Source organism: Ochotona curzoniae, unplaced genomic scaffold, assembly GCF_017591425.1.
Source record: "Ochotona curzoniae isolate NIBS_2020 unplaced genomic scaffold, NIBS_Ocur_1.0 scaffold_3890, whole genome shotgun sequence".
Lineage (NCBI taxonomy): Eukaryota > Metazoa > Chordata > Mammalia > Lagomorpha > Ochotonidae > Ochotona > Ochotona curzoniae.
Window position 1 is genome coordinate 3,323,654 of NW_024467115.1, and position 72,089 is coordinate 3,395,742.

Sequence of the window (72,089 nt, forward strand, 5' to 3'; positions counted from 1 at the left end):
ATTGCTTCTCAGACTTCATAGCTGCTGCTTCAAAAAGGTAGTTTTTAAGATAAATGCTAAATTTTTAGAAAGTTAAGGTACACTGATTTGCTTTTGTTTTGTTTTTGTTTGATTGTGCATTTGCATTTGAGCATTTAGCAATTCTGAATATAAAATGAAAAGACACAACAGCATGCAGGGAACCCGATCTGTCAACCTCACCAACCTCACCTAGTTCTTTCTCAATCCTTGCAGAAAATCAAGAGGAACACAGTACCAACATCAGCATTTCAGCTGTCTGATTCCAAAGGAGACCCTGCGAACTGTAAGGATGATCAGTAAGAGGCTTTTAAAAATGGTTTCAATATTGAAAATCAAAAGCAGATAAAGGAAGGAAGAAAGGGAGGGAAGGAGGGAGGGAAGAAGGGAGGAAGGAATGAATGAATGGAAGAATGAAGGAACGAAGGAAGAATGGAAAGATATAGAGGACTCCTGTATGTTTAAGCGTCTCTAAATGGGCTGTTGCCAGGTTAAACCACCAAGCCACCAGACCACCAAAGATTTGGAGAGTTGAAAGATCTGAACAACCGCACTGCCTTCATTCTTGTCCCTGTATCAAGACCGGAGCTGCCACCAAGTATCAGAGACTGAGGTCCCAGGACTCACTTCCCAGTTTGGTGGAGAGTGCGTGAATGCGGTTCCCAGCGAGAATGAAGGAGTTTAAAGAATTTACAACCTTATCTGGTGATTTCTGCCCAGAACAAGGAAAAGGCATGAGGAATGTCAGGTGGTGACTATGAACTAAGGGCTTTGAGAAGGAAAGTAGAAGCAGCAACTTCAACAAAGGTTCGGGAGAAGAATATGGAAAATCCCAGAATTTTCCACTTTCAGAAGGGAGTAGAGGGGTTACAATCTATGCTTCACCCAAGTGTGGTAGCTGAGAAGGAAGGAATGGCTTTGAAGAAATGATTAATGTAAGAGAAAGGAAGGAAGGAAGGAAGGAAGGAAGGAAGGAAGAAAGAAAGAAAGAAAGAAAGAAAGAAAGAAAGAAAGAAAGAAAGAAAGAAAGAAAGAAAGAAAGAAAGAAAGAAAGAAAGAACGAACCTAGGATGAAAAGCTCTCCCATACCCAATGGTAGTCCAATGAATTGCCACCTGAACATTAATTACTATTTGGAGGAGCCACCCAAAGCTACACGGTTGATGTGGACTGGAAGGTGGGGACAGTTGGAATGGAAAGCTATGCGTTCTAACATTTGGTTAGTATTAATGTGGCTCCTGGATCCACATTAGAACCAGTAATTCCATTCTTATTAATCTTGCTACAAACTGTACAAAGTGGGATGCCTCTAAATATTTACACACGGATTCTATTTTAAAAGCTGTATATTCAGTTTTCTTCATTGCTCGTTGAGACCCAATTGCCACCCTTGTACATCTTGAATGTGTCACGTCTTAGTTATAGTCCCCATCTCATCTAACTGTGCCATCTCCTACTCATGTCTGGCCTTTTACAGGCTCAGCCAACAATCAGAAATGGCAAGGAACCTTCATCCCTAGGCCGCAGAGCGTCTTATTTGCTGGAGTGCAAATGTAGGGCTCCTTCTTCTAAGTGTAATCTTGTAAAGTTGGCTACAAATTACACAGTCTGAGAAAAAGGTTTTATTTACAATGATACAAAACGAATAGCAAAGACTCCCTCTGCCCCAATATCATAGCAGCTTGGGTAGTACACCGTTAACAAAATAAGCAAAACAAAACAAACAACAACAACAACAAAAAAAAACAAAAAGAGAGGAGCAGAAAGTAACTCTTCTCTGAGTCCTGCCCAAGTCCCAGTCTTCCCAACTCGGGCAGATTGGTAGACACTCCACTAGCAGCTTGAGCGGGCTGGAGACTCAGTCCAGGGGAAGACATCAGGGTTTCACCGAATAGATGGCCTCCATATTTGTGACAGCTCTCCTGGAACAACATGTCAGATTTCTGCCTTTCAATCCTAGGTGTGAGTATCCTCCTCCTATTCCAATTCATTCCTTGTTATTGAGAACACACTGAAAACTTCCCAAACTGAAGGACCTATATATACATGAAAAGCTGCTCAACAAGCCAGGCAATGTTACTTTAATTGCAGAAAAAAAAAAAGTTCTGAGCCCTACAAAAACAAAACTCTAGTGAGTGAGAATTATAGTATTGTAGATGATGGAACTTTTTTAATTAGTTGGCAGAGAGGTAATGTTCTTTCACCCTTATGCATTCCAGCTAGAAATCGGGTACAGGTTTTCTAAAGACTCAATTATTTTCACCAGCTTCATATCTTTCCAGAAATATCTTTTAAATTTTGAGGTTTAAGATGATATTATTTCATGCAGATAACAGTTTCATTTGATTTTCCAGGTCACTGGAAATATTGTAGTTTTACATCACCTTAATATGATTTCTGGAATTGAGACCTCTGGGCCCACTCAACTGATTTGAAATTGAGCAGCATGAACTGCAAAATATCAATTTCTACAGCCCTTGGGATGAAGCTCAAGGCATAGGGGTGGGGTGGGAGGTAAAACTTATATTATCAGACATAGAAAATTAACCTTTATCCACCTTACCCAGAGTAAAATAGTCACAAACACTAGGCTCTGTCTTCTAGATTTTTGTGGTTATGCCTTATCTAGCGTCTTGGCAGGGTAAATGTCATCATCTTATTCAGCATGGCAGTTGTGCATAATGGAGAGATTCTTGTTTTCTTTTGTTTTCTAATTCCAATCTCCTGGCTGTCAATTTAAAAGTCTTGGTTTAACTTAGTTTGTCTTTTGATTATTATTTCAATTATTTATTCTAAATCAGAAAAAGAAAAAAAAAATAGAAGAGATCATGCCAGACTTATTCCCCCTGAGAAAATTTAAGGAGAAAGAAAGACCTTTCATTGTATAAACAGAGCACTAGTGATTTTCCAGGAACAAGTACCAAAGGAAGTGCTGAGAGAAGAGCTTTAGGAACATTAAAAATGATGCCTGAAAGGAACTTAAACTTTCACAATAAAATAAGTCTGGAATCTTCCACAATAAATGAAAAGTTCTAGAAATTAAGACATTACACACAAAAAATTTCTTTGTAATCTTACTGTTTATTACTTTGTGGGCAAATTGTCTAAAGTAGTGGTTCTCCATGAGAAGTAGAGTTCAGATGATGTAAGAAGTGCAGAATGAGGCCTGAATCTCATCAGACTTTCAGGTTCTTGCGTTCAATTTTAGAATTTTTTCTTCTTGTCATGTAGATTGAGGAAATGAACACCTATTCCGGTTGTTTCCTTTTATATGATTCATTCTTAAATTTTTTGCTATAGATAATATAGCAGGAGTTACTCTCCCTCTACATTGTGTAAGATTAAGGTTTTTTTTTTCTTCTGTCTCATCTGCTTGTTGTTAAAATAAACATTTCAAGTCCCCAGTTCCACTAGAAGCTCTAACAACTAGACCCACATTTGGCCACTTTTTCTGTAAAAATAGTTACTATAAATTCCTGCTTGGTACGTGAAAAACATTAACATGAATATAAATGAAACTTACCAAGATATTTAGAGTGAATATTGATTTACCTACCACCTACATTCTGTTATGAACACTCTAACAGGCTTGCTTTTTTGCACATCTTATTTCTCTATCCATCCATCAAACCTCCTCATTTTTATGGCATTCAAGAATAGATTATTGACTTCTCTCACTTTCTGTTGCATCTATCAGCATTAAACAGAGGTCAATATTTATTTGCAGTTTTATTTTTATATAAATTTGCAAGCAACCTATTGTGCATGTTCCAAGTATACATTCACTAGATTAAGACAAAAACCTATGTCTAAATAAGCCGTATTTCTATCAAGGTATAGGAGAGTAATATATCCACAAAAAAATTCTTATTCTCCTTTGGGGTCAGTGCTCATTCCATTTCCCCATTCATATATATATATATATATACACATATATATAAAGTAGTTTAATTCTTGTGTTACTATAAAGTGAATTTGCATAGTGTTTTTGTCTTTTTTAACACTTTTTTCAGTCAACAAAATGTTGTTGGAGACTCATTTCTGATATTGTGAATGTTGGGAGTTTGATTAATTTTACTGGTGAAATTGCTTTCCAGTGTATAAAACTGCTACAATTTATCCATTCCCATATTAGGGAACTCAAGGGAAATTTTTTCTGTTCTTTTAGGTAAAGTTCTCAGTTTGGCAATTGCAGTGTAATGGAGTAGAGTATATTTAATTTCATAAAGAAGCTTCAAGAGCTTTAATTATATTTTCTCCATGAGAGGATGCTCTATATTCTTACTAACATTTATTGTTATTAATGGGAGAAATTTGTATTGCCTAATGAACTGTTAAGTATATTACATTTCTGTTAGCTATAGAAGAAAAGAATTTGAAGGAATAAATTATTACATAATAGCTACCTCAGAATCATACATTAGAGCCATAATGAGGTGTTTCATTGCTGAATGATATTAAGGAATTTATAAATTAGATCACATGTATTGAACATAAAGGACAAGAGCAATTTAAAAACTTGGTGGGAAAATTAAATTAAAAGATAGGCTTAGTGGTGTGTATTTGGCAAAGATGTACAGATACCACTTGTAACATTCCAGCCCAGTCCCTATCCAACTTTCTCTTAATGTACACCCCAGAAACAGATGACAGATCAGGCAGGTGGATCCCTAACACCCGTGGGAAAGATTCAGATTCAATTTCAATCTCTTTGCTTTGGCCTGGTCAATCCTCCAAAGTTGTAACCACCAAGTGGGAGATATTTGTCTCTCTCTCTTTCTCTCTCTCATCTTTATTTTAAATAAATAAAAGGAAGTAAAATAATAGAAAGTAAAGTTAATTGCAACATTAATGAACAAATGTTCCCCAATTTTCTGGAGGAGCTCTTATATACACAAATTTGAAAGTTTTTTTTTTTTATATTTGAAAGTGTTTTAACACCAAAATACATTTACCTTTTGATTCAGTTTCCACGAACTTTTTGATGTACTATATGTGTATCCAGCATTGTAGTAGAAACAAACAAGAATAAGAAATAACTCCATATAGTATACATAGAGAGAGAGTATAGAAAAGAATTAGATAATATGCCAAAAAGCCCACAATGTGGAAAACTGAAGGTCAACTACTGAATATGATTTGTTTCTCTTGTATATAAATACTGCCATGTAGTGTTAAACATCTATGAAAGTTAACACAGATAGAACTAGCATCATGACATTCAGTTGGCCTCTTTAAAAGATGCTTGTAAAAAAAAAAAAATTCGAAAAAACCCACCAAAGTGAAGAAAAGTCATGTTTATCTGAGGGAGAGTGAGAAACATACTTAGATTACCTTAATTATGCCATGACTTGGAGGTTTTTTGCAAATCAAGGCATGGTGCTGAGATTCCATGTAATGAGAAATAATCTCTGTGAATTCAGTGTCTGTGGGTTGGACGGGTGGCAGGTATGGGAACAGAATAGCAAGGATAGGTAGGCAGATGAAAGCAACGCTTCTCCTTTACCTTTTGTTGAGAAATGGTGCAGACAGAGGAATTTACACAGGAAAGGATGAAAAGATGAGTTAATGATTCAAACTTAATGAAAGGGGAGTTTTGGCTGTATGTAGGGATATGGAAAGACCAAAAATGGTAGCAAATTCTTTTCAAGGGAAAAGAGCCTAGAAGCCAGCATTTAAGGTTACCAGTTAATGTTGCCAACTGCAACTCTGGCAGCATCCCGTAGCGGTGCCACTTCATTTCCTGTTTGCCACAGTTGCAAACCACTTCCTTGCCTGGGAAAATCAGCTGAAAATGGCCTGAGTTTGGGCTCCTACTACGAACCATGATGAAGCTACTGGCTCCTGATTTTGGCCCACCACTGGCCATTATGGTCCTCTGGAGTGAATCAGCTAATGGAAGATCTCACTCTTGGTCTCTCCCTTTGAATTTCAAGATCAATGAGTAAAATTTTTAAAAAAGAAGTAGAAAAACCAAGTTACTTAGTGACTGATAAAAATTAATGAAGGATGGCAGACACTCTCAGTTCTTGAAATCTGCAAACATTTTTAAAGTCTCTAGGATGGCTCTAATAAAATCTTAATTTTACATCCAATTAAATAAATTATCCAGTCCATGGAAAGAGATGTAAATGTCAGTCAACTCACAACTGCTTCTTTTCTACAGAAAATAATCATTGAGTGCTATTTTGAGGATTTGACCCCATTAATCTGGAATGGATATATGTTCCAGAAGTATCTGTTGCCTGCTCATTAGTTGTTCTTCCTTTGTTGTGTCTGTGTATATGTGTCTATGTGATTATTTTTTGATTCTGGTTGCTTTTTACTATTTGTTGGCAACCCTTAAGGATTTATCTCAATAGCTGCTGAGCTGTTTGAAAGTTACAATGCTTAACATTTCTAGTTCAGTGTATCAGCATCTGGTAAAGCTTTGCTTTAGACATCATTCAGTCAGAGTTCATCTATTTGCAATACCTCATGTTATAGTTTTGCATCAACCTTCTGTGTTTTAGGATGGTGATAGTTTAACAAACAATTCTAATGAATCTTCAATATTCAAGATGATAAGCAATAAGATTTATGTGACATTTATCACATGTTCAATACTCTGATGGGCAGACAGGAAGAAATCTATCTATCTATCTATCTGATTAAGCTGCCACTTGCTGCACCAATATCCCAAATCTGAATTTTGGTTCAAATCCAGGTTCATATTACGATCCAATTTTCTACTAATTTTCCTGGGAAGGCAATAGAAGATGTCCCAAGTATTTGGACACCTCTCTAATATGTGGGAGAAAAGCATAAATTCCCTGACAGGCAGTTTTGGCTTTGGGAAAGTGAACCCGCAAATGGAAACTTACTTCTCTCTTGCTCTCTCTCTTCCCCATCCCTCACTCTTTTTTGCTCTGAGTTTGGAGAAATAAGCATCTTTTAAAATACTATGTTTAAAGAAGTAATCTCAGGTGTTAATTTCCCTTTCTTCAGAAAATTATATTTTAAAATACACATAAAAATGAAATATGTTTTTGCTGCAAAATAATATTATTGCTACAGAATGTTAGGCCCAAGAAAAAAATGCCATATTAAATGCTTCCAGAATATGAAATAGGCCCATATTCCCATATTCATAAAATATTCTGACAGTCAAAATTCTAAATATACTTATTCTGGAGAGAATCTCTTGTCACAAATAATCTAATTCAATCATAACCCTAAAACTTGAGGCTATATTTATTGGGGACATGCATTCAGGTATTTGCAAAATAATGTTCACATTACTTATTTGATAGAAACTATTTGATAAAGCATTCATGATGGCACATTGTAAATATGCGTCTATTTCCTAACCTTTGGAATTACGGTTTGAAAGTTGAAGCTCAGACCTTCTCTAAAGCAGCCTGCTGGCTCCCCACACATCATTTTACAATGGAGTGGTAATACACACTCACCACAATTCTGTATCTTGATATATGAAAGCACTCAAAATAGATTTCAGCAGTGTAACAAAGCTGATACACTTTTCAACAAACGATTCATTTCAGCTACTCTCAAAGGCATAACCCAGAATTACAGTTCATTAATTTGTGATGGTAGTAATGTCTTCTTAGTAAACTTCACATATCTCTCAACCAGGGTGATCTCTAACAGGAATAAATTAAAAATAAAATGTGTTCACTGAACATACTATCAGGAAAATAAAAACACGTAAATAATCCAAGGACATTTCAACCTGAACTCCTCAGCTATCTGCTGTTGCACAAATGGAATACTGCAGCCCCTTCCGAGGCAATGCTATTGAATTCTAATCAACATATGTAATTTCACTCAATACTGAGTGCGATTTTATTTTTTGCCAGTCACACATAGAGCACATTTATGTCTGAGCAGAACATAATGATCATCAAGGTAAAATTTGATGAAGTAAAACCGAAAGAAAAATTGTGCACCACAAATGTTCTAGAAATAAACAGTGCAATTCATCTAAATCCAGTGTAGCCAGTTGAATTGTACCATTCACGCTCCACAATTCAAAGCTGTTTGCAAAGAAAAATATTTTCGGTCATTGACTTCAGTCATAAAAATAGCTTGTAATTATGACTGATTTCAATTTTGGCCTTATTTTTTTCTTGATATTCTGTTCTGTATTAATTCCTGTGAACTCAGTTCAGTTGAACTGCCTGAAGTTGAATACCATGTCTCTGTAACAAATATTCAGCACATCGCCCACATGTTTGCACTGGATATGTGAATGAAATCATGACCCTTGGTGATGTTAACCTGAGCCTCCTCTTATTTTAATCTTTATTTTTCCCATTTCTTGAAAGACATTTATTTGAAAGGAGGATTGCAGAAAGTGGGGGAAATATCTATCATTCAATGATTTTTTTTCTGTATGGATCTATTACCCAAAATATAAAGTGATATTTAAACAAATATATAGGGCCTGGCACGGTGGCCTAGTGGCTAAATTCTCACTTGTATCATTCTGGGATCTCATATGGTTCTAAACCCAGCAGCCCCGGTTACCATCCAGCTCCCTGCTGGTGGCTTGGGAAAGCAGCGGAAGATGACCCAAGGACTTGGGACCCTGCACCCACATGGGAGACCTGGAGGAAGTTCCTGACTCCTGGCTTTGGGTTAGCTCAGTTCTGGCAACTGTGGTCACTTTGAAAGTGAATCATCAGAGAGAAAATCTTCCTCTTTGTCCCTCCTCCTCTCTGTATATCTGACTTTGCAATAAAAATAAAATAAATCTTTTAAAAAATTTTAAAAAGAAAATACATGCAGTGTTTGATATCTGGTCAACAAAGGAGAATGAGCGAGGAGGTGGAAGAAGAGGGTAAGTGCTCCATGGTTTCTGCATAGAAGATGAAATGAACTCATATGAGGTAGAACTGTGAAGGAAAAACAGTGCCTCTGCACCTGTGCAGGTGTTAGTAAACCAGAGGGGTCATCTTATGAATTCCGCAGTAAATGTGAAGAGTCTGTTCTTATTTTCATGGCACTATCTACAGAGCTAAAACTCCTTCACAAGTCACAGCAGCTGAGTTGCTCGATTCCACTGGTTTTGCATCTCAAATGTACTCCCTTGTCTTTAATAGTAGGCTTTCTTTTCTTTCTTCCTTTTTTTTTTTTTTAAGATTTTAGTATTTTTATTGCAAAGTCAGATATACAGAGAGGAGAAGAGATACAGAGGAATATCTTCCTTCCTTCCACTCCCCAAGTGGCCACAACCGTCAGTGATGAACTGATCCGAAGTCAAGAGTCAGGAGCCTTCTCCAGCCAGGAGTCTCCCACGTGGGTGCAAGATCCCAAGGATGTGGGCCGTCCTCAACAGCTTTTCTAGGCCACAAGCAGGGTGGGAAGTGGGGTTAGAACTGGTGGCCATATGGGATCCTGGAGCGTTCAAGGCGAGGATTTTAGCCGCTAGGCCATCTTACCGAGCCCAATAGTAGGCTTTCTTTATGGTGTCTATGGACAAACACAAGAACCACACATCTCCTTCTTTCTCTCTCTGTCACAACACACATAGAAACACACACACACATTTGTATTTATAAAAAAACAAGTATTCATTAGAATGCTGTCTGTATGAATATGCCAATCACAATGTACCACATTCCTAAAATCAGCGGTGATAAAGGCCAGAGGTATTCAAGATCCTTTTCTTTATTTGTGCTGAATCTACATTCCCTGTATTCCAGTGGTTTCTCTATACTTGACCATACTTTCTATGTCAAGATCAGAAACCATGTTCTAACTACACAGAGGCTTGGAAACTGTTTCATCTCTAGTTCTTATAACATAGAAACTATGTGTTGAATGCTGTCTTTGATCAGCTGTACTTCATAGTTTTAGCTGCTCCTTCCCATTTTACTCTTTTCAACTGCAGTAAGGTAAAATCTCAAGATATGCAAAATTGACCTTAAATTCAAATATGCTATGCAAAATCCTGCCTACAGTTGAATAACTGTTTCAAGCATCTTTTGTTCTGCAGGAGAAATGGAAGGAATATTAAACACCTCCCTACTTTTAGGGGAAGAAATCACCTTGCAAGTTAAATATGCCTAGACAAGTTTTGTCACCATTGTAAAGGCTCTTTGTGTGTGTATATATTCATATTTTTTCTTTAGTTGTTTTTTGTTCTCCCATTGCATACAACTTTCTAGTTACTTGTACTAACAGTTCACATTTAATATTATAAGTAACAAAAGTCTTAACGATGGACCCTTTAACACAAGCACAAACATGTTGACATTTCTAAAGTTAAGAATTCTTTGCATTGGGGATAAAGGCTAATTTGTTGCTTTATTTTGATTTAAATAAATTGCATTGAGTACTAATCTGAGTGAACAGTTATCCGTGTTTTCATATTGTCATCCTTTCTTTCATTGTAAATGCAGGTTTTGTATGTAATTAAAAGGTGCTCATATGGATGAAAGTTGGTTGTTTTTCTCTCTGTGATGGACTGTGTTCACTGGCTCTGTATCTAAGGGGAACATGATGAAAGTGTAATGGGAATTAATATGATCATAGGTGGAAACAGAGAGAAGTATGTCTTCATGCATGCAGTACAAGGATGGACTCACAGCAAAATTGTGGAAAATGTTGATGGTTGAATGTTGAACTCTCCAATACTGTTTATACCTACATTGTTGGGAGACACCTCAGTGGCAGCATAATGTGCTTGTGAAAGTTCACAAAAGACCCCTGTTGTGAAATTGGAGGGGAAGTCAGTGGGGAGAGGAGGGAATCTAAGGAACGGAAGGGGAAACCCTGCTACCCAGTAAATTGTGTCATAAAACAATATGATAATTAAAAAGTTCACATTGTAGATATTTATAAGTGATAGTTTAATACATCTACTCTTGAAAATCACAAACAAAATATCATCCCTTACAATTTTATGGCTCTAGCAAAATTACTATATTTATTTGTATATCCATCTTTTCAGATCCTTTTCTCAACATATCCGCACACTCGGTTGTAATTCTAACCAAACTCAAGTGATGATGATGAAGTCATTATAGTCATTTTTAGCCATTTAGACATTTTTGTGAATGCATTTTATTAACTGCCTTTGTCTAATCCTACTTATTTAGTGAGAAGACAAGTATTTACATGCCTTGGTATTTCTGACAATAATGTAAAACAGTGACAGCATTGAATAGGACAGCATGGTTTTTAGGTTTACTGAATGAAAATTTCAATCTTTTAGTTGATATTGTAGGCATTTGCTGAATAAAAGCTTCAGTCAACATTGAAATGCTAAAATGGACCTCAAGCTCAAAGGTCCAGTTTTTTAGCAGTGGTAATAAAAATGAAATAGTCACAGAAAATAGAGATAGGAAGTAATTTCCCCCCTACTATTCCATGTTTCTGCATTTGTCTGAAATTCAATTTTGGGGAGAATAGAGGGTAGATAGAAAAAAATGAAGGGGTATCAAATATATATAAATGTAAATTCCCTTAGCAGAAATCAGTAAATTCAAATAAAAATGCCAGCTATTTTTATCAAACTAGCACATTATATAGCTGAAGAACTTAATACAGATATGAGCAAGGTATGTATGCAAAATGTGTAACACTGATCAAACTATATTTTTAATATGCAGAAAATATCCCCAAGAGTCAAGTATGCAAAATGGAAAGTTTAGGAATCATTAGGAACTACCAGATAGTGGTCAAAGTCATGGCTTATTAGGCTGACCCTATGCCCATATCACTGGCATCATATATGAGAGCCCATTGGATATCCAATTGTTCCACTTCCCATTCCGCATCCTGTTTGTGGCCTGGGAAAGCAGCAGAAGATGGCCCAAGACCTTAGGATCTTGTACCCATGTGGTACCAGGAAGGACCTGCTGGCTTTGGCTACTTGATCAGATCAACGCTAGCCATTGTGGCCCATTTACAAGTGAAACAGCAGATGGAAGACGTGTGTGTATGTGTTCTTCCCTCTGTAACTATGGTTTTTGAATGAAAATAAAAACATTTAAAAGATAATAAAAATAGCTACAAGAACTGTGTCAATAAGTAGGGCCAAGATACTGAAATATGAAACACTTAGAGGTATAGAGATAGAAATAGATGTTACAATTGCAGATAGCCTGATGTACAGAATAGTATGTAATACTGAAAATGCTATGACATTGATTTTGTAAGGACAAGTTAATCAATGATCCGAATATTTGGACTCAACACCTGAAAATAATACACAATTTTTGAAAAAATTTGAATGTCAAGTGATATAATCATACTTGTGAGTTTGACTGACTTTAGATAGCAGTGGGAAAAATGAAGTTGAATGATTAAACCTAGAGGAAAGTGCTTCCTACATTCAGTAAAACAGCATGCTATCCTAGGTTGTGACAGAGGAACATGCTTTGTATATAACAGCCCATATATGGCAAGAGTCAGCTGTGTGGTTGAATCTTATGGTCATTAGGCAAGTCCACACCATGTGAAACACGGCTGTCTATACAGATGACACAGCTTTTCTGGAAACAGCTGATTAGAGCTTAGAGTGAATATTTTTTCAGACTTCCTTTAAAATTCTATTCTTAGAGGAGGGATCGCTGACTTGAATGCCAATTTATTTATAAATGTGTATGTTTGTGTCTCTGGGAAACATTTAACTCCTTACATCTTGTCATTTGTTAAAGGAGAATAAGAGCAGTAACTACCCAGTAGGATACTGGGAATCATGTAATAGCAGATTCTCAGAGGAAGAAAGAAAGTGTTTCTTCGTTGTGCTTATTAATTTTCAATGTGTGAATCATTCCACCATGGCCAAGTTCAAACCACCAAGCATCTATCGACCAACTTATAAAAGTTCTGGAAATGTAACTCATAAACCAGTGTTAATTACTCTAGTACATTGTTGTAACTACTTCTTAAGACTATCCTGAAGAATAAATTTGAAAATATGTGCAAAGTACTTGCCAAGCTACCTATTACATACTGTAGCATTATTATAGTTACTATTAAAATATTCGTGCAGTTCATCTGCAAATTTGATTGTACAAATAAGTGTGATTTTATTAAGAACATGTATTGTTTTATTATGCATTTTGCACATTTTTTAAAAAATGACATTCATAAAATTATTTCTTATCATGTCACAAGTTTGCACAATTTATTCCAATAAACTTCTGTTTAAAATTCTAGTTATTTAAATTTCATTTGCTAATTATGCTCACTGAATTCAAATCAAGCTATTAGAAAAAGTTCAACATTTCATTATTTGCAGACTTGATTGAACTTGCCAACATTGGAGATAGGATACTATATTGGTACACATCTAAACTGAAAATTATCAGTATTATTAACACACACCTGAACATTAATACCTCAGGTACTTGTAGTTATTACATATAGGATGTATCAGTATTGTTTGAATCAAAATTATTTGTCCTTATATTTCTCTTCTTTAAAATCAATTTAACTTAAAAGCATTATTGACAAGACATTCATAATTTGCTGCCTACATTAGCCAAACCTTTTGTCAAAATTTCACAATTTTATATTTGCACATCATTTACTATACCAGCACTCTATTTTTGCATATACATCTTTTGGAGATACAGATATTTTCCTTTTGGAGACATGGATCAGGCATGTATAATGTCTTTGATATAAAAATGCATGTATCTTCATACCATTCAACTATAATGCACTTGTTGTTTTGTGTTCCCTAGAGGCAGAATTTATATGAATAATTTATCTGCCTAATATCCTCTCTTCTATATAAAACAGAAATGTGTTGCCTACTTGGTAAATACAAATTATTCTCCTGGTAAAAAGTGAAATTCTACAACACAATCTTTCACACCCCCCCCAAAGGAAAAAAAAAACATAAAATTCAATTTTTAAGGTTTTTAAAGGGACTTGTGTTGTGACAAAGCCAATAAAGCTTCTGCCTGCAATGACGTCATTCCAAATGAGCACCAGGTCACGTCCTGTCGGCTCTGCTTCCAGTCCAGCTCACGTGCCCGGGAAAAGCAGTACAAGATGGCCAAATTGTTTGGGCTCATGCCATCGATATGGGCTATCCAGATGAAGCGCCAGTCTCCTGAGTCCCAACTTCTGCCTATCCAAATACGGGCTTTGGCGACCATCTGTGGGGTAAATTGACCAATGGTAGATTTCACTGTGTGTGTCTCTCTCTCTCTGTAAATCTGTCAAAAAAGATAAATGTATCTTTCTTAAAGCCCACTTAAACACGTAGCTAATCATGAAAGGAGCAGGGATTTACAACATGACTGTGATACACTGGTGGTAGTCAGGAAATAAAAATAACTCAAGAGTAAAATAGAAAAAAATGACAACAATTGGCAAATACACGTTATAAAATCATTAATGCTATGACAGAAGAATAATAAATAAGAAAATGAAAATTACAGTCATAAATATGTTGGCATCAAAATAGCTAAATGTAGATGGACATTTGACCTAAATATTTAGACATTACTTAAGGATGTCTTTTTCCCATCTAGAAGTATGTGCTGGTCACACACCATAGTCGCTCCTCGCCACTGTAGACTCTGACAGAAAGCAGACATCCACATAGTTGGGTGCAAGCCAGTACTGTGGAAAAGTGGATTAAGCCAGTACCCCATTTCAGAATACCTGATGTATGCCAGCTAGTCTTCCAGCTCATCTCCATGCTAATTTCTCTGGGAGGGCACCACAAGCACTCAAGCCCCTGTCCCTTGTTGAGAGAATTGAATAGGATCCAGGCTTCAGGCTTCTGTGGCTGTGATTGGCGGAGTTAACCAAGAGATGGGAAATTATCTCCGTCTCTATCCACCCTGCTCCCTCCCCCTCGTCCCTTTGTCACTCCACCTTTCAAATAAATATTTAATATTAAAATACATAAGACAGTTGGATCCCTGCCACCCACATGGGATACCTACACTGATGTCCCAGCTCCTGGCGCAACGTAAGAATATTTCAGCAGTTGTAAGCACTTTCTCTCTTGTTCTCTTTTTTTTTAAGACATTAATGTCTACAACTGAAAATACTTTGAATAGCAACAGCTGGTGAATATGCAGAGCATTCTGTCAAACCAGAAGTGTGACTGATACACCACTTCAAAGAGGGCCAGGCGAGGTAGCCTAGTGGCTAAAGTCCTAACCTTGAACATGCCAGAATCCCATAGGCATGCTAGTTCTAACTTATAAAAAATATGCTTAAATAAGATTATTATGTTTGTGAAACACATATTTTAGAAAACAGTGGATATATATTAGTAAATATAATACATTCAAAAAGGAAAAGAATTGTTTCATGTTGCACTAAATATAATATTGCCTCATAACAATATTTTATGCAGCAGGATTTATGAAATTTTCCATTGGTGGGATTTTTGCAGAGATTATGCTGCGTGAAAAAATAATATAATTTTTAAGGACCAAACATTTGGAACATAATATCAAGTGGGTGGGTTTGTATCTCAGTTCTAAGCTTCGTCCCAACCTCTTGTTCGTGCACACACTGGGGAAGAGCAGTTGATGGCTCAGATAGTTGAATCCTCAGCTCACATGAGAGATCTGGACCGAGTTTTCAGTTTCTAGCTTTGAATTCACCAAGCTCCGGTAATTATAAGGGTTTGGAAAGTAAATCCACAGATGGAAAATTCATTAGCTGGGAACCAGATTGGAAGTGCAATAGCTGAAACCTGAACTGTCACTCTGAAGTATACAAACTGTAAGTGGGGACATAGGCCGCCGCGTCATAAGGGCAGCCTTTCTTTGAAATTTTGAAAGGTTTTTAGCATGAATTTCAAACCTTTTTGCGCACATGTATGCATACTTTTATTTCATTTCTGATAAATTTTTGAAGTACACACACTCCAAAAATAACAGTGTATGTATGATGTTTGCCTAATAGCTTCTCACGGTCAAAAAAAAAACAACTCTTTTCCACTAGTAATTGTCATAACTTTGTTGTTGTAATCCAAAAAGCTGTACATCGTCCTTCCTGGATCTCAGCTCATTCTGTGAGTGACGGAGTCAATTAGTTCACATATTGAGGAAAACATCTCCCTTGTCAATGAACAGTAAAACCTCCAAGGTGTGGAATTGATTCAGCAGACTGTAATTCATCCACATTGTTTTGACGCTTATTTTTAGGGCAGGGAGACAAATCACAAGAGACACTGTGCAAATAACTGCAACTGGTATGAACAGTTACACACGGTTGTAAACACAGAGACATTTTATGTTTCTAATAATTTCTATCAACTGTGATATGTTATTTACCCGCTCCTACCCCTTTTCTGCTAGATGACAATCATCTTTAGTGACACTTCAGTATGATTGCATACTTTTTTTGTCAGCTTCAGTTATTAAAAATGTCTTTCCTGCACTTAAGTTTCATCTCTCTTCATTTTCAAACTAAGTATCGTAATGGAGGTGACATTTTGTGTCCCCTCGCGGAAGCCTAGAGAATGCATACACTGTCTTCATGCTGGGCACTCATTTACTCTTTATCATCTTCCATCAGTGCCTTTTCCCTTGATTCCATCTGATTTAGAGACACTCAAGTGAGTTAAAAGAGGAGGGAAGGAACTCGCTTGGGCAGCACATACACTCAGAGAGAAAGTGATTGAACAGTTCCAGTTTTGTCCATATGGTTTGTCTCTTCCAAAATGGTAAAATACCAAAGTTGAAACAAAGCATGACCCCTGACTCAATCCTCCTGCCAGTATAGGCCCAGGATACAGTGATGATACCTCAAGTAATTGGCTCTTCGTCACCCGTGTGGGAAACTTGGATTAAATTCTTGGTTCCAACCCCTCCCACTGGCTCCACCCAAGGGTGTGTTATCTTTGTATGTCTTCGAGATCCAACGTGGCTTCATATACCATTAATAACTGGGGACATGATAGGAGGTAGTGATGAGTAAAGATTCCTGTACTGGAACAGCTAGAAAGCATCTATGGTGGAGACTGATGTTTTCAGTGGTAAAAGATGACAAGAGGAAGCAAAAAATACGTTTTTGTTTTTCCAAAAATTGAGAAATTAAGGGCATTTACCCTGTGACTGTATTTTAAGTGCTTTCCTCTTGAATTTCTGAGATTCTTTGTATAATAAGCTACCTATTTTACACAGAAAAGTGCATGATTGTCCGAGGTTCAAAACTGTACCCATCATACACACTTCTGAGAACAAAAATAAGTAAGTTTAAAGCATTCCAAAAATAAAGTAGCGTTTCCTGTGCTTCAGAATCTGCAGTTTGGGGAACACTTCATAGGCATGGCCCATAGCATTGCCTGTAATCGCTGCAACTCTTGGAGCTAAATTCTCAATTCTTATTGATACTTCAAAGTTGATATTTGAAAACCCAAGGAGACTTTCAGGATCTCTCTTCCTTATGTGACATTTCTGCTTGGTCTTGTATGGGTGGTTGAGGGGAAGCTTTGTTTTTAAAGATTTTTTTTTTCATTTTTATTGGAAAGGCAGATTTACAGAGAGGAAGATCTTGCATCTGCTAGTTCACTCCCCAAGTGGCCGCAATGGCCAGAGCTGATCGGATCTGATCCGAAGACAGGAGCCAGGAGCTTCTTCTAGGTATCCCATGTGATGCAGAAAGCTGAGGCTTTGAGCTGTCCTCTGCTGCTTTCCCAGACCATAAGCAGTTAGCTGGATCAGAAGAAGAGCAGTCACGACACAAACTGAATCCCCTATGGGATCCTGGCACATGCAAGGTAAGGACTTTTGCCACTAGGCTACCTGGCCGGCCCAAAACAGAGTTTTGTAGTCTGAAGATTGCTCAGTTTAAAAGTAGGAAGCTGCTGCTCCCCTATTGAGACAACTGCCACAAGTTCTTTTGTATCTTTTTCTATTTGCTTCTGTGTATTTGAGCAATGAAGACACTTGAGCCATCTAAGCAAATTCCATTCTCTTGAGAATCAAAGATACTGGCTACTCTGTCAAGAGCAAAGTAGAAGACAAGGAAAGGTTTGTTCAGCAAGAGTCCACACTCTTCTCAAAATCGAATTATGTGTGTTCACTGTCTATAGCAACTCAAAAGTCATCTGCGTGTATTCACACTGTATTCAAACTATTCTTTTACTCTAATTGCCTTTTTTGTTTTTCACTTTAGAGGCTTAAATATTTGAAAAGACAACAAAAGTGTCACTTTTTGTACTCAAACTTCACTCCATATTCATGACATAAGGTTCTTGATGGTGCCCTTTCTATTCCTCGTAGCAAAAATTTTAGCTCCCAACTTTGAACAGTTGCCTAGGGATTTTAGTTGCCACTTAGAATACATCCATACATTTGTGACATCATGGTCTTTTTCAGCGTGCTTCATACTGATATAGTCAACTTTCTAACAAAAATGCTTATTAGAATTAAGAAAAAGGCAACCCGAAATGTTGACCTTTTTAGCAACTTTTGCTAATGCAATGGGTTTAATAAAGGCAAATACTTTTCTTTTGATTTTAAATCACTTCTTATGTATGATAATATGCAGTATATATTTTTTATAAAAGCATAAAAGAGCAATCTAATCTAACTACTCTAAAGTGCTTTTGCGAAAACTATGAATCCTTTCTGAGACTTTACATAATTTCAAGTCATGTAATGGATGAATTGCAAATGGATAGAGGATTGAATATGGTGTTGTTACTCTCATTTCATACACACACACACACACACACACACGCAAAGCAAAGAAATAAATTTGAGATTAAAAACGAAACAGTAGAGATCAACCATCTTTCCCAAAATTTCAGTTCATGTTTGTTTTAAAAAAGGAGTCTAGCTGCTACAGTATTATATGTCTCTTTACTTTTTCTTCCATTCACGAAGAAAACAAGTGCAGAGGCAAATTAAAATTCAAAAATATACTTTTATTACAAAGTCCATTATAGCTAAAATAAGTAGAGCTGTTGATATGTCAAGCCAACTCACAGGGAAAGATTTTAATATCAAGTTGCCCAGAGGCAAAAACATCCTTCAGTGGGATTCACTCCAAGAACCATGGGCAATTAAAACTAATCACTTCCTCTACCCCAAGAAATAAATCTCTGGTTAGTATAGATCGTAAGGAAAATATCCATATCTTTATTGCAGTTCTTTAAACATTGTTCTGAATTTTATGTGAACTTCTGAACTATCCAGTACTGTTTGGCTTAGCTTATTTTCCTAAAGCCTAAGTGTGTATTAAAAGGGTAATTTGGTTGCAAGAAAGTGCCATTTGTGCCCAATGGTGAACCATATAAATGAAGTCTAGTGATCCAAATGATGTGACTATGATGGGTGAACAAATTCCATGATGAATTGGAAACTGAATGGAAACCAAACATGATTCATTCATTGATATAGTAAGTATTTTATAGCAATGTTAACAATTGAGAACATCGGCTCCTTCTTTGAATGCTAATATTCTCTACTCTGAAGATGATGAAGGTACTAGCAGTATAAATTCAAATATAGGTATTTGCTTACTAATTTTAATCAAATTTATATATTTAAGGATAGTGAGAATATGATATTTTAATAATAAACTTTTAATCTTAAAATTGCTTTTGAGTTACAGATAAGTTTCAAGGATAACACAAAATCTCCAGAACCACTTTAGCAAAATCCCCTACTGTTAACCTAGCAGGTCTCCAGTCATAGTTAATTTGTCAAAACTAAGAAACTAACATTAGCAGAATACTGTTAACCAAATTGGAAGATTTACCAGCTGTCCACAATTTCTGTTCCAAGAGTTAAAACAGAGTACCACCCTGGCATTCAGCCACCATGTCTCCTTAATCTCTTTGAGTTTTGACAGCAAACCCAGGGCTGTTTATCAGACCCTTCACATTTTATTCAACATATGTTACAAAGTGATCATCAATGCTGATATATGGGCTAGTTCTCAGGATTATAAACTGTAGAATAAGTTGCCCTTCCCATGTATTATATAAAAAAATTATAGTATTACTCATACTGGTAATATGTGCTTTGATACTGATTCAAGTGATTTCTGCTAAGGTATTCTTTTTCGTAATTTCTGTTCATAAGCAAAATCAGCTCAGCTCATGAAGAGTTGAGTTGCCAACATTTTGTGATGGGGTTAAACTTTGTATTCCCATACAAAATGAACACAAACACTGAAAAATTTTAGTCATTTCATTGTGTTTCCTAGAAAGCACAGTGTTGGAGCTGTGACTTCAGCACAAGAGAGGACTGCCAATCCTAATCCTTTTCCCAAACAAATTCTATTGTTTATGTTTCAATTAAAAATAGTTTGAACTTTACTCTCTATTTATTTTGAATATTCCCAATAGCAACTAATTTAATCAAATCTGTAAAAAAAATTCAATACAATTCACAATTAATTATTACCTTTATTTTTGTAGTTGTTCCAGTTATCACATTGGTATGAATAATTATATGCTTTATCTTCTAAACTCTCTTTTAAACATGAGTGAGGCATTACTTGGAATCACTTTGGAATGAGAGCTATAAATTATAATACATTTTTCTCCCTAGGAAAAGACTATGTAATTGACTGAATTGCAAACTTTTCAAAAAGTTGATTTATAAGAGCAAGGCGTGTAACTACACATAGCAGCAAAGAGCCTCATGGGAACAGCACAGAAACATCTCAGGAGACTAGGGATTGAAGGAGATATTGTGGCCTGAATATAAAGACCATAGTTAGACACAGAATTTCATGGAAGATCAGAGTTGGGTTTGAGTTATCTGAGTCCATTTATGTATTTCATTTAACCCTGTAGTTAAAAAAAAAAAAAACATTGTATTCAATTCCAATGTTTCAGCAGTTAAGGTTTTTCTCATAAAAACCTGGGTCCTGACATGTTTTTGAAAACTAAAATATGTGGTGATGCTGAGCTGTCAGCCTACACAAGGAGGGTCCGTGAGGCTGACCCTTTCTCATTGCCAGCATGCTTGCATGCTTCAGCCCCAAGCCCATCACCACGTCTTGGATGGATTGCTCTTTACTGACTCTTGGACTGCCTGCTTACCAGTTTCGCTAAAGAGCCTCTGTAATTGTTCGCATTTCTTGTCTTCATTTGTCATTCGTGTTATGAGAGTGCTTAAGGATAGAATGGTTGGGGGAGATTGTGAATGACTACGATTGTTTCTCCATGGACTTGATCTCACTTCTCATCCTGAGGAAGGAAGACACCATTCAGGCATACCAGAGACTCAGCAGTCAATATATTCATATAGTTGCAGCAGTGCATCCAGGAAAAGATATTTTTTTCCATTCCACAGGCATAAATTGCCCATTAATTTTTTTTAGCAGCTCATTCTCTACACATTTATTTTTACTTACAACAGTGCTTTTAAACTGCTTTTATAAATCCCTTAAGGAATTATAATGTGGTTCCATAAAAATGCTGATTCTTGAGTTCATTCACCAATAAATGAAGTCAAATATTTGAGGTACAGCCTCAAAAACACAGAGATCTAAAAGAGTTCCAGTTCAATGGAACCCACACCTGGTGTGAATATCCACTGATACAGATGTTTGGGAAAATGAAGAAGCAAGCTTTTAGAGAATGTTCTTATTGTCAGATCCACTGCTTACACAAAGAGGGCAGCTTGTCTTTCTGCTGGTCTTAAGAAGAAACCAAGATGTTAGCACAGCTTTATATGTATTTTTCCATCTCGTATTTTGTCCAGTGTCCTTTCTGAACAATAATTCCAATATCTAGGGCCCAGTGGCCTGGCCTAGCAGCTAAAGTCTTCGCCTCAAATGCGCTGGGATCCCATATGGGCGCCAGGTCTAATCCCGGCAGCTCAACTTCATATCCAGCTCCCTGATTGTGGCCTGGGAAAGCAGTCCAGAACGTTCCAAAGCTTTGGGACCCTGCATCTGTGTGGGAGACCCGGATGAAGTTCCTGGCTCCTGGCTCTGACTCGGCACAGTACCAGCCATTGTGCTCACTTGGGGAGTGAATCATCAGACAGAAGACCTTCCTCTCTGTCTCTCCTCCTGTATGTATATCTGACTTTCCAATAAAAATAAATCTTTTTAAAAAATAATAATTTCAATATCTAATTCTTTTTTCCAATTCCTCAGGTCATCCTATACATCTAGCAGTCACTCTGCAAACTCCTCATAACCTCTACTTCCTATTCTACTCCTTGCTGTGATAACCAATCTTAAATAATCCTTTATTCAATTTTTTTCCTACCATTATCAGTGAAATGTCTTTTTATTGTCCCCAGCTTAATAATGAAGCACACAGAATTGAAGTCTTACATTAGATCGCTCAGCATGAGCATCTCTTTATAAACCTGACTAGCATTATCTATTTCCAAACCTCTTTCCTACTTCTTGCATTCAAATTTTGCAAAAGCTGTGTCTTGGTGGCAAATAGCTGATTTTTTTAATGTGTAGATGATGTGACCACAATGAGGAATTTTGTAGTTTAATGCCCCCATTCAATTGCAGAACAACATGATTATGCCACCTGGCCCCTACTCTTAAACGCAAGAAGAGATTTTCCCAGCTTCTAAATCCCCCCCGCCCCATATGTGATGTATCAATGAAAGACATGGAGTGTCATTTTGTTTCATCTCAAGCAGTAGGAGAATTATAGGACATACAGAGGATTAACACCTCTGGTCAAGGTCATACATAAAATTAAAAGATCATTTTTCTTTGTGCTGTATTATACATTACTACTGAAGCTGCAGAGAATTTCACATTACCTCTCTTCAAAAACATTGTAAATTTTGTTAATACCAGCATCCTGCTGTGAATGCCAATGCATTATTTGGTATTTCTTTGTACTATAATTTTCCCCCTTCCTAGAATATTAGATAAATGAATCAAGCTTCGTCCTACATACTGTGACCCCTAGTAAGTATCTGTTTTAAGGAAAGCACCTGTATATTTGCAAGCAGTAATCTGTAAAACATTTCTTTCTTCACTGTATTTTTTATTACTATTGATTACATTGCATTGTGTGACACAGTTTTATAGGCACTGGGACTCCCCCCTCACTCCCCAAAACCTGCCCCACCCCATGGTGGATTATTCCACCTTGTTGCATTACCACAGTTCAAATTCAGTTGAGATTCTTTCATTGCAAGCATCTACCAAGCATAGAGTTCAGCATCTTATTGTCCAGATAAGTTCAATGGTTTCTAGGGGAGACCATCTCTGGTCTGAAGGTAGAGCCGGCAGAGTATCATCCCAATCAATTAAAAGCCCCGACATTACATCAGTAACAATTTATAACATAATGGAATTCGTTGACATGGTATTGAGTATCCAACATGTTAAAAGAGAGAAAAAAAAGTGCAAGAAACCCCTCAAAACAAACTAACAAACAACCAAATAAACAAAAAAAAAAAACTGGAATAGGTAGAGAACAGCAAGGAAAGCTTAGAAACAGACAGGAAACGGGCAGTGGGGATGCACTTATAACTCACTGGGTGGGACACAAAGATTAGTTACTCCTCACTAGGGTATTGAAGATTTCTCTGCACACGCCTCCTAAAACTGTTCACCTAAACTGTTGACATATGTCTTATTAGCGTTATAGAGTTAGACTACCTGAAAAACAGCCAGGTTCTGCAAAATCGTGCTTCAGTGCAATAAACTGCTACATCCTCACTGTATTGTAAAAGCCACTAATTCACAAATGATGTGAGAACGTGCACTTATACTATTTGTACTAAGTGGTGAGCCAATGGGTGGCAACCTGTGAGGTGCTTAAGGACAGTGTCTCTGATAACTGTGCTCAAGAACATTGTCTTGTTAATGACTTCAGCTGAAATTAAGCTTAAATCTCAATTCTAAGAATGACAGAAAATTCACACTAATACATTTAACCACATGTTTAACTTGAACCAATGTAGGGCTTTAGTCTCAGGTTCATGAAAGACCTCAATGGAGCAGAAGGTGACCCTTCCATATCCAGTGGAAGCTGCTGATTTGAGACTTGTGAAGAACATTCCAAATCCTATATTTGTATTTTCCCTTACCATATTAGTGGTCTGAAAGTTTGAGGTCAAAAACAAGGAGAAGCTGGAACTGTTTTTCCTCAACTCAAAGGGAAAGAAGAGCAACAAGACCATAAGAAGAGCTTGTACTGTGACCCCTAGACATCACTACAGTACTGTCCTGACTCATGCATTGGAATCTAAGGTAAAATCACTGAGGTTGCTAGAAATTTAACTGTGCAATGGCCCTTATATCAGGGATATGAATATATGGTAATTATGAGCACATGCATGTACGCCTACATCATGATGAAATGTTCATTTCACTGCTCTTCAAAAGGACCATGTGGAGTTACAGAAAAAAAAAACATTACAACTGGGAGTGGACTATGTTATGCCTAGTGTTAAATATATAGATATAAAAAATTGGCAATAAGCAGAGTCACAAGTGATCGGGGAAACTTCAGATTAGAAATTCGTATCAGCAGAGAAGCCTCCAAAATGTTTTCAAAAAGACTGATATGAGGACTTCTAAGACTATAAGTACAAGTACAGGCCACTGATTTATGATAAATTCATAACTGCTTCATCTCTTCCAATCTCTGTCTTCCATTGCTCCTTTACTGCCCATGATTAAACCAAAGATGATGGAATAGGATACTGAGTGGAAGGACTGAGTAAACAGAGTAGAACCTTCCTAACCAACCATCTCAGAAATAAAAGTCATCAGGATACCTGGGCCACAAAGAAAGAAGCCATAAGTTAATAACTGCCAGTATGTAGACATTGTTCTAGACTTAACATGTTACTTGTTGAATTGAGATGAATTTTAGTGAACAAAAGCAATCAAACTTTTCATAATCTGAAAATAGCTGGAATTGTTATGAAATTCACCCTAGGTTTCATTGAGGGTCCTAAAAATCTAATTCAAGGTGAGTCTCCACAAAATGGGTCAAATCATCAATGGAAAAAGAAAATAAGTTGCATTTGGAGTGTTGTCATTTCCTCCCTATCTCTTCTAGAAAGCATCAATAATCGTGATGCGGAATGTGTAATATATAGCAGAAGCATCCATCCTTATCTCATGATTGAAGTCAGATGCCCACATTGTTACAAGGGCCCCGCATACAGGGTGACAAGTTTAAGAAATACATAGAGGATTCGAGAAAAAAATTTAATTTGAGAAAAGTATGAAACACTGACTTTCAGTATATTCCAAACATTGCTTGGAATATATGTTTGATTTTAAAAAATCATGTGAATCTGAATAGCAAATTTAATTTGTGCCTTGTAGTTTCACCTAGAAACCATAACAAGATCTTTTGAAATACTTGGAAAAATATAAAGAACAGATTTCTTAATGACTACTGATAAATAGGATTCTGAATGGACAAGATAATATATTTGTTTAGGAAGACAGCAAGGGAAACAGAAAGGTGTAATATAGAGAAGAGCACAATCATGAAACATGGTTAAGGCACAATTCATATTCTCAAAATGCAAGAAGTAAATGTGGCATTAATATTTATTTAATATAAAGTATTACAGATGGCAGCAAAGACCTGAGATCACAAGACTATATTGTCCTACATTTTATTTTTAAAAATGGTTCTGCCTTTAAAGATCATGAAATAGAGGTTTTCATAGCTCTCTGATAGATGGGTCCTGTCATTGCTTTACTTTTCATTCTCTCAATGTAATGTTCATTGTCTTTGGCTTTTCAAACTGTGAATTTTGTATGACTAAAATTAAGTTGTTAATTGAACATGAACTCTGTTCTACATGTTTCTTAGGGTTCTAATATAGAGTGATTTCAGAATTTTTAACTGTTTTAAATTTTGGTTCATACACGCATCTCTTTTAACATATCTTTCTTGAGCTTTATAAAATCTCAGGCACAAATTACAAATTACATGTTTTTATTAAGCAAGCAAAACTACCAGAAAATAAGCTTGCAATCAAAAATGAAACTTAATGCTTAAATCATGTGTTGCTTTGATTTACTTTCAAGCATACGTTTTCTTACTATTACATCTGCAAATCAACTTTATGGAGACAGGCATCAATGTGTGAGAGCAAATGAATATGTATAAACCAAATTGTGTTTGTAAATATGTAGATTGAGATAGTAAACACCTTTAATAGCAGTTAGAAATCTGTCTGTGATTATACGTAGAGAAGAAGGCAAGCACTGGGTTTTTAATAAATTGTTTACGTTTTTTGGTAATGTGATACAACTATTTAGTTTCCATTGCATATTGATGAGCTAGATAGATTTATCACAAATATAAACACATATATACAGAACATAAATGCACACTCTCATTTACAATATGCTTTAAATTTGGAGCAACAATTATTGACACATAAAAAGCTATAACAAGGGCCCGTGGATCCCCGAAGCCACCCGGCCTCGCCCTGATCATATCCTCCTACCTTCAATAAAAAAAAGCTATAACAAGTAAATATTACTAACTTTCAAAATACTGAACTCTTTATTATTTCTTTTTTTTTTTAAGATTCACTTTATTTTTATTGGAAAGGTGCATATACAGAGAGGAGGAAAGACAGAGAGGAATATCTTTCATCCAATGATTCACTCCCCAAGTAACTGCAACAGCTGGAGCTGAGCTGGTCCAAAGCCAGGAGCCAGGAGCTCTTCCAGGTCTCCCACACAGTTGCAGGGTCCCAAGGTCACAAGCATGGAGCTGGCTGGGAAGCAGGACCGCCAGGATTAGAATCAGAGCCCATATGGGATCCTGGGAGTGCAAGGCGAGGACTTTAACCACTATGCTATTGCACCAGGTCCTATTATTTCTTATTGCATAGAAATCATTGGGTCAGCAGAATAAATGTGTTTTCAGTGACAAATAATACCCTGTATATTTTGCTTTGTGATGCATCTACTGTTGCAAGGTTGATTCTGTACTGGAGATGTTTGTTATTGACAGGAGAACTAGAGACACAAGTGAAACCCACAGCTGTCTTTTCGCATCCTGCTCAGACCCATCTGTGCTAGCCAAGCTTAATGTGCTTCTTCTGGTAACCAAATGGCACTGCTCACAAGAGGTTGGATTAACTTTAAGTCAATGCCAAAAGGTAGGTGTTTGATATAGTGTTCAGTCGCCACTTGGCTCATCCTCAACCCGTTTCTAAGTGCTTGTGTTCAAGTCTTGGTTTTACTCTCAACTCCAATTTTCTCATAACACACATCTCAGCAGGCAGCAGATAACAGTTCAGGTACTTAACTCTGCCACCCACTTCACAAACATGAACCTGATTCCTGGCGCCAAGGCTGCAGCTTGATCAGCCTCCACTTTGCAAGTATTTGAGGAACGAAACGATGGATGAGAGATTTGCCACTATCTCATTTATTCTTTCTTTCTCAAAATAAATTTATTAAAAACAGCAACTTCCGAGTTAAATAAAGCTTATTGCCTAAGCTGTAATACATAAAATAAATACATAGATGAATAAATAGACAAATGTCACAATTTATCATTTTTCATTGTTAAATTCTCCGTTTTATCAAAGAAATGGCAGAAGAGCTCTTTGCTGTATTTGCTAGAAGACAACAATAATCTATGCAAAATAATGTCAAAGTAAAATTAAGAACTCTACTATTTCCAAACTTCAGAGCATGTCATGTGTTACATATATATGGAGAGAGAAGAACCAAGCTATATACCCCAAGCTACTAGCTAGCAGTGGTTATTGAAGAGAATGCAGGACCTGAACAGAGTGTGAGGGAGCTTGTGAGCTGCTTCTTAACAGACCATAAGATTGTTTTGCTTATTATAATTAGCATCTTTTGAATTTTAATTAAATAATTAATCAAGAAAATTAGATGGAAATAAACATGGAGCAAAATAGAACAATCAGGGAATTTTCTTGAGGCTGTGATTCCTCTACAATGCAAAACAAAAAAAAAAAGAAAAAGAAAGGGAAATTTTTTAGAAACACATTATGGAAAGAACTTCTAGAGGATCTTTTCTGTCACATAGCAAGTTAAAGATGCTAGGGCATCTTTTCCTTTTAGTAGCTGCACTTACAAAACTTTTTCTTATAAAGAAAATATCTCTGTTTCAATTCCACTCAGGTGAAGAGTGGGAGGAAATCATTTTTATTTTGCATGCCGTGTTTCTTACCTCGGGTCACATATAACACTTACTTATGTTTTTTAAACTTTTCTTTCTTTCTCTGAACTTTTTATCAACAAAAAATTCAAAATGTCAATAAAGTAGTCACAGAATGTGGTTAAGAACTTGCATTTTCTAACATATTGGTCACTCAATACCATGGCAATTAACTTCATGTTGTTGCAAATTGTTGTTGTTGTTATGTTGTGGCTTTTCATTGGAGGGAATGATATTCCTCCAGCTCTACTTTCAGACCAGGGATGGTCTCCCAAGAAAACTGTTGAATTTATCTGGACAGTAAGAGGCTGGACTCTCTGCATGGTACATGCTCGCCATAAAGGAATCATGACTGGATATGAACTGTACTACTGCAATAGTAGTACAGTAGGGTGGAGGAATCCAACATGGGGGGATGGCATGAGGTAAGGATGGGGGAAGCCCAGAGCCTATGGAACCATGTCATAAAACAAAACAAAACAAAACAAAAACAAAAACAAAAAACCTTAGAAAAGAAAGAAAAGAAATCTCAAAAAAGAGAGAAACCTTAAAATTATTTTTATGATATTTTCGTGATATGAAGAGCATTCCAGACATGATGTTAATTATAAAAGGGTTATAAAAACATGTGATTGCTATGCTTTGCTATAGAAAATATGGAAAATAGACATTAATTATAACTAAAAGAATTCCAGACAAGTTTCTAAAACATAACATGTATTTTATTTTAATGTACTACTCCATAGATTTATAGATATCATTCATATTTCATATAAATGGAATATTACATTATGATAGATCAGTCCACAAAATTTGGAACTTATTCAGCATATGCCAATTAAGGTTTGAACCTGTGGTGGCTAATATACAGAGTACAAAAAAATGAAACCTGAATTAGCAAGATTATCTTGTTGAGATTTGATTGCAATGAAACATAACTCAGTGCTCCCTCAATTAAATCTCATGCTTCATGATTATATAGAAAGAATGTTCGCTAAAACTTAGGTCCATGTTCAGAAACCCAATTGAGTAACACAGTATGTCTGAAAAGGGCTTAATTCTTTGAGGAGGAGAGACATTCCTAAGAAAATGAAATCCTTAAAGGAAGTGGTTGGTCCATGGCAAACATGGACCAACGAGATCGCACTGGTGAACAAGACTCACTGGAAGCACAAAAAAGGAGTTTGTAACGTGGTCCCAGTGATGCTGAATCCCTTTAGAAGGGAAACGGAGTAAATTAGAAGAGCAAGAGAACTAACAGACTAAGAGATAAATAGAATAAGAGTATAGCAACCGATCGACTTTTAATTGTGTTGCATTTTATCTTTTCTTAGCTTAAATATTTTATGGATTTATTTTCCAATATTCTCCCCTATCCTCATGTACACACATCTACTAGAATTAAACCTCCAAAGTGTACCAGTGCCACTGGAAAAGAACACGTGGACAACCAAACGTACAAAATTAGCCCATCAGTCATTCCAAGAGAGGCACTTTCCTTTTGCACTGTTAACAGAGTTCTGACCTGGAATCAATTCATAAAATGAGGCTAACTCCATTTTTTCAGTGTCATTAATCACCTGTATTTGTTGGATGTATTGTTTCTCTTTCAGTTTATCTTTTGGAAAATTGAAGATTAACTGTAGATAATTCAGTTTAGAAACTAGTGTTCTATGAGTCATAATAATATAATTTTTAATAGATTTAAGATTAAGCTTTCCATCTGAAGAAATACCCTAGCTCCAGTCCATATAAATATGTGTGTATGTACATGCATACAGAGAGAGGTTTACTGAGTGATTGCATGATTTGCCAAGCTTCCATTTAAATGTATCTTATATGAATAAAATATTTTAATGCCTATATGACACACAAAACAACAAAAATCAATCCCTACTTGATATTAAAAATTACAGCAGTATTAAAAGAGTAGGATTTTAGTTTCCATTAATAATCAAGTTAGTTTCAAAATGTATTTATTTACTTTTTAAACTACAAAATTTTTTTTATTTCTTATGATAGAGTTCCCTCAGGGATCATCCACAGATGACCTTGGCAATGCCATATTCAATTATAGGGTTGATGGGTGGAGAGAACCACTTCACTCCGTTCCTTCTCTTGAGGAAACAATTTCCCATAGATACGTTACAAAAATATAGAGCAAAGAGGAACTAAAACTAATTAGGGTTAATGTATTATGCATTTTTTTCCTAAATGTATTGAACGAAATCACTGAACACATTCAATTGATACGTTTATTTACAGCATATATATTCATATCACTGCCTACTTTATCATATTTCCTTTGTGGTGGATTAGTAGAAACTAATCCATATTTTTTTTGTGGAAGAAATGGGAAACTAAAGAAATAAATGCAGTAAGCTTTCGTTTTATGACACAACATTCTACTCCTGACCTTAACAATTACCTAAGGGAATCAGTTACACTGTGAGTCTCATGTCATCATGGCATCTTTCCCACCAGAACGTGTGCTACCTGAGGACAGGAGTCATTTGTGTTAAGTTCTGTCTTATGGTTTATTCAGGGCAGTGGATAGGTAGCTACGTCAGATCGTGTCTGTGCCAGAGTGCGTGGGTCTGAGTCCCAGCTCTGCTTTCAATTACAGCTTTTTGTTGCTGAATGCCCTGTGAGGAAGAACGTACTGGCTCCAGAAGCCGAGTCGCTTGAAGTAGTTTCAGCTCTTGGCCCCAGTTTGCCCAGTCTGGGTGTTACTAACAATCAAGGAGAAAATCAGAAGACAGGAAATCAGCTCTCCCTGTGCGTTTCTTTTTCCCTGTCAACAACTCTTTCTTCTCTCTTTATTTCATACCAACATTAAACAAAAAAAAATCACCATAATGCTATGAACATGGTAAGCACAAAAGTAAGTGAATAAGAACAATGAATAACAATGTTGTTTTTAAAGTAGAAATCTATAAAATTCTGCTTTAAAATTATCTTAAAACTTTGTCACACATGATTCTAGCTCTGATTTCCTCTGCACTTTTACGTTGTTGCATAATTACATTTAGCAAAGTCTCTGCATTCTCAATTTTCTGCTTATTGAAGGTGGAAATAAAACCAATTGCAGATAATCAAATATATTCTTCTCTCCTCAGAAGTAAAAGGCCAGAAAAAGTAAAAGATAAAGAAAATAAACTTTTCAGAACACCTTGATTAAGAGTTGAACAAAAACTAGTTCTTACTCCGGTATAACAATATTCAAGTTGTAATAGTTAGCTTTTCATAACAAAAAATTTGAAAAGAACTAATTTATAATTCTACAAGTTTATTTTAATTTATGGTTCAAAGGTACACAGCAAAAGAGTGGATAGGTCACATTGGTTTAGTCAAGATGGCAAGTCAGAAAGAGAGAAAACTTTGTCCCTGACATGTCCTAATAATTTCAACGTATTTTGATGGTCAGATTCCACTTGGAAGGCTAATTCAGTACAAACCCTTCCCATCAGCCGCATCTTCAGACACAATAAGTGGATCAAGATTTCACCATAATCCATGTTAAATGAAATTTTAGGATTTAAGTGTTTAAATGAGTTTAGGATTACAAATACTGTTCAAATGATAAGATCAGCTAAGTGATTTTGGGGCACACTAATTAAGCTTTTTTAATTCTCAATTTTTAAATATGAAGAAGAAAAGTATTATTTGCATCACAGAATTATTTAAGAGTCTAATTAGGATGTGGTGCAGTAGCCTAGCAGTTAAAGTCCTTGCCTTGAACTCCCTTAGTTCCCATATGGGCTTTGGTTTTAATCCCAGCAGCACCGCCTCCAATCTAGCTCCCTGCCTGTGGCCTGGGAAAGCAGTCGAGGACAGCCGAAAGCCTTGGGACCCTGCACCTGTGTGGTAGACCTGGAAGAAGCTCCTGTCTTCTGGCTTAGGTTCAGCTAAACTCCAGCTGTTGCTGCCTCTTGGGAAGTGAATCATCAGATGGAAGATCTTCCTCTCTGTCTCTGTTCCTCTGTATACTTAACTTCCCAATAAAAGTAAATAAAATCTTTAAAAAGATGAAGCTTAATTAAATATTGCATGCACTGACTGTAGTGCTTTACACAAGGTAGGATTTCAATTATTTACTGATATACTAGTTTTTGATTATTATTACATTAAGGGCTATCACATAAAATTGCCAGCACTATTGCTGATGATATAGCAGTAAACTCATCAATACATTGAAGTCACCAATATTATCATTGATAAAATAACTATCAGTAATCATTGTTAATTAGGGTTATTAAATTCAATAATATATACACAGTATAATATGAGACAAGGAATCATTCTTGAATTTTGGGTATTTGTGCATTGGCATTAAAAAAATTTTCATCTACTCATCATCCAAGATAACAGGAAATAACTATTATTGTTGGTTTAACTATTGCGTGGCAGGAGTTCCTTATACAGAATCACTTCCGTTACTTTAAGAAGCTTTTTATTTCGATGTAATTTAATTTATAAGTATTTGAGTTTCCCCGTTTTGGTGTCATATCCATGAAACCATTGCCAAACAGGTTTTGTGAAGATTTTCTTTTATATTTTCTTTTAGAGCACTTATTGTTCATCTTCAGTTAATTTTAAGTTTGACTTCTTATGTAAGATCCCACAACTAACAGTTTAAATAGTAGTTTAACTGAATGTGTGCAGTGGGCATGTTTGTCATACACACTATATTTCAAACACTATTTTTAAAGATCATTTAATTCCAGTTCTCTACTTTTTCTCAAAAGCCTGAAGAATTTGATGACATACTTGTTTTATTTGCTTAGAGTTGCTCTGGAGATCTGAAGCAAAAAGTACAGTGTTAACAATGTAAATGCTGAGCCTTACAAACCTGACAGACCCTGCTTCATTTTCCAATTTTGCCTCCTCTACCATCTTTGCCAATAATAGAAAGGCAATAATTCCAATTTAAATAGTGAACTATGTGTGTTAAAAATAAGCAAAATGTGTTGTATTTTGTATTTAAATTTCAACGTTACACTCTATTTAAATAGTGAGAATTTAGTATTGCAATGGGAATTTCTCTCTCTACTGGGCCACAATTTTGAAATGTCTGATTGCCTCTTTATCAAAAACGTGCTGTCAAGATATTATCATGAGGTCCACACTGTGACTCAACAGGCTAATTCTGTGGCGCAGCATCGGTACTCATATGGGTCCCAGATTCTCCTCTTCCAACCCAGCTCTCTGCTTATGTACTGGGAAAACAGCATGGCTCAAGTACCTGGGTCCCTGCACAAGCATGAAAGATCCCGAAATTGAAAGGATTAAAATGAATAAAGAAAAGAAAAATAAGAAGACCCAAATATATGTTACTGATAAAAAACAAATGCATCAATAAAGTTACATGCATCCTGAAAGTGAAAGAATAGTAAAGAAATATGCTGTTATGCTATGAAAATGGAAATCAAAAGCAAACAAGAGTAACAGCACATATCAGAAAAAAATAATGTTAAAAAGAAAAAGTGTAAAAAGAAGAAGAGGGTTGTTATATAATGATCAAGGGGTCAATTTAATTTTAATTAAAAATATGTTTATCATAAATGTGAATGTACCAAGAAGAAATTGAATATTATAAAGAAATGCTAATGAGCTTGAAAAGATACATGAATTAGTAATTAGTGCTTACTTCAAAAAACTTGGAAATGTACAAAATATTCTTAAATCTATCTCAAAGACCTACAAAAACAAGAAAAAATGGAGCACAAAATTAGGATGAAAAGTCTATTAAAAATTAAAGAAGAAATTAAAAATCACGAAAACTATACAAAAGATTCATGAAATTAAGTGTTGACTTTTTGAAAAAAAAAAGATAAAACATTGATACAAATGAGCTAGAAAAAAAAAAAAAGACCCCAAATTAGTAAAATAACAAGAGAAAAAAATTGTTAAATCTGATACAGCAGAAATAAGATTTTTTTTTAAGATTTATTTTATTTTTACCAGAAAGTCAGATCTACAGAGAGGAGGAGAGACAAAAAGGACGATCTCCCATCCGTCCTCTGATTTACTCCCTAAGTGACTGCAATGGCCAGAGCTGAGCCGATGCAAAGACAGGAGCCAGGAACCTCTTCCAGGTCTCTCATGTGAGTGCAGAGTCCTAAGGCTTTGGGTCATCCTCAATTGCTTTCCTTGGCCACAGGCAGGGAGCTGAATGGGAAGTGGGGCAGCAAGGATTAGAACCAGCACCCATATGGGATCCTAGCGCATCCGAGGTGAGGACTTCAACTGCTAGGTTACCACGCCAGGCCCCGAAATAAGAATATTTAAAAATTATGATGAATAGCTACATGTCAAATTTGAAAATCTAGAAGAAATATATTCCTGAAAGCATTCAATTTACCAAAAGTGAGGCACATGGACATAGAAACTTATATAGACGAATAACAAGGCTGAAATTGAGTCAGAAATAAACAACGTCCCAACCAAAACACTCCCAAGACAAGATGGCTTTACTGCTATGTTACGGCTTTACTACTTTGTTAAAACTTAAAAGGGAACTAATAAAAGTTCTTTTAAAACTATTCAAAATAATTGAAAGGCAAGAAATCTTTCAAACTCATTCTGTGAGACTCACATAACCTTAATTCCAAAATCAAACAGATACGTAAAAAGAGAACTGTAAACAATATCCCTGATGAACGTAAATGCAGATACCTAAGCAAAATAGTAACAAAAGATATCTAGCATCACATCCAACAAAATAATCAGCCCTCTTCCAGTGGGATTTACCCCAGGGATCGTCCAACATACACAAATCAATAAATGCCATACTTCACAGACCAAAATGAAGTATAAAAGCCATATGGTTAACCCCATAGACACACGTATCCTGTCACGAAGAAAACCTTTAAAATGTTTGGTTCAGAGGGAACACGCTGCAAAGCAAGCAAGGCAATATGTGACAAACAGCCAGTCAGCATCATATTGAATGGGGGAAATCTGGAAGCGTTTTCACTGAGATTCAAAACCTGACAAGAATTCATGGTATTGTAATTCTGGACATTCTAGTCAGATCCATTAGGCAAGGAAAAGAAATCAAAGGGATGCAAATAGGAAAAATACTGAGAAGGGGATAAAGGATTTCAAATTATCCCTCTTTGCAGATGGTGTGATCTTTTATATATGTGAAGCTGTTAGAAGTCACACTAGAATTTAGCAAAGCTGCAGGACATAAAACTACACAAAACACATTCAATTGCAATCTCACATGCATGCAGTGTTCTGGCTTGGAAAGAATTTCCGAGACCAGTCCAATTCGCAAGAACATAAAATATCTCCACAATAAAAGTTGTAAACCATTAAGGGGAAAAATAGGAGAAGAAAACATAAAACATGGAAAATCTTCCACGTTCGTGAATTGGAAGAATTAATGCTATCAAATGTCCATAATACCAAAAGCAATTAAAACATTCAGTGCAATCCAAATAGAAATAACAGCGATGTTCTTCACAAATGTAGGGAAAAAGAGTCAAGTTTCAGAAAGACAAATAATACATAATTTATATTATTGCTAGAACTAAGCAGAGAATATAAAATTTGGGGGGATATGATATATAATTATGCATATTGCTTCACTGAATTATACCATATAAGTAACATTTTCTTCCTTTGCTCTATTAAGATCATTGTCATGAATCTGTGATGTTAATATCTCTATTTTGAAGAAAATAGTAAAAATGAATAAATTAATCTAAAATTTAGGTGAACATGGCTAAATGTTAAAAATAGTTAAACATGAAAACTAAAAATACGGATAAATATAAAAAAAAGAAATTTCACTATTTATGAAAATTTTACTCCGGCTAAATGAGTCTTCAAGTGACCAAAAATAGTATAAACCATTGGTATAAACTAATGGTATAAACAAATTTTTGTTTAAACGTTGAAAGGAAAACTTACTTCAACAAGTCCAGCACAGAAGCCTAGTGGCTAAAGCCCTCACCTCTCATTCACCGGGATTTCATTATGGGCACTAGGTTGTATCCTGATGGCTCCACTTCCCATTCAGCTTCCTGCTTGTGGCCTGGGACCAGGACAGCCCAAAGCCTTGGGTCCCTGCAACTTCGTGGGAAACCCAGAGAAGACTCCTGCCTGCTGGCTTCAGTCGAGTGATAGAGACTGGCAGACAAAGAGAAATTGACTGTCTGCTGGTTCACAGCCGAAGTGGTCATAATGATCAGGGCTGGGATGAACTGAGGGCAAGAAGCTGCATCTTGGTCTCCCAAAAGGGTTACCTGGGTCCAAGCACTAGGCCTTCCTTTGTGGCTTTATCCGGCATGTTAGAGGAGAGGTGAATTAGAAGCACAGCAGCCAGGACTTGAACCAGTGTTCAAACGGGATGCCAGCACTGAGGATTGACCTTGATCTCCTCTGCAAGAATGCTAGCCTTTCCTTGTTTTTCTTAGTGTTTTATGATAGCTTTTTTCTAGTTATTGATTTGCTAAAATACTGCTTGATGGAGCAAATGTTGCAGTATTATGGGTTAACCTATAGTGCCTGCAGGCCATCTGGGCACAGATTGGAGTCCAGGCCGTTTGCTGCTAATGTATCTAGAATGGCAGCTGAAGACAGCCTAAATTTTCTATCCCCTGCACCCACGTGAGGGATTCAGAGGTTGTTCTTGGCTCCTGTCTTCCACCTGGCCCAATCCTCAGCATTGTTAGGGCCATTTGGAAAGTGAATCAGCACATGGTAGACCTTTTTTGTTTCTGTTTATCCCACTCTCTTTCTGTAATTCCATTTTTCAAATAAATGAAAATAAATCTTTAAAAATGTAATGCTTTCTGATTGAATACAATGAACAAATTAGTTTATTTTATTTAGAATAGCCTTCATTATAGATTTTACCTTCTCGTTATAATCCAGATTTATTAATACACAAAGGAGTTAGTTACTTTGACTGTAAGATCAGATTTAATTATCTATACAGAGAAGAGAAATAACATGGGTTATTGAACATGAAAAAGAATAAAGCTATCACATTACATTTGAAATATCTACAGCAATATGAATTTTTCATACATGAATTTCAGGCCTTTGTTTACCAATACAAGAGGATTTAGTAAAAATAAATAATCCAAGGCCCAGACCTGTCGTCTAGTGGCTAAAGTTCTCACCTTGCAAGCACTGGGATACCATGTGGGTACTGGCTAGTACACTGGCTGTGCCATTTCCCATCTAACTTCCTGCTTCTAACCTGGGTAAACAGCAGAGGATGGCCCAAAGCCTCGAGACCCAGAAGAAGCTCCTGGCTTTGGATGGGCTCAGCTCTGGCCATTGCAGCCCTTAGAGAGTGAACTAACCCAGGGAAGCTCTTTCTGTCTTTCCTTCTTTTTGTAAATCTGACTTTCCAACAAAAATAAACAACTCTTTTTTGAAAAAATAACTTTAAATAAATAAATAATCCAAATGCCGTTCTCAAGGTATGCCACATGTCTGATTATCAGTTTAGAAATAAAAAAGCCAAGACCTTTAAAAATGTTTGGTTCTCAATGTCCATATTGCTCTATTTATACTGAGAAATTGTGCCATTTTGCTTTCACATTTAAAAACTTCAGAAGACTAGTGAAAGAAATAAATTGTTCTTCCCTTAACCTATCTATAGAGCCAGCTGCTTTAATTGGAAATATTCATTGAATATGTGTGCAGTAACCATGGCTAGCTTGAATGTATGTCAGGAGATACAGCTACTTATTAAGTGCATGGAGTTCTGCCAATCTACCCAGTTTGAAAAGTAGGTTATAATTAAAATGTAATCACTTAGTTTCATTGGAATTTCTACTTAAGCTTAAGAGCCAGAATTAGTGAAAATAACTTTAAAAAGTACTTCTCTTATAGCAGCAAGAATAATTTGTCTTAAGCTTGAAATAAGCTTTAGGTTTAGTCTTCCGTGTTATTTTTCTTTGTATTTTTTTCTTTTTAATCAAAAAGGTAGTAGATTAAGCTGAGTGAACTACAGTCATAAGATTTTGTGACTTATTAAATTCATGAATATTGTTTGTGTCATTTTTAGGTAATTTCCTATTATATTTGTGTCTCATAAAAGTTAATGAATACTTCTTTCATCAAATTTGCATTAATTATGGAAGGTATTTAGCTAGTGAGAGTTGTAATCAATTGCAATTTGGGGAGAAAGTCTGAAAAAAATGAAAAATATATTAAATTTCAGGTTATTTGAAATAATGTAAATAAAATAATATGCAAATACTTTGTTAACTTTCTATATAAACAGATTGCAAGATTAACTCCATAATAGCAATACCAAACATCTTGATGTTTTTAAAATTTACTTTTACTTCTGAGGCTGAAATAGAGACAAAGAGAAAAATAGAGATGGGTATGGAGGCAGAGAAAGATAGAATGAGACAAAGAGCTCCCATCCACTTAATCACTCCTTAAATGAATGCAACATCTGGAAACAGGCAAAGCCGGAACAACAGAGCTCAGCTGTATGGTGGATACTAGCCCAGTTACTGCACAACCACCACTGCCTATGAGGATTAGCCTTTGGAAGTTTTAACTAGACTTCAAACTCAGCAACTACAATACAGGATATAGGCATCTCAACTACCTGCTTAAACACACACACACACACACACACTCCAATATTATGAACATTGTGGAATATTTCATGAAATCTCTTATTTTCAGGAAATCTATTTACAAAGAAAATGTGATTTATTTTATTTTTAGGAAACCTCTTTCCTGCATTATCAGAATTACAATATTCAGTAATATTGAATGTGTAGTGATTAATCAAGATGGAGGAGTAGTAACTACCTTATATTTTTCTCCAATCTGTAAAAGCTATGAGAACAGGCAAAATAAACACCACACACACACACACACACACACACACACACACACACTGGCCTGTGATTCCTTAGTAATATTATTAAAAATGCAAAGTGGGATTTATAACTGCATTAAATTACTCGTGATAGTGAAGGTAAAGTCCAGGCTAAAATTTGGGTTAGGCAAAATAAATTAGCATCAGATGGTCTAGCTGAACAACAACAACCAAAAGAGAGAAACTAACAAATACACAATTAAAAAGAAGAAGAAGAGGAAGAAGGAGAAGAACAAGAACAAGAACAAGAAGTTTGTTGCTTCAGATAAACAGCTCCCTTGGAAACCAATCTCTGCACTTTACAAAATACCTGAACCAATCAGGACTTTTGATCTTGATCTGTGACCTTTCATGTTCAGAATCAAACTTTCTTCCTTCCTAATTAGTTTTTCTAAAGGTGTTTTTTTGTTTGTTTTGTTCTGTGTTTTCTATTTGTTTTTGATTCATGTAATGAATGCAACATATAGGAAATGTTTCAGTGGATCTCTCCTAGTAAAATGAAAGACATATGTTTCTTGGTGTTTCACATCTAGGAAAAATTATTTAAGGAAACAATATTAAAGAGAATAAATATCCATATAAATACAGTGGTACTAACATGAGTGACCCAAACTTGGAATAAATGTCTTGTTATTTTTTGCAAGGAAACATTTTGTTAAAAACTGAGAGCTAAGCTAATCCTAAAACATTGGGTACTATTTCATATAGTCCTAACAAATACTTAGGTAGCTAATCATTAAAAAAAACTTAAGCAATAATGCTATCACAAAAATTTGCAAAATTAGCACAGAACTCAGATAAATATCTGTGTGTTGCTAATCAAGAAATTGAATCAGCCATTCACCATGGATATGTATGCAAAGATGAATTTCTTGTCACAAATAATATGCTGAATTTTAAAATGTTTACTAATTCTATTGTTCAGTAAATCTGACAGCTGTTTAGCTGGTGTGTGCTTTGCAACGCATTTTGTTTTGTTAGAACAATTGCTTTGCTGTGGGTTTGCTATATATTTTCACAGCTGCAACTTTCCCAGTGAAAGGCAAAACAAGCAGCAGAAATAAGGTAGAAACTGCAATGTTAATATTACTATCTTACAGCAGTATGGTGAAGAGATTGCAAAGGCAAATTCAAGAATAAAATAAGAGGTTCACTCCTCTCCGCTTGAATACAGAAAGACATTTCTACCCAGTTGCCCCTTTAAACATTAGAATGATAAAACTGGCAATTTTAAGTTGTTTTCTGACACCTTCAAATGTATCTGAATGTTTTTGAAAGCAGATAAGGCTCTGCACACTTTTAGAACCCAGAGCTATCTTTACCAAAGAGCTAGCACTCATTTCTGTGAAATACAATAATTAAAAACCACCAGCCTTGCTCGGTTTCTACAGATAGAACTGTAACTTTGCTGGGAACTACTTTTACGTTTCAAATTTACCTCCTGTCGTGAATGTAAAAAATGGATCTCTTTGAATAAAACTGATTTTCTAACATAGACAAGCACCCCACTACCAAGTGAACCTAGGATGAACTCTGTACAATAAATGAGTGCCTTTACCTGAATGTTAGTCAGTGTTTCTGGAACTGGTTGAAGAGGCTTGTCTACACAGAGATGGAGTTCTCTGTCTTTGAAGTTTCTTCAGAGATGATCTGTGATATGCATCATACTCTGATTAATGATAAAATTGATAAAAACTGATTAAATGATAAAAATTGCTTGCTTTTTTCTATTATTATAGAAAAATCTTCTGGATTTAGAGGAGTTATTTATTTAGGTATGTTTCCCCAGCAAGTCCAAATACTTAGATATAAAACACGTCATTTAAAAATACTCCATGAGTCAAGCTGAAATATAGAGGGAATTGGGAAATGAATCCAATTAAATGATATTAAAAATATAACATAATAAATGTGAGAGATTCTGCTATGGCAATACTTAATGTTAACTTTATAGCTTTAAAATCCTGTATCATAAAAATAATTAAAGTTTAAAGTTAATAACATAGTTTTCTACCTTAAGAATCAAAAATAATAAGACATTTAACAGCAAAGATTAGATGCAAAGAAATAGTGAAATGAAATCAAACAAAAATAAGGAACTGAATCAACTCAAAATTAGTCTAACACTAAAATAATGTTATGCTAGGGAACATTGACAGAGCTTACAACTGGTCTTGTGTAAATTTCTAAACATTTGGGAAAATATCTTAAGGATAGGCAAGGTCAAATAAATTATCAGCAAGAGTAACAAAAAGGACTTAACACGAAAATGTTCATTTTCATTAAGATATGTACTTATATTATATGTTACATATACTATGTAATAAAAATGTATCGAACATAATGCATATAAATTTTATACTAAGAGCTGCCAATCATTAAATATATAAAAATTATAAACATCCTTTGAGAACATAGATTTGAAATTTAACAAAATGTCAAAAAACTCAGTGTATGCAAAAAAGACAATGCAATGTGAACAAATAGATATTACTTCAGGAATACAGGTTAACATAATATCTCAAAATCAATCAGGAAAATTCCCTATATGCTATGGTTTGAATATACTTTCTTTTAAAGATGCATTGAGCTGATCTGAAGCCGGAGCAAGGAGAGTTTCTTCCAGGTCTCTCATGTGGGTGCAGAGTCCCGAGTCTCTGGACCATCCTCAACTGCTTTCCCAGGCCACAAGCAGGGAGTTGGATGGGAAGCAGGGCAGGAAGCGGGACTGCCAGGATTAGAACAGGTACCCATATGGGATCCTGGCATGTGAGAAAAGGACTTTAGCAGCTAGGTTACTATGCAGGGCCATTGATATGGTTTCAATGTTCACCGAGTGACTCATGTGTTGGGAACTTAAACTTCACTGTGGCAATGTGATGGAGGAAAGACATTAAAGCAGTGGGGTATAGTGATTGTCTTTGGATAGATTATTTCTTCAGAAGCAGTTAAGGTGGTACTCACAGGATTCATGAATCTCTACATATGGCTTGTTAGATTTATAGGCCAGTTTAGATTATCCCAAAATCTGCCAATTTCATTAAAACTTATGCTTCAATACCATGAACTGCTAAATATTAAAATGAAAATAGACACGAGACAGTTGAATAGTACCCTATAGCCATTTTAACGTGGATAGAAGCAGGTTGTATATAAACTAAAATTGAAATGTCAATGAAGTAATCACAGGATGCGGTTAAGAACTTGCATTTTTTAGCATATTGGTTACTCAATACCATATCAATTAACTCCATAATGTTGTAAATTGTTGTTGATGCTATGTTGGGACTTTTAATTGGTCTGGATGATATTCTGCCAGCTCTGCCTTCAGACTAGAGATGGTCTCCCCAAGAAATCGTTGAGTTTATCTGGACAATAAGATGCTGGACTCTATGCTTGGTATATGCTTGTAATGAAAGAATCTTGGCTGGATTTGAACTGTAATGCTGCAATAACGTGGAAGACTCCAACATGGGGGGAAGGTATGGGAAGGGACTGGGGGAATCCCAGAGCCTATGAAACTGTGTCACAAAATGAAATGTAATTAATAATAAAAAAAACAAGAGTATGATACTGTTAAGGCTTGATACTGACCCCTGGATGGTTCTCTGACTTCATGTGTTCTGATCTCCCTCTGAAGCACGGCTTCTGCCAAGCACTCATTGGAGCCAATGGGAAGCTGGTGCTGGTTACATCTACAGGGCAGTGAGCTCAATAATTCTCTTTCTATTATAAATTTACCTTGTCTGACATAAGTTATAATAAATTATAATACCAAACATGGACCAATACTCTATAGTAATAATGAAAAATTAAGAAAAATAGCTCCATAGGTTCTAATTTTAACAAATTACCATGTATATAAGGAACTGAAACAAACTTCCTCAATTAGATAAAGGGCAATTATGAAGAACCGCTAAAAATATCTGAGCACTAAAGACAAAATATTGAACACTTGCATTCTAATATCTGATATAAAGCAAATATGTTCACTCTTACAAATGATATCTAATATGAATGCCTATGAAAATGAGTAAGCTATTTATAAAGCAACTATTAGAACAAATAGAATTTTCCAACATCTAGGTCAAGCTACAGAATGCTTTTTTATATTTAAGCGTATCAAGCAAATGGAAAATGAGCCTCAAATCCACTTACAACAGCATCAATCACTGTGAATGTTGAAAGAAAAGGTTCTTCCCAATTATTTATCACAAATGTAATACTCCAAGTACAAATGCTTTTAATATACCTAACCTACTGATCGCTATAGATTAGCTTATTCCGCAGCAGAGCCATCTACTATAGAGTATCTTCTGCAGAAAATGTTGATCTTTCTGTGCTTAAGGATATGTATCATTTTTATGGCCTGCTGGGCAATTATCTCAGTTTAAGGTTTGATGTCATGAGTACTTTGCAAATGCATAACTGTTTCAGATGCATTCAAGCTAAGTTATGAAGTTTTCTAATAATGCATAAAGGAATAAAATATATCATTTCACAAAAAACCCATAGGAAAATAATAAATATAGAAGGAAAACAAAATCATTCAAAGTAGTCCATTGTGAGGGTTGTCCTTGTACAAATTCACAAAACTTTATTCTATTTCTCTTTTGGGGAAAACAGGTGCAGTATTTGGAGATGTAGTTACACTTTCCAAAATATTCTCTGGAGTGCGCAAGGCTTCCTCCTGCTCGCTGGAGTCCAAGCCTGTGGTTAATCTTCCGGGAGTAGGGATGACACATCACAGCATTAGCCAATGCTGTCCTGGCAGTCTGGGTTGAAGTAATTCTCTGTGTGTCATTCTCATTCTGAGAACTGACATACTTTCCTCTCTCTCAGCCAAAAGCCTCTTCACGAGTAGATACTTCTGACCTGCCAAGAGCTTTGCAGCTTTGGGCGATCCCCAGGGAACTGTCTAATGAACTCATTGTGACAACTGAAATTTAGTGGTGACAAAGGCATGGACCTAGAACTGCCTAAACAAGCGTATGCTTGTTGCATGGAGATAGAGCTAATGCACCCCTTCCTTTCGGTCTTGTCTCAACTTTGAGTAACCAACTTTTCATTCCTGCATAAATGACACCTTTACTCCACAAATTCCAAGAAGGAGTCAGGTGGGCAATGGAGAACTTAAATCTGCTAATGATTTTCTCAAAGATCCTGGCTATCTCTTTCCCAGTAAGAGAAAGTAATTAATATTTGTTAAGAACTTACCCGCCACTGCTAGGTGATTAACATAATCAATTTTCTGATACCCACTTTACAAATAAACTAACACTCAAAAAGTTAATATTAACAAAATATTGGTGATCAGGCAAAATTTTTTGTCTTTCCTGATGCAAACTAAGAAAAGCTTAGCTATAGTTAACTTAAAATGCTGACAGATTCAGATACTTAGATGTATCTCTTCAAAATGGGTATGTTGTAGCAAAAAAAAAAAATGTGGAATAGCTAAAAATTAAGAAGACATTGACTGTAAAGACTATAAGGAAAGAAAACTTTGAGAATCTGATAACTATGCGATGTAAATAGTAAAGCTAATTAGCAAGAGCATGCAGACCACAGCCACGGTGCCAGTGACACTCTAGCATTCCAAACCGACTGCCTTCCTATGTCACTGTGATATCAACCAGTGAAGGAAATGAGCAAATTATAAACAAGGAACATTTTCAAGATAATTAGCATTATTAGCTATTAGCTCTCTGACAGCCTAGTAGAAAAATATATCAGTTTCTTTATATAAAGTGAAAAAAATTGGGGGAAGGTAGTTAATCCATGAATTTTTGGTCTCCATGATGCCCGAGGCTAGGTTTAAGAAACTGCTACATCAGTGAAACAGAACCGTGTTTTACTGTTTTATTGTACTTGTATAAAAGGCACATTATAAAAATTTTAGAAGGATAAATTTGAAGAAAATATGATGATGGTTATAATAGATATTAGAATACTGGATCGTAGGAATAATTTTGGTTTCTAGATTTTAGTAATTTTCCAAAAGGTCTAGTGATCTGGAACTCAGGATTAAATGCTCAGCAATTCTTGCGGTGTAGTTCTGCATAAAGTGTTACTAATATTATCCAAATCTAAATTGTTTATGGTATTCAACCCAAAAGGGCCTTGAGTATCTTGGAGGGTATTTGAGGATTTTACATATTAGGTAAGGACACAAAGGCAATCAAAGCAAAATTATACCAAAGTTAGGAAAGCAAGGGAAATTTTATTCAAAGCATTAGTGACAGGGATGAGAGACCAGAACTGAACTCTGAACTCAGCTACATGGAAACAAACATCAGCAGGTTTTGGACCCACTGACATGGGAGGATACCACAGGCATGTACATGTGTGCACTGCTTTTACAAAAGGAAAAGTGCTCTTATGTTTTAGAATGGGGCAGGAAACCTTCCTAAATTATGTACCTACACACTATAGAATCTGAAAATACATAATATTGGCAAAATATTTGCAAGTTTTACACATTTCAAGAAGTCAGAGAAAAATTCAGTTATAAAATTTCCGAAAGCCTGAGTTGATTCCGTGTCTTAAGAACTATAAATAAACTGCAATAAACACAAGAGTATAAACAGCTATTTCATACATTGATTTCACAACCCAAATGTTTATCAACTGATGACTGGATAAATAAAATGTGCAAAACATACATTCTGGGATATTACTTATCCATAAAAGAATTAAATCCTGTCTTTTGCAGCAAAATATACATACCGGAAAACCATTGTGCTTAGTGAAATAAGCTAGTCTCAGAAAGACAAGTATCATACATTTTACCTGATACATCGCAAGCGGCTAATGCAGAGTTTCATAAAAGAGTATAGGAATCAAATGGGCACTTGGGATATGATTATCAAATTTAGTTTCCAAGTTTTAATCACCATACCAAGACAGCAGTTGGTATAAATGATTTCCATAAAATTGTAGAATTAGATATGGTTCCCTGGGTTGATGGACAAGTTAAGTCAGTAAACAGAAAGATAACTTAGAATAAAAAGCAATTTGGAATGACACCTGGTAAATGCAACATTTATCTTTGAATGTCTATTTCTATTTATTTGTGAAATTAAAATATCATTATAGAATTGATGGTATCAACACCAATTGAGAAAAAAAACAACCAGAAATGCATTCTCATAATTGATTCTCAAAATAAATGAATATTACATGGAAATGGTAATATTTGGAATAACACTAGAATTGGCATATGTTCAGTTTGGAATAGTTTTATTTTTGTCAGGAGATGAAAGATAGCAAATGCCCAGCTTCATCATTGTTCTTTTTAATCATTTCTATTTCCCCTTTACATTCCTTTTTCTTTTAAGATTTATTTTTCCTGGAAAGGCAGTTATACAAAGAGGAGGAGAGGCAGAGAGAAAGATCTTCCACCCAATGATTCACACACCAAACGGCCACAATGGCTGGAGCTGAGCTTCTTCCAGGTCTCCCACATGGGTGCAGGGTCCCAAGGCTTTGGGCCGTCCTAAAACCGCTTTCCCAGGCCACAAGCAGGGAGCTGGATGGGAAGTGGAGCTGCCGGGATTAGAACAGGCACCCATATGGGATCCCAGCACATTCAAGGCAAGGACTCTAACTGCTACGTTATCGTGCAGGGCTCTACATTATTTTGTTTTCTAATGTCAGACCATATATTTGATGCCAAAGCCAGTACCTGTTTATATATAAATATATATATATATATTTCTCCCATCATTTTATTATTTAATCACGTGGTCTAGTTTCTTTTCATCTATTAATATCTTCATGACTCTCTTATGTTTAAATCCTACAAGCTGTTATTATGTTTACCATATTATTACAACTAAAATTCTTCAAATTTATAGCATACTCACTGCCTCCACCATCTCATCCTTATACTGTAAACTGTTCAATCCATCACTCCAGAATGTAGTTTCTGTTCTTACATCACATTGCCTACTTAGAGAGCCTCAGTGGTTTCCTGCACTCGAAATGCAAAGATATTCCCTGTGATTTGATCTCTGAGTGCTCTCTAACACATTTAGCACAGCCAGTCACCCACCTCTTCCTTATAAAAACCTCCATTATAATAAAATATTTTCCTATTTGAAGTACTATCACTTTGTAGTATATAATTTCACATCGCTCTTAAAAGTCAGCTTTTAAGAACACATGTCCAGTATGTCTATCAGATTCTTGATCCACTACTCTTGTCATAGCATCACATTATCAGGATAGTTGGGTTCAGTGGACATGAACTTTGTTACTAGAATCAACTCCTCATTCTTGCATCCATCCACTTTTACCTTAAATTCTCTGGCTTAAATTTCTTCATGTGGGAAATGAGAATAGCAGTAGCAATATCCTAAGACCATGTTTCAGATTAAAGTATAAATAAGCACCCCTTTGGTTAAATTCTGCCAGCTGTAGCATATAGTACCCATCCTCACACTCTGAGCCACCTACTCCAACATGATGGAAAGTGGTAACTGGAGACGCCGTAGTCCTTAGAAATAAAGCAAAGGCAAAGAAGACGATGTTGTATATTCATCCAGATTACATGTTTCCACCTCCACTTTCATGCCACCACAGCAACCACATTTATTATTGTTTGATTACTCCATTCCATTCATATTTTTCTTGATAAGTCCAATTCTTGACCCACTGGTGGTTTTCACAGTTCAGTTATTCCCACTATAGCTGCTGCAATGGGACTGTTAAAGTTCTGGCTCAGCTTTACTGCAACTCCATCTCATTTCCTAACCTTCAATTTTATATAATCTTCTGCTTGCTCTAAATACTTGTTAAACACCTTCAGCATTAGCCATATTAATCTTAGATAAATAAATAAATAAATAAAATCACCAGTCTTCACATTGGTACAAGGCAGAATGCTCAGGGGAAATTTCAGCATACACAACCACCATTGTGCAAGCTAGGATGGCAAACCACATTATCCACTCCACTGACTTATCCAGGTCACTTATTTAATATCACTGTCATTCTCAGAGCTTAATTAACAGGCTTATAATCTCACATCCAAAGTACTAAATAAACAAATAATATGAGCTTCCTCAAGCTCAAATTACCTGATATCCACTCTTCTGACTTCTAAATTCTCTTGTACCTGGTGGGTGCCCCATGCAAACTACACTCATTTTGCAACAGCAAATTAAGATTTGCACATTCACATCACTGTTCAGCAAACATTTTCATATGTGCCTGTCCATTGTCATACAGATGCAGAAAGTCACTGAACATGTGCCCAAGAACATGCTCCATGAGCTCTGCATGTCTTTCTTCAAAGGAAAGCCAAGGAAAGGGACACTTTTGCCTTGGTCTGCAGCCTCTCAGCCCGCCATAAATGCTGAGGCCCCTCTTGCCTTTCCTGCCTTTCTCAGATGTGTCCGTTCCATCATGCTGTTCATCAGCTCAGTGTACTTCCTTGCTGATATGCTTAGAAAACATCTATTGATCTTCCAAAATTGTAATGGTAACAAATGCTACCAATTGCAACAATATCTGATATTTTCTCAGTACTCTGATATTTTCTCTGTACACATTTACTAGCCCTTCAGTTAACCAGGAAATCTGTTTAAATAGCCCATTTCCACTTGATAGATATTGCAGCTATGGCACAGAAATTGAGCAACTCTAAATAATGAAGGTGGAATTCCAATGCAGGCCTGTTTGACCACAGGGTTATGCTGATACATGCTGAACAAGCAGTGTTTGTTTTCTGTCTTCTTAATGAGCCCTTTTCTTTTCCTCCCTGACACTATATTCCTTGGCCGTAACTGCAAGATTCTCCTTTTATGGGTTTCCATGATTTGTCTATGTTCTCATCTTCTGTATAATAATGAAATTAGTAGTTCCAAATACACATGCAAATATGTATTGATCCTAACCAAGATAGTTTCATAGTAAAAGTTATTTAATCCTCATAATAACATTTTGATATAATCTCATTAAGTTCATTTAATTGGTTGAGAAACTAAGGCAAAGAACAGTAATTTGCCGTAGGGAATACATTTTTCTACTTCCATAGGCATTTTGAAAAGCAGACTTTTTTATTGTTTTATCTCTGCAGTCTGGAAACCACACAGCCTCTGGAGAGGAAGCCTTTAATATTTATTAAATCAGCTACCCCTACTCATCCATGTTCACTAACCCCTGTGTTATGCAGTTCACAAGTCTAAATTTGTCTCTGTCATAGAACTTTCATTTCTTCAGCAGCCACCTTTGTTCATGTTCTTATTGTGTAGCCTTGGCCACTGTAACCAATGATCCCTATAGGATGACTTATCCTCTTACCCACTTTATGATTCTACTTATTTGTGTGCTTTTCACAGATCGACTGCTTGATCCAAAAAGAGAGAGAGACAGAGAGACAGAGAGAGACAGAGAAATCATAGTATTTTCTATTTTGCAATGCAACAGAAACCATAGGGGGCAGCATGGTGTCTGAAAAACCAATTCTCCACCTGTCAGTGCCATCCTTTATGATTACTGGTTCGTGTCCCAGCTGCTCTATTTCTGATCTAGTTCCTTGCCTATGGACTGGGAAAGCAGTTAGACTGGTTCAGGTCCTAGGGCCCCTGCACTCAAATGCAAGACCTGGAGGAAGTTTCTGGTTCCTGGTTTTGGATCAGCTCAGTTCTGGCCACTGAAGTCACTGGGAAGTGAACCAGCAGATGGAAGATACCTCTCTCTCTGTCTCCTTCTCTTACTCTCTATCTCCTTCTCTGTGTAAATCTGTCTTTCAAATAAATACATATTAAAATAGAATTGAAACTATAGAATGTTGTCCTCTCCAATAAGTTTCCAAAAATATCTATAAACCCTTTTGATATTATAGAAGTTGCCCATGCATTGAGCATTTATTTGGTACTCAATACCTGTTAAGGACTTCACAAGCATTGCCTAAAATAATAAGCAAGACAATCTGTTACATTTTAGGATAAAGACATATAAATATAATGAAGCTGTTGATATCATCCAAAACAGCTCTGGACCTCCTAAATTTCCAGATGTGTTTCTGGCTAGATTGTCCTGCAATACTAGGATATTGCAGGTCCACATTTCTCTCAATAATCCTTTTCTAATCTCCTCTTCTGTGACCCACAGGCACTCTCCAGTTTTCTGTGATCAAAATATCAATTCCTTATGAAAGCTATTTAGGCACTTGTTATTTTTCATCACTTACCATGCCACCATTGGAGTTATTGTTTAATATTATTGCACTTGTTTTTATTTATCACTTGCTTATGGAACTCAGGTTTAATTCTCCCAAACGCAGAAATTTTGCATTAACATTATTTTACTCATTTAGCTTTAATTGTCTTATAAATAGTGTTTATAATGATACAACTTTAGATATAAAGAGTTGCTTGGAGTTTTTATCTGTCTATAGTCACAATGCACATTAGGATTCTGGTATAATTCAAATATTCAAATCAGAAATGAAGTGTAAATAGATGTAATTAATTCATAACTCTTACAAGAGAAAAAACTAAATAGAATGTCAACCCGAGACAAAGTTAACTGGACTGAGGTTACAGATTTAAGTAACTGTTTTTTTTTTTCTTTTTTAAATCCTGTCTTTCCCATGATAAGCTCACAGACATATCTGATCATTCTTTCTCTGTAATATTGAGAAAAATCTTGAGCTGTCAATTAGTACTTAGAAAAAAAGTTAAAACAATATGTAAATGAAAAAGATCTAATCTATATTATTCCTTAATCTAAATGATATCATAGAAGAAACCTTCTCTTGTTTTAAGACTTTCTTTCCACATGACTGTGTTAGTCTTAAAATTCTCTGAGCTAGCCTGACTGAAAATGCAGCCAATGGTTTTTCAAATCTGGAAACAATAAATTTAATCAAAGGATGAGCTGCATCATAAAATAAGAATAGTGAGCTCTAACATTTAGTAAGAATCTTAAGAATTTCAAGCTGAGAAGAATGCATAAAGTAGACAATTCTGCTGTTTTAAACACATATTAGAAATATGTGTTTCTTGTTTTAACTAAAATATATTCAAGTTCTGCAGTCTTGCTACACAAAAACAAGTAACTTTGCAAGTTCTTTTTTTTTGCAGGAGCACAGAGGAAGGGGGTTGGGTTGACTTCAAAACATAACAAATACACAGTGTAATTGGGTTTGGAAGTAAGGGGGAGCACATTTATTTGATGAAAAATGGCATATGGAAATGTGCTCTTCATTTGAAAAATTTATTGAAGCTTGTCGGTAGCTTACTTCTGTTGTTTATAGCCTGCCTAATCTGTAGGGAAAGCAGTTTAATGGCCAGCAGGGCTGATAAAGAATATACAAAAGTTCAGCATGAATGGAGTTTAGAGCTATAACTCAATTTCAGTACACCAATGTCTTTTGACATTGGGACTTAATGTTCGTAGTAGATTTGGGTAAAAAAAATCATCAGAATTTCTGAAGTGTTTATGAAATAGTATCAACATATTCATTTGTATTTTTCTACCTTCTTTCTTCAGATACTATTCTCTCAACTTTTCTGACTCCTAGAAAATGGTCCAATCATTTTGCTTGCATTCACTGATGTGGTAAGTATAGACTTCAAATGGCAAGTCAACCAGCTGTTTATACTCAATGCTTACAAAAGGTAATAAATTCTTCATTTTAAGGTCAGGCAAATTGCATCCATCCAAAGAACATTTTCTTATCTAACATATATGGAAAAAATATAATGTGGTTATTGCTTAGTTTTGACAGCAAATGCTCAGCCTTAAATTGTAAAAGAAAAAAAAAAGAGAAAGAAAGAGAGAGAAAGAAAGAAAGAAAGAAAGAAAGAAAGAAAGAAAGAAAGAAAGAAAGAAAGGAAGATGGATGCACAAGATATTCCAAATGAACTTAGAACAATGAATGAGTTATTTCAAAATTGTAAGTGAAGAGCACTTCCTCTTCAGTTGGTCAAGTCTTTATTTGAGTGGGAAAGAAAGAGACGAAGAGAGGAATGAGAGAAAACTTCCATCCACTGAATCACCCTGCAAAATACCCAGCAGGTTAAGAGGCATGAAGCTTAGGAACAGGAAATCACTCTGTCTCCCCTATGAACAACAGTGACCCACTGACTTGCACTGTCATTGCCATTTCCCAAGGTCTGAAAGCAGAAAGCTGGAGTCAGGAACTCATAATAACTCATCAAAATTATGCAACTTTAAATACCATCTCTCCGATTATCTTAATGCTCCATAAGATTGATAAATATAAAGAGCAGCATAAAAAGACAATGTTTCTTTTAGTGGAACCTTGTTATTGCAGTCACTGGTGCTCTATAAACTGTTGACATTGAGCCAATTTTTAAGTACAAATTTGGGTAAACATTTAACTTGCTGTGAGTGCTCAATGAATGTTAATAAATAGTGATCCTGTAAGAAATTCTAAAAATAAACTTTTGAGTATAATAATTTCTTTTGTTTCTCCTTCAAAATTATCTGACACTAAATTTTCAAAAATTTGGAACATTTTTTTCATTATATGTAGTATGCTTGCAGTTCTCTCTCAAAACAAAGGTATTGAATTGCTTATAAACTTAATGATGCCTACAATTGAAACTATATTCATATTCACTGCAGAAAATTAGAACTATCATGACATTTATATTCACTCTAGACATACAATTTCTTTAAACTGAAAATGTGCCAAGGGTTTTGTAACACTTTGTGACAAAATGAGAGAGACTCTGAACTGCTATACTGAGTTTATTTGATCCATTGATGATGTAATCTACAGTTGCTCCACTCCTCTGGTTATCTTGTTTAAAAATGTCACTCACTTCTGCTGAAATTTCCATCATATTTACTCATCATTAATAAACTCATTATTTAAACTGTAGACCTACCAGAAGGCCTTGGTTACAGTTATAAAAAAAATTCAGGCATACTGTGATATAGTTTAATCAATTCCCTTCTTAGAAATAAAGTTCAGGTAACCATCACCTAACACTAATCGCCAAGCAGTATATAAGTGGTGGAATTTAGTCATGCTCGATTCACTGAGGGCACAGCTCTCCCTTTGTTTTTAGTTGAACACAGAGGTTACCAAATAAAGAAGCCAAACAGGACTCAGAGAACAAGCCGCACTGACCCGCCCTTACTCTACATGATTTACTTACATGTATTTTTGCTTTTATGATGTGGTACTTTACATATGGCTTCTTTTACAATAATTTTATTAAAGAATAACTGATTTATTAATTTTATAAAACTAAAGAATATTAATGATCCTTAGCACATCTGTGGAAAACAAAATGACTAATTAAGAAAATTTTAAATAATAGATAAGCTACTCATTTAGTTTCACAGGAGAGAAATCTCAGAAAATTGCTTAATTTCAGATAAATTATAGACATAGTAAAATTTATCCACTAAAGAACTTTTTCTTTAAAATGTCCTTTAAATAATAAAGAATGAAATCTTTGTGACACTAATAAATGTAACATGAGCCTCTACTGTTAAAATGAAAAAATATTCTTCAAATATTTTATAGTTTTACAGTGCAAGTATCTGCATCTTCTTTTTGCATTTCTCTTAATTGTACCTTAATTATATCTGTACTCCACTGAAACCTCTTAATCAGAAACCTCCACACAACCAAAACCATTATTGTCTTCATTTCCCTTGATCCATTAGCAGCATTCAGCAATTCATCTTTGCCTCCTCCTGAAGACTTCCCTCCCTTGGATCCAGCACTTACGAGCTTTCTTCACTCATCACTCCTTTTCTGTCTTTTTTGGTTGTAACTTGACTTTTATCTTTAATATTACAGTGCTCTAGGACTCAAGTCTTTCAACCTCTTCTCTATTTACAATCATATTCACTTAAACAGCTAAAAACAAACAAACAAACAAACAAAAACCTACGGGTAGGTTGAAAATTGCCTTAAAATGCATACCCTGAGATTTTGCTTGAACTTCAAACTCACATATCAAATTGATTATGTAAAATTACTGTGAAATCTAATAGACACTTTTAAGTTGAAACTAAACTTCTAACAGAACCAATCTATGAGCAAAGAAATGATTAATCTGAGTATTTGTTTTGATATGCTTTGAGTTCCTCTTGCCTGGATAACTGCTACTACTTTCCAGTTATTTCACCAAAACAAAATGATAGATCTTCATTCTTTCATAGTTTTGCATTGTCTAGTATCCCTACAATTGAACAAGAAATTAACTCTGATTTTCCTATATGGAGAGGTTGCCCTGCTGTCTTCTGACGTTGATTAAATTGATCCTCATTATTATGTGACTTATTTTATTTTAGTTGAATAAATAAAGCACTCTGCCACACGATAATCCTATCAAGAATATCATACGTTTTCCTAATTCTCAGACTCAGTTCTCTCTTTATTTCATGGAGATTTAAAAATTACTGTGCTCATAATATTTTTTTCTGCACTGGAGACTTTGATAATCATGGTGACTCCTCCATCTTCTCTCAAATTTCTTCTTTTGCTTTGCTTCCTTCTTCTTCCTCTGCTCTCATTTTCAGTGTTTTCCCCTAGAATTGAAAATGCACTGCTGACCAATATATAGTCTATTTCAATATAACATGTGTTTGTCTGTTCTGTAATCATTCTGTATAGCTCTACATAACAATCATTTTAAAACAAATTTTGAAACTTGCACAGCAAAAATTACCTACATGTATTTTTCTCTTCTTTGCCTCTTTGTTGCTTTTCCTTTTTGTTTACCTGTAGAAATGTTGCTTCTCAATTGTAACATTAGCAGCTTTATCCAGAATTCTGCACTTTCTTGCTCACTATTCTGAACTTGTTTTGATGTCATTCGCACATCATGAGGTCACCTGTCTGGTACTGTTGGATACTGTCTCTGAATTCTAGTTTGAAAACTGGCATTTTATTAACATAAACGTACTCTTCAGTGCTTTGAAAATGTGGGAAAGACAGAGAAAAAGTGTATTTTGAAGAGTACTTTTGGAAAGCCATGTCTCCGCTCTCTGTTTTGAGTATCAGTTAAGTATCTTTTAGTAGAGTTCATCTTTCTGAGTTCAAATGTATATTCTTGAGGAAAGATCTGCTTGAGTTTCTGATCATTGTACTGGAACACAGTGACCCCTGGTGGTTTATTTTGCATCTGCTGAAAGCCCGAGTATGATAATACACACATTTTCTCAAGACAATCACACTTTCCACTTATTTTTGCTTAAGTAGAAAATTATGTTTTCAATCTCTCCTTGTACTGTTTCTGGCATTTGAGAAGTGTAGAGAAGAATGAGTATTAAGCTCCATCGTACTAGCAACCCTTACTTTTCAAAACTTACATAGTTGAATCACTTTGGCATGTTGGATGCTGGCAGTGCATTCACTGCTTGGTGTCTCTGAATCACAAGTAGAGCAGTTGAGATACAAGCAGACACTTATACAGGATGTGGGCATTATAGTTAGCTATCTGACCTGCTCTGCTACATGACAGCACCAAGATAGTCTTTTTGTTGAGCCAGATAAATAACATACTATGAAAGCAGAATAGATTCAAAACTGCAGGGAAAATCAGTGCTTTTAAGTTTAGGTTAGACTCCGCAATCTGCCACTGTGGCCCAGTTCATCTGAAACCTCGCAGAGAAGGTCCCAACGCTGCTGAACGCTGCTGTCTTGCTTGAAGCCTCCATTGGCCACATTTTGGCACTATGCCAAGACAGCTTTCTCCTCCAACCCCTGCTGAGATTCCTGCAGCAGTTCAAAGCCTGAAAACAATAATCCACAGTGCTTAGACTGGTAGCTTCAAACAGCTCACAGTTAAGGAAGCTGTGCTGAATGGCTTGGTGGCCACTGAGATGTGGATGTGGTTTTATATTGGAGGCATCACAGGCAAGAGCAGCATCGTTGGCTATAATGTTTAAAGACCAATCTTTAACATCTGATTTATTATCTGTATGGTTTTGGACCACATGTGTTGAAACTGTTATCTGAACAAAATATGTCAAAAAAAAAAAAGTTGAGGTTAGATGCATACAGTGTCTTGGATCTGCTGCTGAGCACGTCAGGTCAACCAATCTGCACTTCAGCCCCTTTTGGATAAAGAGGAACATGTGTGCGCTGCTATTTTTGCAGCTGCAATGTGGTAGGGACAGTCCCCTGAGGTGAGTCTCATCAGAAATTTAACTCCTTTAACCTATAATATCAGCTTTTATTAAACTGCTAGGTTGATACCATAGCCTCAAATCAGACTTTTGAGCAAGCTTCTTCCAAGGTCAGGTCTCATGGATGTGGAAGGGCTTGTTCCTTCCTTTCCTCCTTTCTTCCTTCCCGCCCTTCCTCCTTCCTTCCTTCCTGCCCTTGCTCCTTCCTTTCTTCCTTCCTTCTTTCCTTTGTTCCTTACGTTCTTTCTCTTTCTTTTCTTTTTCCCTCTTGCTCTGCTCTCTTTATGTTTTCTCTTTCTCCCTTTCTTTCAAAAAATCTGTGTTTACATTATTCCTGACAGTATTTACAACAAACTCAAACCACCTAGCTTGCTCCTTTTCTGCAGTAACACAGAATACTGTAGTGAGCAGACTTATCAGTAATTTTGATAGCTATTTACTTTCCTGTTTTACTGTTTACAACCACTTGTGCCTAAGTTTGATGAGCCTATTGCTGAAAAATTAAAGGAAACTTTGTACTGCACAAAAAAGTATTTATTTGTTTCTCATTGGAAAATAGTCATCATATTTTTATATTAATGACTTAGCTACCATTATTTCCCATGACTCGCAGATGACATATTGTCCGTGCAAACTGATTCCAGTTTAATACTCATTGTCTCTGGATCCTGAGTCAACTCCCTTTGCCTATTCCAGGCAATGAAGCTGGTTGAGTTTTTCACTAGCTTATCACTGAGGATATGCTTTCAGGATTCTATTTTGACCTTGATAACTCATTCAATTATTGAATAGGCTTTATTCATTGAACAACTTGTAGGGGTTAAACATTCTTCATAATCTAGTAGGGGTTCAGACAAGGAATCAGAATGCGTTTTAAAACAGTAAAGAAGAGAAACATCAGTGGCAAAGCACAATAATATAACAGAGGCAAAGAACCCTCCCTTAACACAGCAGCCTGTGTAACTGAGTTCCTTGCCTTATCAGATGCTCATCTCTGGTGCCTGCACCACAGACTGTCACTACCAGTTATTGGTACCATTCACTTTGTTGAACTTGAGCCAGCTTTTTCTTCATTTTAAGTCTTAGGGGCAATCAAGGGTACCCTTTACCAGGAAACGACTGTATTGTCTTATTTAACAGAGTATCTTATGCAGCTAGCAGCATGACCAGTGCCTAATCATTTATTTATTATACCAAATATACAAATGAAATGAATGCTTAAGCATGGCTATGAAACATTGCTAAGCACTGACATCCCCTCTGTTATCCTGCAGACGTAGTTTTCCATTCTGATTCACATGCCTGAGTGGCTACACCTAACACCAGGCACAGAGTACTCCCTCGTTCCCACTCTGACTCAGTGGCTCCTGCGGGATTCCCACTGATTCCCCCTGGTTGGCTCATTCTGCTGTGACAGCATTTCTGGTTGAAGGTTTTACCTAACTCTGACATCTTCCTTAAAGATTCAAATCTGCGAAATTACAGAGCCTGCAATGGAACACAACATTACCTCTGGGAAGAAAATAGCACACTTACTAATATTTGACAGTGCTGGCTTTGTAAATAATGAGTTATTTGACATTCAAGACTATATAAAAAGGTCTGTGCGTTGAGAAGAGTGGCCTGCTATGAAGGTTTAATTACCACAAAGGTCAAATCTATACTGCACATATTTTTTAAGATACCTTATCTAATTGTAAGGCAGTTAGACTGTGCTTATTTCAGACTGTCAAGGTTTTTTGGTTTAATGAGACAGTGCAGTGCATCTTCACAGATCACCGACCATTGTTTGAAAATTGTGGTGATAACTTCACTTAAAGTTATTGATCTTAAGTTTAAATAAATTATACAGCAATAAAAAAAAAACATATTTGGTTTATTTTAACATCCAGAACCAATGAATCATAGCTTTGGAATTACACATATATATTACATAATATTAATAATATATGAAAGATATTAAATATAAAAATGTATTTTATATATATATATATTTAATCACAACCTGGATCTCAATGCTGGAGTTTCATCAGGCCTATCAAATTATTTTGCAGTGAAAGCCCCAACTCTTAAGCACTAGGCCACCAGGGAGATACAGTTTGTAAATATAAATGGTGTATGCAAATGATTGTCCACAGAGTATATGATAAGTATATTTTGCAGTTATCTTTGATTTAATGAGGTTGAGATTGAAGGCTATGTGCTCAAATCTCAGCTGGCCATATAAAGTTTATTTTCAACATGTTGGAGAAGAAAGCTTTCTTTGACACATGCGCACATATATTTTGGTTTGTGTAGTATTTTTTGAATGTTATGATTTTGTGAAAATCACCAGGTCATTTCTACAAACTTTTGAATTGATATTTGCCCAATTTGGATATTAACCACGTTTAAAATAAAAATACAGGAAAAAAGGGATGTGGGAACCCCAGAGGAGCCACTGAGGCAGAGTGGGAAGCCAATTGAGCCATTGTGCTGGACCCTTCCCTGTGTAGTCTACAGATGTCTTGAGAACATGGATTGAAAAATTCTGTTCTCTATATTGGGAGGAAGTGTAAGGATGCTGAAAAAACTGCTATGTCTCACTCTTTTCATTTGTTTTGTACCTATAGTCAAGTGTCTACCCAGTTTCAAATCTCCGTTACACCTCTCCAAAGATAGCTTAAAGATTAGATAATATTTTTTCTAGTGAACTAGACATAAATTTTACTAAATGCCTATTACAATTAAAATGTACCCATATTAATTTATTTATACTTATAGCTTCTTTATAAATTGTGCATGATGAATGCTAAAACATAGAAGACAATACTGTCTTATCACACTAATTAACAATGGATTTTACTTAAAAGGATAATCTAAAACCTTTGAATTCTAGATTACTAACTGCAAATGCAAATAAAATATTGAGTAAGTTGCTATTTATTTTGAATGTATTTTTAAAAATATGAATGGTTGAAGATTATTATATACTGTAGTTAATTATGAGTATGTGCCAGGGAAACATATCACTAATTTAACTTGTTCTGAATCACTCCGTATTTTAGTCGTGAAAGAATTTTAAAGTGAATTTAAAAGGCAAACACTTTTTAAACAGTAATATAGAAATAATCCTTTTTTATATAACAGTTGGTCATTTTGATTTATGGAAAGAGAGATAGAGAAAAAAAATTCTTGCATCCGTCAGGTCCCCATCTGGCCACAGTGGTCTTCGCTGAGCTGACACGATTTGAAGCCAGCAGCCAGGAGCTTCCTCCAGTGCTCCCACAGTGACAGGATCCCAAGGCATTGTGCCAAGCCCCTCAGAAATACTTTTAAAGCAATCTAGAAACATTTCTTGACCTAAGAAAAGAGTACCAGCTTAATTTTTCAAAATGTTTTTAGATGTTTCCAAACTCGCTATACTAATTCATTTTTGGGAAATTACCCAATTTATCATTTTATTCTCATGACTTTACTTGTTTCACTTTTCAGTCCCTTTTCACACATCACTAAAGCAAAAGTGAGATAGCATCCTACACTATTTGAAAACATCACTGTTAATGTAAATATAATACTAAAATGTATCTAGCAGAGGTGCATTTCCTTTACAAAAAGGAGCTTGCATTCTTGTGATTCTTATTTACTGAGCAGCATTACAGCTGAGTTTTAGGTGCTTCTTTTCTCTGACTGCCATAACAATATTTTTTGCTTTCCAAGGCAGGAGTACTTCCCTTTTCCCTGAGTGTTGATCAATCACTTCAGCCTCAGAAGCCTTTACTTAAGCCAAGGGAAACGGGAGCTCTGCTCGATGCCATAAAACAGAGGTGCCCTTCGTGCAACACCGCCCCCGTTAATGATGAGGACGGCTTTCCTGAAGAAACAGTAGGAGAAATAAAGATAGTCTGTGAAGAGACAATCGTGAACCTGAGCGCTTCATACTGCACCTGCTCAGCTGTTAGTACATAAACAACACTGAAAACAGAAATAAAAAGCTGTAGAATAGAAATTTAGAGCACATTAAAAATAAAGGAGTGCTGCACTGAACTGTGTTTAAATGATACCTTCTTAAAGCACTTGCAAAACAAATTCTGACAAAATGCAATCTGCTCTTATCCACCATGTATTTCAGATTCACTACAGAAAATGGAGCTGAATTTTAAATAATCAGTAAGCATAGCTTGGATTCTACTGATTTAAGCCAGTGTTCCCCCACAGGTTAAATAAATATATAAGTTTAGATATGTATGTGTGTGTTTTGTAAAGAGACAATAAAGAATTGATTCATAAAATCATGTGCAGTGAATGCTTTGAGTCAAGCTGAAAGGCTGCAGGTAGCTGTACAACCAAGAAGAGCTGATGCCCCAGTGTGGCTTTGTTTCAGTTCGATGGCCATTAGGCCGGAGCAGTTTTCAGCCTTCAATTTATTATAAGAGATCCACTCACATTCTCAGTTTATTAAAATGTCAATTTAACTGCTAATCTTCTTGCTTGAGTTATGGCACAGTGGGTTAAGCCACCGTTTGCAATGACAACATCCCCATCCCCCCCACCCACCCTGCTCAGATGGCCAATTCAAGCTACTCTGCTTCTGGTTGAGCTTCCTGTTATTGTGCCTGGGAAGGCAATAAGATGGAACAAGTGCTTGGGCCCCTGACACCAGGAGTTCAAGCTGCTGGCATCCCTGCTCAGTTGGAAAGTGAGACAGCAGAGTGATCTCTCTCTCTCTCTCTCTCTCTCTCTCTCTCTCACACACACGCACACGCGCGCACACACACACACACACACACACACACACACACACACACAATGCCTGTGAAAAAGCTAATTAAATGATTAAATCTTTTAAAAGATCTATTTGAATCTTTTGTCAATAATGGACAAGGTATATTCCTGGGAGAAATTCCTACACTTGATTTTTCCGATTTTAGTATCTCTAAGATTGATGTGGTAATTGTATAGACTCTAATTGTAAAAAATAATTTCACATGGAGCAAAAGTCAAGGCTCAAACTTTGGGACAAATATATATCAATATGTTAAATGGCAAGATAATATGATATTTCAAAAGTTTGCTTTAGCCATTTGGTGAGCAACACAGACCTCTTTGGGTAGACAAAGGAATTTGATAACAAAAATCACCAGGTCCAGATATATCAGTTAATAGGTATTGAAGGACACCTATATATAAGAAACACACACATTTTTTATAATAATGCAGTAATGGTCCTTGCTGATATCAGTATCTGTTAAGCAACTTCAAACTTGAAGAAGTTTTGTTTTGTAATTTGTGTTGGAAAAATGCCTCTTTAGCAGATTTGAATCTTTTCTTTAAAAATTTATTGATTTTTGTTTGAAAGGCAGAAATTACAGAGAGGGAGGGAGGTAGAGAGAGAGAGATCTTCTATGCTCTGATTCAAATAGCCACAATGGTCAGAGCTGGGCTGATCCGAAGCTGAAAGCTAGGATTTTTCCCCCAGTACATCATTATGTGAGTACAGGTACCTAGAATTTGGGTTATGCTTCGCTGCCTTCTCAAGCTGTAACAGGGGAGCTGAATCAGAAAGTAAAACAACTGCGACATGAACTGAAACTCTTATGGGATGCCATCACCAGCAAGCAGAGAATTAGCATGCTATGCCATGACATGGTCCCAAGCTAACGTGAATGTTTAGATCTGCCTTTCTAAGAAAAATAAATAAATCTTAACAAAAAAATCTTGCTTACTAATGGAGTGGTCATGTGTGTAAGGGGTAATGTGTATTCTCTATCAGAGTGCATAATTTAAACTTCAACTTCAACTGCTTTTTGTTTGGCTTATTGGTTTGTGGGAAGAGCCCAGGACCCCTCTCCCTGAAAGGCTAAACCATGAAACCTACCAGAGAATGTCAAAAAAGGGAACAGGTATTGTGAGGCTGGGCCATGAAGCCAACAAACACGTGAATGACTCAGGTCTGCATGTAGAATCTGCAGGGGACTCTGTGGGTTCACCCATGTGAAACAACAATTTCTGTTGGCATACACAAGAACTGTGGCTGGGAATAGGCCTGGTAGAGGAGCTAAGAGGGCATCCTGACCAGGCTAGAATTCCCACTGGTGAATACGAGAGCCAAAATTGGTGCATTATTCCGGGCTGAACATGGCTGCAATCTCCCTTGGCACAATTGTGGCCTGGGTCTAGTGGGGGCAGGGGGGAGACAGGCTGGACTAGACTCCAGCACTCATTGGTACCGTGAGAGACAGGGTAGGGTATAGAATGGGCTGGGCTAGGTCTGATTCCTGCTGAACCACATGAGAACTAAATCTGGGCATGGGCCACGTGTGGATGGACTGCGACACCCAACAGTAAGAGTCAGAAAGGGTATGAGATGATTGGGCAAGGACACCATTTCTGCCAGGACAACACAACAGGTTGACAATGTCAACTTATGCCAGGGACCCATCATTATGTGGACGATCTGCAGCTGAGAGAAGACCAGATAGAAGGACATGGTTAACTCCTTCATTAGGTTGCACTCCCTTCAGGTAAGTGCAAAAACCAAGCCAAGGAGCAGCCCAAAACAGACCACGTTACAGTAGCCATTGGCATACATGTGGGTCAGGTCAGAGGTGGGATAGGCTAGGCCAGTTCTTAATACCCACTAACAGACCTGAGATCCAGGATAGGGTGTGGGAGGGGCCAAGTCAGGCTGCATCACCAGCTAGTTCACACTTGAGTCAGGACTGGAGGCTGCTGAAGTACCCACTAGTGGATAGAGGGGAAGATGAGCCATGTCAGTCTGGGAGAAGTGGGTATTGGGTCCATGAGCCCCAGAGATGGAGGAATGAGTAGGACCTGGGTCTCCTGACCCAGCTACTTAGGCCTGCTTGTGCGTGGTAGGTGATAAATCCACGAGCCCCATGGGAAAAGGGCCTGGGGGGAGGGGATGGACCTCCTGATCCAGGCCACCAAGCAGACCAATGTGGTTAGGGCAGGTTCTGTGGGTCCTGGGGTTGCAGATCCTGCAAGTCTGGGGTCACAGGGCCCAGGGCCTTGGGTGCACCTATGAAATGGATGTTGAGTTTGTGAGCCCAGGGGTGGGGCGTCCAGCAGGGCCTGGGTCTCTGACCCAGGTCACAGCCCACCTATGCAGTGGGGGCCATGTCCATGAGTTCTGGGGGTGGGGCATCCTGCAGGTCCCGGGTCACATGGCTCAGGAACATAAGCTGACCTAGGAGAACTGGTCCTCTTCAATTTAGAGGATGGAGTACTGAAGGGTAAACCATGGTGCACATGGAGGATATGGTAGCTCATTGAGTCTATAGAGGACATATGGTACCATAGCAGAGAGTGGAGAACAGAACATATGGACAACTACCCCAGCCAAATGGTGGGCATTCCCTGTCCTTAGGTGCTGGGATAGTGCGGAGGTTAGACTATCCTCTTCTATCTACCCTTCACCCAGAAATGGGAAGAAAAAATAGAAAACTTGGAAACAATGATTATAGCCACTTCTCCCTAACGCTATCCTTCATCTTTCCCACTGTGACCAACTATGTAATCACCAAAAAAAAAAAAAAAAGATAAGGTTAAGCAGAAAAAGAGAAGACATCAATTTATTGTCATTGTATTAATCTATTACAATTCATTTATGCATTCTTCTATTTAACATTCAGATTGCCATTTTAGCTATTATCAATAAAAATCTCTAATGGGTTCTGTACAAATTCTTTCATAAATACCTTTTAGGATACAATTTTATACTTCTTTAAATATACTCCTACATTTTTAATTTGTCCTTCTGTACTATTATAATTGATTCCTTAATTTTGAAGTGTTTTTATTTATGTTTAGAAACACAACTAATTTTTCCATATTGATCTTAAATCCTAAAACTAAATGAGTTTAATTTCTTGTTCTGAAACATATTTTTATATTGTTTAGGTTTTTCTACTTTATAATATCATGTCATCTACAAACACACATGATTTTTGATCTCCCTTTTCATTCTGGGTGCCTTTTCCTCATGTTTTTGGGTTAATTCTCTTGGGTAAAGCATTCTGTATAATGTTGAATAGTAATGGTATGGACTTTTTATTTCTGATCCTAGAGTGTTGGTGGTTGAGCTTTAAGTACAGTTGCTACCTTTTATGTAAGGGATGGGTAAGGAACTGGAATTCTATACGTCTCAATCATTCCTGGAGGCAGTACAGCCTCTGAAACACAGGAACAGGAGTGCATACTATTCTGATAGCATACCTCTCCCTATGACCTACTGGATCTGCTACTGGACACCTCAGAGTAGCAAGGGCCACAGCCTAAAGAAAAGGAAGTGCTGCATGCTTAATTGTACCTGACTGGAATGAGATTCTGCCGTGAAGAGCACTGCAGCTCAAATACCACGCCTCCACTGCTCTTACTATAATTAAATGAGGTTTTGGTTTATTTCATATCTGTTTCTTCATTGGCTGTTTGCACTTCAGGCAGCTTCTAGATTTTAAATGGGTACAAAATGATATATTTCACCAGTTACGTTAATTTTCTGGGAAAAGGTTAATGAAGGTCTTTTTCATTTTATAAGTTCCTCCTTGGTATCATATCCTGGGTCTGTCCTTATTCTATCACCTTTCAGAGCAGATGAAAGACTCTACACACTCTGTTAAGGAGCCTGTCTGGCTTGCACTCTCAACTTGAAACTGACATTTTAATCAAAAATTGTATGTACATTTGAAGTTTGCAACATATTATTATGAGATACATATAGGTAGTGAGTACCGTAGTGAATTAAAACATCCACAATCTCACATAATTATTTTTATGTATAATAAGAGGAACCAAAACCACTTAACAAAAGTCCAACACAATTATATTAACTATCTTGCTCATATTGTTCATTGAATTTTTGGACATGTTCATCCTGCTTATTTGCTACCATGTACTTTGATTTACATCTACTGGTTCAAGCTCATCCCTCACTCTTGGTAACCTCTGTCGTTTCTCTCTCTCTCTCTCTCTCTCTCTCTCTCTCTCTCTCTCTCTGTATAGGTGACATTTTTCGAATGTTTCATTATCTATTTTTATTTATTTGAAGAGCAGAGGAATTGAATTGGGGAAAGAGATATCTTCCATACACAGGTACACAACTCAAATCCTCATAACATCCAGTGCTGGACCAGATCAAACTCAGAAACTCAGGAGCCAACATTGAACTTCAAACACTAACCACTTGCATCACTGTTTGATACCTCACAAGGATCACACTAATAGGAACCATAACAGAAGGAGAATAGCCTATTAGAATAATGGTCATCATGGTCATCCCAACCAGATGTTGAGCCGTCACCCCACAATGGTAGCTTATTTCAGACATGGAATTGTGATGAGTGATGATGAAGCCAGAATGAGCAATGAGGTTTAATTTCAGGTCTGAAGCTTCATGCTCCTCTTTGGCCCCAGATAACCACCAAAGTGGAGAACTTGGTCATTTTTCCAGTATTTTCATCTCCTTGTTTTCCCTTTTTACCTCCTGTGTCCATGTTCCTGCCAGAAAACTGTGACCTCTTTTTCAGAAACCTATCAGAGGACACCCTCTTGGCAGAGACCCACAATAGCTGAATAGTGGGAAGCAACATGGACTTCAGCTGCGCTGGGACATGAAAAATCAATGGAACAGCCATGTATTTATGGACCTTACAGAAATTTCCAATGATTAAGTGAGAAAGAGAATGAAGGTTGCATAGGTTGTTGAGAAAGTAGGACAGACTGCTCTGGCCAGCTGTGTAGTACAACTAGCTGCCTACTAGGAATCACCACCTCATCAAGTCAAGGTAGGAAAAAAGAGTGTTCTTGCCACATGCAGCCACAGCTGGGGAAGAATTCCACTGTCACAGAATTCCACTGGCTTTAATTCTAACCCAGGGAATGAAATGGGGCTTGAGAAACTGCTTGACTAAGAGAGGGAGGGTGTATTCCTTCTTCTCTATCCCTATCACAGCAAAGTACAAAATTCAGCAATGTAAAGAATACACAGAATACAAAAAATTCATCTATGTGAATGAGAGTGACGTACTCGCAAGAAACAGCAGTTTGTTTTTTGCTTCCTACTTGCTATACACTGATTTCCTTACCTAATGAAGTGTTAAGCCTATGAACATAAAGTAAAATAAAAATATTTCACTGTAAAAATTATGAAAAAGAAGAAGGATGGAGAAACGTAGGAGATGGATGTTGGCAGAGGGGAGGGTAGGCTGGGAAGCATCGCCTTGCTCCTCAATCTATAATTATTTAACACATGACTTTTTTCACTTCATACAAATAAAAATTGTTTTTAGAAAGGATTGCAATGGAAGAAAAACCATGCAGTTGATCTCTGTTCCACTGCTACCAAAGGCAATCAGAAGCAGAATCAGGGCAGTGTATGGGGCAGATGACAGGTCCCTTGCATCTTGCCACTGTAGAAGTGTGGACGCACTATCCACATAGCTATGCTCATCCAGACTGTGATCCAAGGATGTGTCCTTAGCTTTGAGGAACCAGTACCAATAACAACCCTTAAAAACCTACTTCTACCCTGGAATATCTGAGTAATGACCATACTGTGCTCTGCAACATGAAACTAAAACGATCAATTGTAATTTCCTCCATCCAAAAGGAATCATTCTGGGAGACCCTGTCTACCTCGCTAGACTCATAACCTTACAAAGCAAAAATCTCCTACATAAACTTGTAGTCACCTTATAACTGTAGTTGTTTCAGTTCACACCCCTTTATCCATTAGCTAGGGCTTTGGTGTTACAATCTACATCATCAGTTAAACTCTTACAGCAGGGATTAAGAAAGGGTTCATTCAAATCACACAATGCTGAAGTCACTGCAATTGGTGTGTTTCAAGCCCCAGTATCAGTCAGGTGTAGCAGTGGAACCAATAGCAAGATGTTGAGCCTGCACGATAGCATAGTGGTTAAAACCTTCATCTTGCATGTGCTGGGATCCCATAAGGCCGCCAATTCTAATCCCGGCAGCCCCACTTCCCATCCAGCTCCTTGCTTGTGACCTGGTAAGGCAGTCGAGGATGGCCCAAAGCCTTGGGACCCTGCACCCATGTGGGAGACCCAGATGAGCTCCTGGCTCCTGGCATCGGATTGGCTCAGCTCCAGCTGTTGCAGGCACTTGGGGAGTGAACCATCGGACAGATCTTCCTCTATGTCTGTCCTCCTCTCTGTATATCAGCCTTTCCAATACAAATGAATAAATCTTAAAAAAAAAAAAAAGAATCTGCTTTGTGGCTAGCATTAAGCCCTCGGTTTACTGAAGATATACAACCTAAGAAACCCACATTCATTCAACTTAAAGTCACATCTACATTACGATTTGTAGCAATCAAGACCATGTTATCCGTCATAGACACAGCTAACACGATTAATACAAAATTACTCGAAGCTTCCTTTCTGAGCTCACCTAGAACCAGAGACAAAGCAGTAAGCCAAATGATACTCTGCATTCTAATGCACCATAAACTCCTTTCCAATAAGACCTATACCAGATTTGCAAATATGAAAAAGCATGACACCTCTGAAAAAACACACAGTCCTCCAGAATTAGATCATGCTCTAAAGGAAATCTATGAAACACCAAAAACTGAATTCAAAATGAGGATTATGAGGAAATGCAATGCAGGAGAATACCCAGAGAAAGATTAAATACATGAGGATTCAATGAATGAGATATTACCAAGAAGACACAAATGATCAAGAATGACCAAGTAAAAATTTTGGAGATAGGATCTTTAATCACTTATATTAAAAAAAAATACAATGGAGAGCTGTAACAGAAGAGAAGTAAAATATTTTTGACTTTGAGAAAAGATTTTTGAAATAATCTGATCAGGATAAAATTGATAGGATTAAAAGAATGGAAGGATTCTACTTAAAATATAGGATACTGATAATGATCAGATATGCGCATTCCATTTTTGAAGAAGAAAATTAAAAGAGCACTGGGGATCTGCTAAATCAAAGCGTAGCTAGAAATGCCCTAGATCTTAAAAATGAAATGAATATCTAGGAAAGGAAAATCAAGCAAACTTTACCAAAAAAAAAAATAAAAATATTTCCCAAGGCCTATGAATTGTCAAAATGTAAGACAGGGAAGAATCGTAAGATGAGAAGAAAAAGTAGTGGAGGTATGGATAAAGGAAATCCAAGTACTTTAATGTCAGGCTTCTCAGCAGAAGCCTCCAGGTCAAAATAGAGTGGGATGACATAGTCAAGGTATTAGAAGAAAAACTTTTTTTTTTAATTTGTTTTGTTTTGTTTTTGAAGAAAAACAATTTTCACCAAGAGTTATATCCAAGAAAGTATACTTTAGAAGAGGTGTTTTCCAAATAAGCTAAATCTAAGAAGATTCACCACCGACAGACGGGCCTTACAAGAAAGCCTGAAGGTAGGACTAAATTACAAGTAAACATCATGAGCCTGAATAAAGAAAATGTAGTATGTATACACTATAAAATACTACTCAGCCATAAAAGGAATAAAATATTGTTTTGCAGAAATATGGATCTAACTGAAAACCATTATGCATAGTGAAATAAGCCAATCCCCAAAAATATAAGTACCATGTGTTCCCTGATCATACACAGAATAAAAACATGTGACATATATGAATGAGATTGATGTTTTGATAGTTGACTCTTGATTATAGCTTTTACTTCTACTCGTGAGGAACACTAGAATTGTTTTCTACTTTCTAGGAGTTAAAATCTTTGCCTAATGTAGGTCAAACCTACTAATATGAAGTGAAAGGAAAACAGGCCATTGTAAAAATTTAAGTAAGAATGAAGAAAGGAGGAAGGTGGGTGGGGAATGTGGCAGGAGGGAGGGTGGAGTGAGGAGCATAACTATGCTTGTAAATCTGCATTGTGAAATATGTGCTATGTGTTCACGTTATAGAACTGCAATTAGTTATTTAAAAAAAAAAATTGTGAAAACACACAATACCACTAAAATCCCTAACAGAGCAGGTATTATCATTATCCAATCAAAAAGAAAAAAAAAAAAAAGAAGAAGAACTGATAGTTCTTAGTTCCTATCCATCAATACTAACTTTGAATATAAATAGACTAAATTCTCCAGGCAAAACACTTAAAATGGTTGAATGAATTTAGAAAAAAATGATCATATACACACTGCAAGACACTCAATTTATGAATAAATATAGAGACTGAAATTGGAAAGCTGGAAAAAATTATTAGTCAAGTAAAAAAAAAAAAAAGCAAAGAGTAGCTAGCATCTGAACAGATGAAAGAGTCTTGAAGTCAAAAACTGCCTAAGACAGACATTATGTTTTTAAAGGATTTCATCCTGTAAGAGGTTTTAGCAGATGTAAATACCTTTGCAGACAACTCAGAACCACCCAGATATACACAGAGAATACAAGTAGTTTTAAAAGGAGAGATAGACTCCAGTACAATAGAGGTGAATACCTTCAACATACAATGTAAAAATTGCCAAGACAGAAAAATCAATGAAGAAACATCAGAGTTGAAAGATATTAATGGAGAGTCATTTCTGACTCAGTTCCCTGTTGATCCACTGGGGAGACAAGGGAATCTGACCCAGATACTTAGGCTGCTGCTACCACAAAATGGAACCGGGATAAAACTCCTGTCTTCTGGAGTGATTTGACCAGTCTCCAGCTATTGAGGCCGTTTGGGAGTGAGTTAGTGCATGGAAGATCTGTCTCTGTCTGTATGTTTCTCATTGTCCCTGTATAATCAACTTAGCCATCCCAATACATAAATCAGTGTTTAAGAAAAGAACATCAAAAACTTTTGCATCATCTTGCCTATTTCTGAGAAAAATGTTGGGATTTCGATTGGGATCACATTGAATCCATACGTTGCTTTTGGTAATATGGACATTTTGGTGATGTTGATCCTGTTAATCCAGGGAGGTGGCAAGTTTCTCCATCTTCTAATGTCTTCTTTCTTCTTTCAATGTTTTGTAATTTTCATTATAGCGGTCTTCTACATCAAAGGTATTTGAATTTGCTATCCACTATTTTAAAGGGGACTGCACTTACTTACAAGTTTTTTCTCAGCCAAGGAGTTATTTGTATATATCAGTGCCATCAGTTTATGCTCATTGATTTTGTGTCCTGCTACCCTGCCAAATTCTCTTATGAGTTCCAATAGTCTCTTGATAGAATCCCTTGGTTTTCCTATGTAGAGAAACATGTCATCTGCAAACAGGAATAATTTTAATTCTCCAATTGCAATTTGAATTCCTTTAATTTGCTTTTCTTGCCTCATAGCTATGGCAAGGACTTCCAATACTCTATTGAATAGCAGTCATGAAAGTGGACAGCCTTAGTTCTAGTTCTTACTGGAAAACCTTCCAGTCTTTGTGCATTTAGTATGATTCTAGCATTGATTTTTTAATATATTGTTTCTATTGTGTTATAGAATATTCCTTCTATGTCAATGTTGCTTAAGGTTTTTAGCATGAAATGGCATTGGATTTCATCGAATGCTTTCTCTGCATCTATTGAGATGAACATACATTTTTCAGTTTCAATTTGTCGATGTGGTAAATCACATTAATTGACTTGTGAATATTAATCCATCCTTGCATGCCAGGGATAAGTCTCACCTGGTCATAGATCTGCCTCACATGCTCTTGGATCCTGTTGACTAGTATTTTTGAGGATCTTTGTGTATATGTTCTTCAGGGATATCAGTCTATAATTCCCCTTTTTCCGATGTATCTTTATCTGGCTTTAGTATTAAGGTGATACTGGCTTCATAGAAAGAACTTGGGAGGATTTCTTCTCTTTCTCATTTGAAATAGCTTGTGGAGGAGTGGGGTAGGTTAAGAGGGCACAGATAACCAAAGCTATGTTGAAGAAAAAATGAAGCTGGAGGAATCATAATTCCAGACCTCAAACACACTATTTCACTAATCACAAAGACTTCCAGTTGCAGACATTTTGCTGGAATAGACAAGATCACATTATGGCTGACTACGTTTTCCTTATCTAGTTATCTGTTGATTGACACCTCTGGTTATTCCATCTTTGCTATTGTGAATTGAGTTGCTACAAACATGGGTGTAAAAATAACTCCTTAATATGCTGATTTCTTTTCATTTGTGCAAATTGTCAGGAGTGGAATGTCTGAGTCATATGAAAGAGCTATTTCCGGATCACTAAGTGAGCACCATGATATCTTCATAAACGGTTGACTGGCTTACATTGCCACCAACAGAGGATTGGGGTGTCTATTCTCCCATATCCTCACCAGCATTTATTCTCTGGTCATGTCTGGCTTTTTTTTTTAAGATTTATTTTTATTGTTATTTTTTTTTAGTGGAAAGGCGGATATACAGAGAGGAGAGGCAGAGAGGAAGATCTTCCATCTGATGATTCACTCCCCAAGTGAGCACAACGGCTGATGCTATGCTGATCCGAAGCCAGGAGCCTCTTCCGGGTCTCCCATGCGGGTGCAGGGTCCCAAAGCTTTGGGTCGTCCTGGACTGCTTTCCCGGGCCACAGGCAGGGAGCTGGAAGGGAAGTGGGGCTGCTGGGATAGAACCGGTGCCCATATGGGTTCCCTGGCATGCAAGGTGAGGACCTTAACCACTGTGCCACCGCGCCGGGCCCCTTAAATGTTTTAAGATACTTGAATTCCATGTTCATTATCTTGTTTTTTCACAATAGACAATATATAAAAATAACCTAATTGTCCATTGGTGAATTAATGAAGAAAATGTGATGTGTCTATGGATCTTTACAGTGTAATTGCCTTTAAATTTCTCCCAGGTTATTATTATTATTTTAAGGCTTTAATCAAGCATAGCAAAAGATATCTAATCTCATTTTCCTATTTTCTATACACTTAAAGAAAACTAATAACAATTTCATTAGCAATTGCAATCCCTTGAGCAGAGTATCATTCTAGTTAATAGCGATGGAAGTTTTAGTAATTGAACTCCCCATGTGTTAGGAAACATCTGTGCTCTATCGACTTGTAGTAGTGAT

General features: G+C 36.4%; 1 pseudogene; it reads left to right on the plus strand.

Moving 5' to 3' along the window:
* The first annotated feature begins 14,034 nt into the window (after positions 1-14,034).
* On the plus strand, positions 14,035-55,922 carry LOC121146247 (annotated as a pseudogene).
* The last annotated feature ends 16,167 nt before the right edge of the window (positions 55,923-72,089 follow it).